This window comes from Melozone crissalis, unplaced genomic scaffold, assembly GCF_028551555.1.
Source record: "Melozone crissalis strain CALT ecotype California unplaced genomic scaffold, PUWL_Pcris_2 ptg000019l_1, whole genome shotgun sequence".
Classification (NCBI taxonomy): domain Eukaryota; kingdom Metazoa; phylum Chordata; class Aves; order Passeriformes; family Passerellidae; genus Melozone; species Melozone crissalis.
In genome coordinates, this window is record NW_026535797.1 from 10428451 (window position 1) to 10499540 (window position 71090).

Below are 71090 nucleotides of genomic sequence, written 5' to 3' on the forward strand. Positions count from 1 at the left end.
TGCTGTGAAGCAGCTGTAGCCTGCAATGAAGACACCCTTCAGTCTCCTCTTCTCCAAGTCTTCTGCAAATTAAGTCTGAATGACTGGTGCTAGGTATTTAAAAAACCTTTTAGCAGAGACAAGACTGTTAGTGCCAGAGGAGCCCTTTATGAGGCACATTTTCAGTCAATGAAAATGCAGGATGAGGATGCAAATTGAGCCAGTGCAGAGTCACAAACCATGGAAATTTCTCAGCAGCTCGCCCAGTGCCCTGTCACATCTCCTTCCTGTGGCTTCATTCATGAGGACAGAGCAAAGCACTCATCCTTTTCCTGTATGTCACATCCATGAGTATCTCATGCAGACTCAACACCATTCTCACTTTTCCATAACATGGCTCATATTTCTTCCAAGGGACAGAATCCATAACCCATGACGTGAACAATGGGAAGGCTTGTACAAGAATAACTCAGGATCAGCTCATTTCAAGCATGGTGAGGGATGCAAACAGGAACAGAAAAGAAGCAGCAGGTCTTTCCTCCTTTATGAGTGAAGCTCAGGTTCTGCAGCCAGGAAGCACTGCCTGTGATACAGTAATTGGTGGGATGTGGGAGGAGGAAAAGCTCTCTCTGAGCAAAGGTCTGTTTGTTTAAACAGATTTATAATGTAAAAATGGTGCTTTTATTTTCTGCAGTTGCTGCCAGCTGAAGGACAGTGGTTGCAGGTGGCAGGAGCTGCTGGAGACCTGGTCACACTGCTTTGCACTGGGTGCCTTCCTGTGGGGCCAAAGGCTGAGATCCCTCAGGGTCCCCAAGCACAGAGCACAGCCTGGACCCTCAGGTCCTCTAGAAATGACCCCAAACAGGACTCATGTGAGTAATGCTGATGATAAAAGAATCAGCGCATGGCAAAAAGTTGCAGGCAAGGAGCATCCCTGGATATGCATGATCTTTCTACAGAGAGAAAAGTTACCTCATTTGCTTTCTTGGGCTCCTGCTTTCTCCTGTACAGAGTTTTGAGTAAACATTCCCTGTATGAAGTTGCTAAGAGTCAAGGGGCCAGTCTGACAGAGACACCCTGGCCCCCAGATTTCTCTGGAGTGCCTCATATTTCATGTTTCATTTGGGGAAAAAAAAAATAATCAGCCCAGGTTTTCTCACTCCTAATCTAGAGTTTTGGTTTAACAGACAAAGCCAACTAATCAAACGTAATGAGCCCTTATTTTAAGGAAAACAGCTAATTTGAAAAGACCAGTTCTGGAGTTAGATCTCAGGACAGCAGTGTCTAAAGAGTTGAAATGTCCTAGATGGGGTCTCAGATGTCCCAAATCTCTCACAGATACCAGCTATGGATCACTGTCCTTTAGCATGAGAGTTAAGGAACAGGGCCAGACCCCAAAGTAAAGCAGCTAAGCCTCAGTTGGGTGTAATGTGCAGGGCATGTGCCAGCAGCCAGGTTTGTGCCCAGGTGCTGACCACAGCCTGGGAATGACGAATGCCTCATGGCAACTGCAGGTTTGGTCCCACAAGGCCAGGCGCAGAACCTGGGCTACACTTTTAAGGTTTAAAGTTTCTACACTGAACACATGTAGAATGTTTAATCCCAACTTTTCTCTGCTTTGTACTGTTATCTGAGACAGACAGTAACCCAATACTTTGTGTCTGGACTCCTGCACTCACTGGAATAAACATCTGTTTCTTGTACTGTGATTCATTTCATATATTATACAGCTTGGGACACCAAATTATTTCAACACATTCAGGCTCAAGGGATTTTTCAGCAGGTGAGTGGGCCTCGCTCACAAAGGCAGTGACTTTGGGTGGGAACTGGGCTTGTAAAATGTGGCCCTTTTATATATTTATTTATACAAATAAATGTCTATTACCCTGCACATATTAATTAGAAACAAAATCCCCTGGCAATCTCAGATGCTAAACTGGTGTTAACACTGGGAGGAGTGCTGCTATCCCAGTCCATGGCAGGAGCTCACAGGAGGGCTCTCATTTGACAGGACCTAGCAGACACCTGGCTCCATTAGTTTTATAGCTGGAGCAGATAAGGAAACCTTGTGTAATAAAAATATTTCCCAGGTGTCAGGCCAAAATACAGGCAGGTCACTGGGGCCTGTTAATGTTTGTGCTAGTGAAGACTGAGGAAGAATGGCATCACAGGAACTGGATAAAGTCTCTGTTGTGCAATGAGCATGATTTTAAAATTTAGACATGGTATATATCCATAAATATATGCAATTCACCAGGATATACTTCCTTGGCAGAATGGAGTTTCATGCAGGCTGAACAAATGGTCTCCTAAAGCATTTAACACCAGTGCTGCACCAGTGACCACTGTGGTCTCTTTTGCACACATTAGATCTAGCTTTTCCCATCTCTTTTCCTGCTAGAATGGACAAGGGAAAACTAAGGAGTCCTGGAAATAGCCACAAGGCTCAAATCTGGGCCATTTGCAAAGAGACAAGTGCAGGTGACAGGGGATGTGTGTGCACTGTGTGGTGTTGAAGTGGAGCCAGGCAGAGAATGCAGCAAACATTTCGTTTTCATCTGAGTCGTTAAAGGTTTGCAGGCAGAGCCTGAACATCTGGGATTTCACTTAAAGAGCAGACGTGGAAGTACTCAGATATCTACCTGGCCTACTGCTGCCTCCCTTTCCTTTCCAAATGTGGCTGCTGGGAACCACCCAACCATGATCAACTTCCAGTGCTGGCCAGATAAATTGTCCTCCCAAGGAAAATGAAGATAAGATCTCCAGATAGGCTTGTTTCTTCTCTCCCTGCTATCTTTTCCCCCAAACACAACATTTGTTGTTGCAGTTTCTAGTTTCACTGTTTTCAAACATACAAAATTTATTTTAAACATGATCCAAGAGGACTCATGCCACATGTTTGAAACCTTCATTTAACTCAGAGCTGAGAGCTAAAAATACAAACAATTTTTTGCTGTTCTCAGGCCCTTCCTTGTCTTGGCACATTACAGCACTGCTGTTATATACAACCAAAACACTGGCACTAATTGTTGTTAGGTAATTTTCTAGGGTGGAAATAGGAAGAAAACTGGACTTGCTGTCCCCCACATGGACATAGGTGTGCCCCTGGGCTGGGAGAATGTGACCCTGCCCAGCCAGCACTGAGATGCTCACTTGGGTTGCTGTAAGTAAAACTTTCACGTGACAGTTTGCCCCTGGAAACACAAACACAAGAGGGTGGGTTATTGTCCAGGCAATCCCAGTGCTCACACACTGATGGGAGGGACTGCTCAGTCACGTGTGCAGCCTTGTAAAAACGTGTTTTGGACCTGTGTTGGCAGGGAGGAAATGATCCCACACTTCACCTCCAACCCCTGCGTGTCTCCTGCTGCGTTTCCCAGCTTGGAAACAGTGCTGAGGCTGTGGCACTGTGGGGCCATGGCAAAGAGCCCAGTGGTGCTGGTGGCATCAGCCTCTGTGTCAGGGAAGCGGACATCTGTCATCTGTCCTGTGGCCAGGAGATGTCCCAAGCCACTGCAGACACCACTGGCATCCCCTGCCCTTGGTGAGAGCTGTGTAGATGCTCAGCCCCCTCCTACAAATCCCCAGTTTCCATTGCTGTCTCCCACAAAAATCTGCATTACTTTGAAGGAAAAAAAAAAAAGTCCTGGTCACAGACTGGTTGCTGGGTCACTTCTGTCACCAAAATCTCACCAAGGTGCCAAACACTATCTGCCATCAAAAGGCTGTGGGATGCTCGAGATGGGCAGGAGGCATTTTTGGTGATTAGATTGCAAAGCAGGAGTCTAAATATCACAGGTGTCCCAAAAGAAGAAGGTGAAGGAAATGAAAGTTACAACCACAATAAAGGTATAATGGGTATAGGAGGGTTGATAAGGTAAAGCAAGTTCTTTTATGGCTTATTTCCTGGCCTTGATCACTTGATACAGATCAAGATTACAACAGTTAATGGCTGTTATTTGGTGATGTTGGTCTCTGGGAATTTTGGTTGCTTCTCTTCAGGTCTTTCTCCCTCACCCCTCTCTTTTGTTATCTGATGCAAAAGCAGCATTTTAAGGACATAAAAGATAGCCTAATTCAGAGAATTTAATCCAAAGCCAGGTAGATTGAAGTGCTCCCATAAAATTCTTTGCATCACAATTTCCATCATTTTATTTGAGGTCAAACAACCACTTAGAAAGGACATTTTCATCTCTTTGAACATTTAATAACATATATCATAGACAGCTCTGCCTGATAAATGAATTATTAAAGATTTTACATTATCTACACTGGCAAGTTCATTAGGACCACTTCAAAGCTTCCCAGAGACTCCAAATGCCCAGGAAACAATCATCAAACCTTTTGGCTTAACTGGAAAGCTCATTCTGCCTTTTCTTATTTAACTTATTAGCCATGTATTATTCAAATGAAATAAACAGTGCTGCCTCCTCTGCTCACCCAGGCAAAGCCTGTGGCAGCAATCCACTGGCTCATTCAGCCTGGGCATGCACCAACCCCCCATGCAATCCAGAGCCCCTCAGGGCTCATCCATGGGCTAAACACGCTCCTGTTGGCTCAGGTGGCACTGAGATGCAGTGCTCAGACCCCAGGTCCCTGCAGACAGGCAGGACAGCAGCTCACATGGCACACTCACACCTCCACCTGTGACATGGCTGTTCACTGCACAGGACTTGTCACCAGCACAGCCAGGAGATAGCTGCACAATGCTCTGTGACGTGAAAATATCTTCTCTTACAAGATCATCACTCTTCTGGAATGAGGCTCCTATGCAGAATACCCATCAGTTTGTCATTATTAATTCTATCAGGAAGGAAAGCAAATTATTCTAAATTTCAGTGCTCAATGAGCCAGAACCAGTTAGAAGTCACCTCTGGGTACAGAAACCTTAACAATGTGGCTCTGCAATACCAGGCACTCAGTAACAACCTAGAAGCTCTTCCAGACATCAATATTTTCCCTTCTGTTTTCTGCTTCCTTTAGCACATTTTTAGGAGATGGGAATGAAGTCTTTTTTTACCTTTATTAAATAAATAACTTGATGAGGAAGACAGAATGGGGACACATTTTGGCCACCAGACAATGCAGTAAGGTATTTTTGAGTGGTGGCTTAATTAATTTTAAATTACATAGAGACATCAATATCACATTGATGGTCTGTCCACAGTGATGCTTGTTATTTCTGCCCTGAGCTGGGTCCAAAGTAGAGAAAGTTAATAAAATTCAATCCTCCTGGTTTGTTCTCCTCTCTTGCTGAGGCTGTAGGAGGAGGGAGGACAGACCTGCTTTCACACTGTAGTTGTTTTCCTTGGACTGGCTGTGGACAGGCAGAATGGCATCTCTAGACCTGGAGCAACTGGGGCAAGTTCTGTGAAAATGCTGAGCTTTCCCCTTCCCTGTCCTCCCCCTGGTACACTGGGATCTGCCAGCAGCTTGAGTATTTCATGCTGTGCATGCTCCCCAGGTCACACTCCCACATACAAGAAGTATTTTCTTTCCTCCCTGTATTTGATTGCCACTGCTCCCACGGACCATGAGCTAGCCCAAAGTGATATAATGATGATTTGCTGGCAAAAAATAATCAAACAAACAATTTCACTGGCACAGGCTGATTACCTTGTGTTTAGCCTCTGTCCTAAATTCAAACAAACTGAAAATGGTGCAGAACAGGAGAGGAGAAGGCATCCCCACTTGGAGAGCTGGAGAGGCACATGACAAACATTTGAAATGTTTTGGACTGATTCTTTTCCCTTCCCTGGGCTGGTGCACAGCTCTGGCAGGTGCAGATTTCCACAACCCTCTATTAAGAGCCACAGCCAAATTCAAAATCTAACCCCAAATTATTATTATTACTGTTATTGTGAGTCAGAGGAGGCTGAAAGGAGTATTTCACAACCCTGATTGGATTCAGCTGCAGAGTTCACCATCAGCAAATGATGGTGATCATCGTGCCAATGTTGCAGTGCTTTTAAAATGTCCTGACACGTGCTTTAGTATGAACATCACTGGATTCTGGCTGGTTTCCAAGAAATTAATCTTCTCAGCACATATTCTGCAGGGTGAGCATAATGTGGTCTGTAACACAAATGCAAAACACGGCTGTAGTTTACCCCGAGGGGGACACTGATGTGTGATAAACTAAATGGGCCTTTTTGGCCCAGACTGCCAGGATTGTAGGAGTCCCCTGTGGGCAAGGCTGAAAGATAAGGTGAGAATAATCGAGAAACAGCAATTAGCTTCACCCAAGGAGGTTAATGAGGACAGAAATTTTCCTGTTATAACAGTCCTGGTCACCAGCCTCTCCCTCCCCTCTCTCTTGTCCCTCCTCAGGGACAGTTTGCAATCCCAGCCCCTGCCAATGACCCTTCCCAATGCTGGGATGCTGGTTGCAAACACACCTTTTATTCTCTTCTGTCGGATTACAAGTTTTGCTGTGCTGTGTTGTACCCTACATTGTATTCCAGGGATCTGCAGTGTGGAGCACACCACAGTTGCTGGCCAGGCCTGACTGCAGGGGAGCTGGAAATGCTGAGTCTGGAGAACAGTCTGAGAGAAAAAGAAGCCAGACCCTTTCCAGATGTGCACAGCAAAAGGTCAAGGGGCAAGCTGCAATGCAGGATATCTGCTTGGGTATCTGAAATAAACCTTTTTGCTCCAAGGTGGTCAGCACTAGCACCAGCTGCCCAGGGTGGCTGTGCTCCTTTCTTAGAGATACTCAAAACCCAGAAGGACAGTCCCTATACAACCTTGGAGATACTCAAAACCCAGAAGGACAGTCCCTATACAACCTTGGAGATACTCAAAACCCCAAAGGACAGTCCCTACACAACCTGCCCCAGCTTTGAAGCTGGCCTTGTTTTAGTAGAGGGCTGGACTGGAGACTTCCAAAAGCCCACTGCTGCAGGCAAACCCCTCTTGTATGGGCACAGTCACAAAGCAGAGTTTTTTCTTTTGCTGTAGCCTTTCTTGGTGGTGATCTTCTCACGTCTGCATTTCTGTAACAGCCTCCTGTTTCTATCAGTAGGGTTCACTTATAGCCTATAGTACACTGCCAGGGCAGAGCAGGGCCATGGAATAGTTTGGGTTGGAAGGGACCTTAAAGACCATCTAGTGTCAACCACGGGCACTGGACCAGGTTGCTCAAAGTCCCATCCAGCCTGGCCTTGAGCATTTCCAGGGCTGGAGCATCCGCAACTTCTCTGTGCAACCTGTTACAGTGCTTCACCACCCGCACAGCACAGAATTCCTTCACAGTATGGAATTTCAACCAGGTGCTGGGGGAGCCGGTGTGCGCCCGCAGCCCCTGCTGTCCTGCCCCGGCTCCTTCTCCGCCCGCCTTGGGCCCGGGGCCGGGGCCGGGCGCGCTCGCTGCTCTGCCTCCATCGCTGCTCCACGCTGGGTTTTGGAAGTTCAAGGGCGAAGCGGATCGCGGAGGCGAGCGCAGACCGGGGTGTGGGACAGGCGCTTCGCTCCACTCCGGTCCGGTCCTTCCTTGACGGCTGCAGTGCACTCCGGTGCCCCGGACTCCACAGCGCCTTCCCCTCAGCGGGACACGGAGCCCCGCGCCCCGTCCGGACAGCGCCGGCGGAGACAGCGCCGGACGGGACGGGCGGTCACGCCGGGCAGCGCGGCGGTGGCGGTGCCAGGACTGATTCTGATTCTGATCCTGATCCCGGGGCCGGTCTCGGTGCCGGTCCCGGTCTCGGTCTCGGTCTCGGTCGCGGTCCCGCCCGCGCCCCGTGACATCGGCGGTGACGCGCTGGGGGCGGCCCTGGCGGCCCACGTGGGCGCTGACGCGGCGGCGGCGGGCGGGCCGGCGGCAGGTGAGGCGCGGCGAGCGGGGCAGCCCCGGGTGGGTGCCCCGGGCTGATGGCAGAGAGCGGGACCTGTGCCCGGGGCCCGGTCGGGCCATGGCTTTCCCCTCCAGCCCGTCCCCGGCGGGTCTCCAGGCCCAGCCCGGGCGCCCAGGCCCCGCAGGGGATCCGGCACTGACAGCCGGGCCCGGCCGGGGTGGCCAGGCCCAGGCGGCTCCGCCAGCCCTCTAGAGGGCTGGGGGAGGCTTTTAGCCCAGGTGGGCACGAACATCTCCCGTACGAGGAGATCCGGTGGGAGCTGGGCCTGTTCAGTCTGCAGAAGAAAAGACTGAGAGGGGATCTCATCAATGCATGTAAATGGTTTGAAGGTGGGTGCAGGAGGATGGTCCAGGCCCAGCGACAGGACGAGGAACAATGGCCATAAACTAAAACACAAGAAGCTCCACCTCAACATGAGGAAGAACTTCTTTACATCGAGGGTAGCAGAGCACTGAACAGGCTGCCCAAAGATGCTTTGGTGTCTCCTTCCCTGGAGACATCCAGAACCCACCTGGATGTGCTCCTGTGTCACCTGCTTCAGGTGACCCTGCCTTGGCAGGACTGGACCAGAGGTCCTTTTCTACCCCAACAATTCTGCCATTCTCTTTGGTGAGTTACAGGTGCAGCATGGTTCTGTGGAGAGGGGACAAGCAATGGGCTTGTCCCTCGGTGCATGGCTGCCCTGTGTGCAGAGCAGCCTGGCTTTGAGGTGGTGCTGCTGGCTCCCGACTATCCAAGCCAATGTGCTTATTTTGAATGAGACTGTTCATAAAAGAGAAAGCGGAGAGGAAATTATCACAAGGACGAGCATATCTGACGAAAACATGACATAAACACTCAGGGTGGTCTACACAGACCCACCTGCAGCCAGAGCTACTGGCCTCGCCTCCCTTCCCCACTGTGGCACTGGCACACCCTGACACAGGGGCCCTGGTGGCCATTGCTGCTGTCCATTTCTGTGCATGCATGTGGGAGGCAGGAGGACGTGTCTGCTTCCTCTGGCAGCATTTTCGTGGTTGCTCTTTGCCCCGTGTGTCTGATGGGGAGGCTGTCCAGGCAGGATCTGGTCTGGGCTCTTGGAGAGCTGCCTCCTGCAGCCTGAGTGAGGTGTAGATAAAATATGTCTAGACAGTGGCAGATTTTGGGATCCAGCTCTGACTCTTGTCATGCTGCAGTGGTACTTGGCATGTTACTCCTGCTCTGCCTTAATTTCTCCATCTGCAGTATGGGGAGTGGCCCCTGATAGAGTGACTGAGAAAACAAATTGGCATAAAGCAGCACACGCTTGCAAGATTTAATCATAAATCTTGACAAGCAAATGCCTGACCCTTGACGTTCCCTGTTCCCTCATGGTTCACCCTCAGTGCATCTCTAATCTTACCACCAAGAACTCAGTGTTCATGCATGTTCAGCTTCTGGCTGGGGGATGAGAATGTTTTATGGGCGGGCAAAGTTTGTTAGCCATTTCAGTTTTGCCCTTTGCTTTCTCAGGCACAGTGGAGCTTATGAAGGCCGAGCAAAGAGCTGGATGGTATTTTGTGTGAGCACAGACAAGTGGCATCCAGACAAGGGGAACTGCAGAGACAGGTAACAAGGGAGCCTGGTACCTTGGAAAAAGTTACGGCAGGAAATGGGGGTGGTTCTTGCACTGCTACAGCCACTAACTTAATTAAGCTGTGTGTCATTTTTATATCTGGATTGATTAAATAATGATAGAAATAGTGATAGAGAAACTGTTTTAACTTTGTAGAGGCTTGTAATGGTGGCCAAGGGAGGAAAAGTCACCTGTTAAGACTTATAGGGGTGACCACAGTAAATGGCTACCAACTATCTCTGAGAAAATGGCTTCTATTTCTCTGGAAACTGAAGACAATTTTTATTGTGAAGTTTGTGAAGAATCTTTTGAAGACCATTTCTTATATTGTGGGGGTTATCCAAAGTAGAAGTGCTCCTTAAGTTGGGTTTTGTTGCTAATCTACCTTAGTTGTGTTTTTAATATCGAAAGCAAATCTTTCAACAGTGAGAATACTTTTAAGATTATTTCTTTTAGTCCTTGAGAGAATCTCATCTTGCTAACAAAACCATGGCTTGTCAACAAGGAGCTTTATTAAAAAGCAAAGCCTTGTCATGCCTTGCCTATTTATATGGACTTCTGGACTCCTGGAGACAAAGCACAGGCCAAGAAAGGAAGCTGTGTCCTTATGAGTTTGTAGAAGGAGATTCTTTTCTGCTGGCTTGTCACTATGTTGTTGTTCTCTCTCCTGTGTGTTTCACCCTATCTGAACATAAATCAGCAGCAATGTTATAGAGTATTACAGCAGCTCACTGTGGAGGACAAACAGAAACAATCACAGTATTATAAAGTTCAGTATAGCTTGCAAATACTGTATAAAGCAATGACATTTGTGCTGGAAATAAATCTGAGGTGTAATCCCCTGCAAAGGGATGAGATACCAGTTTGAGGATACACTAGTATGGTGCCTTTTGAGATTGATTTGCTTTTGGTGTTCTGGGTTTTAAAAGACAGTTTACCTGTGTCCCTGACTCTGTGGGCAGAGTCAGTCTCACACAAGTCTGGTGTGCTCTAAACTTCCTGTGATGAGACATGTGAATGGTGATCTTGGGTTTTCTTTACACCTGAACCCACCAGATCTTGGTTCAGGTTGTGATTTGGTCACAGGACTACTGTGTGACCTCAGTCAAGTCAAACCTTGTGAAAGGGTGGCAGCTTTTCTGCCTTCCTGTTCAGATGGCAAACATCTCAGGGCAGGGACTGTGCCTTACTGTGCTTTGCCATAAGAGTGTAATGTCATCTGGGAGTCCTGGTAGCTACTGAGGTGTAAATAGAATAAGTGCCTGGATAAGCAAAAAACGTTTGAGACTTGCATGCTGTTTGCATCTCCCCTCTATGACCTGTTTGTAGACATGGCTGTGAAATGAGCTGTGAAATTAACTGGTCAGAATAAAATACTTCATAGCATGGCCTTCAAGCAGCACATAACCCACCTTGCCCTGGAAAGTGACAGCACTAAAGTTATAAGAGTTCTTAAAAATGTGAGAGGACTGGAGAGAAAACTGGGAAGGGGATTATCCCAATTTGGGCATACTTTGGAGATATGAGCAAAGAAAAAGGTGGAGAACCTCTGAGGTTTAGGCTGTTTGATTTTCCTAGTTTTTCTGGCCAGTCACCCTCTGCAGCCAGCGTGTGCCTCCCACTGCAGCCATCTCCTGTGCCAGCACAGCAGCAGGGCCTGGCACATCACTGTGCCGGGTGCTCACAGCGGGCACTGCCTGGTCAGGGTTTGGGGGAGCTCATGGAGAGGCTGCTGCTCACTGCAGTGCCAAAGGCACATCCATTGCAAAAACACACCCAGGGAGGCTGCCCTGTGCCCTTGGTTTTCCCTCTTATCTGCTGTGTGCCATCCAGGCTGTGCCCCACCCCTGCCTGGCACCAGCTGACATCTGCAGAGCATTTGCCAAAGGTCTTTAGAGAACATTCCCATGAGCATCCTTAGATGTCCTCTGGCAGTCACTTGTGAGAGCTCATTGGGCTGTTCCTCCTGTTACAGCTGGGTTCTTGCTAGGTGAACTAGTATGCAGCCCTGAAGTCAATGTAGCCAGTGAATACATCCCTCTGAATGTCCTTGGGAGCAGATTTCTTTTGTCGGAGTTAATTCAGTCAGCAGTTCAGGATGAAACTCTGGGCTACAGTAAAACCTCTAAAAGTTACATGTATAACTGGTCCCATATGGAGAACTCCATATCTGAGTTCCAGATGTGCATGTCTTCCTCTCCACAGCATCCCTGGCCCTAAAGTGAAAAGACTGAGAGTTTCTCTCAGTGCACTTGGTAGGTGGGGCAGTTCTGATCTGTGGGTACCTGGCTCTCATGCCAGGACCTTTCCTGGCTGTCACAGGTGCTTTGTTCCTGGTGCTGTCCACATGCAAGAAGGGGTTGACCAGTGCATTATCACCACAGGGCATTCCATCCTTCACCAGGTGGGAAAGATCCTTTCCAGGACAGGCCAGCTTCAACTCTCTGGCCTTAACCTGACTTCTTGTTCTCAAGAAATGACAAGACAAGACATGTGAAATTCTGGTCTGAGAGGGATGATGTTGGCGCAGTTGTCCTCAAGGGGAGTTTCCAGTGGAAACAGCTTCCTCCAGCCTGTGCACATGGGTGACCTGGGATGGCTGGGGAAACACTGAAGTTTTGTGCTTTGTTTTAGTTGCAGGCAGGAAGATGAGTCCGAAAATTACAACAGAGCTGCTGAAGCACCTGCGGCAGGTGATGAAGAACCCCAGATATGTACAGGAGCCTGTCCAAGCCTACATAGTGCCCTCTGGAGATGCCCACCAGGTATGGATGGATGCATTATGGGAATTGTCATACTTTCATTCCCTGCAAAAAATAAAAGCCAGGTATAACTAAAATTGTCCTTTGTTTAACCACTTTAATGGTTCTAGCATAAAAGTCTGGGAAACCTGAGAAGTATCATTTTGGAAAACATTTCTGGGGTCTGTTCAGGAGATGGAGGTCTTTGTGTTCTTGTAACAAATCAGGGTGGATGTTCCACCAACAGCTTTTCATCACGTTGTCTTCAGGGAGCTCACATTGCAGAAAAGGGAGTTTGCCAGGGCACTTGCTGTGCCCATCCTGGCTGTTGGGAAGAAAGGGTTTACTGGGGGAGGAACAGGCCTTATCTGGGCTTGACTTTCCCCAGTAGCATCTCCTGATCAATGCATACTCTCAATGAAGGTAGCAAAGGTTTAGTTGAAGAGTTTTCTCTTTGCTAGATCCAGTTCTTGGTGGAATTTTTTGCCCTCTGCTGGAGCCCTTCAGATCCCAGATGAAGGGGCCTTAGGGGGGACAGGGAAGGAACAGGCCACAGTGACACTTGCCTTTCCATGCTGCTCTGCATCACATTCTGTGCATTAAAGACAGGAGGCAAGTCTGGGCCCAGGGTGGTAACCCATAGCAATAACTGTTGTGTGCTGTTTCCACTGTTAGGAATTTTGTAGTCCATGACATAAATTTTAAATTGCTGAACTGCCTTTTACCTCCCTGCTTGCTCATGTGTAAGGTTCACTCTGTTAGGAGACCCAAGAACTGCTGAGGGTTTTCCCCTCCTCAGCCATTTTCAGGAAACAAAAGACCTGAAGCTTTACTGGCACACACCCAGAGCTCCCTTTTACCCCCGGGGTGCACAAGAGCAAAATGCAACTGAATCAGAACCTTTGCCCTTGACTTGGCACTGGGGTGAGCTGGGTCCAGACTTGTCTGTGCCCTGGGACCATATGTGCAGCATCGTGTTTCCTCATAGGGAGATCCAAACTTGGGCAGGTAGGGGGAAGGCGTTTCCTGCAGCTGCTATTGTCTGCTGCATTCCTGCCTCAAGCTGCCTCTGTCCATATATAACTCTGGTTTCATTTCACTAGACATTAAATGCTGTCATGTGAGTTGAAGAATGTGACCCTCAGGACTTCTGGGTTTTTCTGTTGCTTTCTTTTCCCTGACAAAGTGCAGTTAAGCAGAGAACCCCACGTTGCTATTTCCTGCCAGGCGAGTTGGTCAGGTTTCTCTGCAGAGGGAATCTATCTGAATAGGAACGATTACTAAAAACTGCTGATTCTGGTGCCTCTGAATAGCTGGTGCAGGGTTTTTTTCTGTAAGTGTTGGGAATTGATGCAGTTTTTGCCAATGACAGAAACCTGTTGATCCCAGAACAGCCTTATTGATTCCAGGTAAGTTGTGATGACCTGTGATTTGAAACTTCTCCAGGTTCCAAGCAAGGGTTTGTTTCCTGTGTGCAAACAAGAACTTTACAGCCTTGCAGGCAGATTTTGCTCTTAGGCAGCTCCCTCCATGAGTCAGAATACTGTAGTTTAATGATACCCAAGTGTTTGGTGGCCTAAGCCATTTCCTCCCTGCAGTCCAAACAAGATATGTATTACTGTCCTTGCCTCTCTTAGCTGTTCCTGAGGCTGTCCTGGCATCTGCATCACAGAACTTGTCAACAAATAGGGCTTTCCCTCCTGTGGTGTTGCCACAGGGTTTAGATTGCGGTAAACTTTATTCCCTTCTGGGTTGCAAAGGAGCCCCTGGATCAGACTCATGCTGATACACCCTGATGCTGCAACTTGCTGACTAATTTCAGTTTGTAACACTGGGAATGTTGATGAGCTCTGAGTTCTGTGATGCTTTTAATATTGGTTTTCCTGCAAGGCTAGGTGGCTTAGATTATCATGCTGCCAGGAGTCTTGCTACCAGTTGTGTCCTTTGCTTTCCATGTTTAGTTGTGTAAAAACTGAAAGACTTGCAGAACTTCTCAAACACACCTGCCTCTGACTCAGACTTAACCAAGGCTGCCTTGGATTTGTGGCTCTTACACTCAGCCCTGGATGTTGGCTGGCTGCTTTAATTTTTGAAAACTTGGATGCTGGTGATAAGAAGTCAGAGGAACAGACTCTTTCCTTGGGGCCCAGGGGGGTCCAGAGGCTGATGAGAAAGGAGGATAGTCCCAGCCAAAATGGAATGAAACCCAAAGAGTCCCAGTTCCTTTCAGGAGTGCTGGGTGGCTACAGGTGCCCAAGGATGAAGGGATGAAAAGCCATGCTTTTAGGAATGAGGTGCCTAAACCCTTTGTGGCTTGGTTTAAAATGTCAGAGCTTTTGGGATGTTGCAGTGGTAAAAGCAGGATCCATTTTTATGTTGAGTCAATGTGTGTTTACATTGAATCTGGAGTTTGCCCATATGGGACTATTCAGAGACTGGAAGAGCTGCTTCTTAATGGGAGGGAATGAGGTTTGGATTAGAGCTTGGGTTTGGAGCCAGTCAGAGCTTAACTGCAGCTGGCTTCACCCTCCAGGCCTTGACTCAAAAAAAATTTGGTCAGATTTGACTGGTTGTCCACATGAAGGAAGCACCTGCCCAGCTTAGGGCCCCATGTTTGGGTTGGCAGAGGTGCTGTCTTCTCCTCAGGGCTGGCTCCTCTGACACACACTTGTGCTAAGCTGAGGAATCAGCCAGGTTATAAAGCAGGAGGTGGCTTGTGCACAGGTTGCTCTGGCGTGTTCCAGCTCTTACCAATGCAGTTTGGTTTTTGGCAGTGAATCCCTCCCTCCCTCCAGGGTCACTGCAGTGTTTGTTCTTTAATGACACCAGTGTCGTGCCTCTAAGGGTAGCCAGGTGCACTTTGCATTGCTGATCTTGGTTGACAATAGACTAAAATGAGCTTCAACATGTTTACAGCACAACCATGCAGGCTCTGGGGATAAGCAGCACTGATTTTTTGGGGGTTCTTCCTGGCTTAGATGAGCATTTTTTGTGATGTAGCCCCCAGTTTTGTCTGTGTGACTGACAGGTGCAGTGAGAAGCAGATGTAAAAGGACTGAGGAGGGGCAGGCTGAAGGCCATCAAAGCTGCAAGACAACCCCAGGGAAATACCTTGTTCTCACTGTGCTGTGGTCTGTGCTTTGTGTGGCACACACAGGTGTTCCCCATGTAATTTTAGCTTGTGCAAAACATGGGCTCATCTTTACACAGTGAGGGCTGCTGCATGGAACAGAACAAGTGGGTGTGCAAGAATTCAGACTGACAGATGAATGAACTGTCTTTCCCTCCAGATCCCTGATACTCCCTTTTAAAGCCCTTCTGCCTCATTGTAAACACTCAGAACACTCCCTGGTCTGTGAATGGGATAGCATGAGGTTTTCACAAGCAAACGAACCTGTAGTCTCTGTTGTGTTGGTCAAGAGAAATGGAAAATAAATCACTGCTCTCATTTATACTTAAGTACATCATTTGGGATGTATTTAAGTGATGTGATCCATGATGGAGAATTTCCAGGATCTCCTATTGGCATTGGACCCTCGGAGAGGATGTCCCCACCTTTGAGCTGGGAAGTGAAGGAGAGGGGAGTCATAGCAGTCAGCAGGCTGAATAGTCTCTAGGGAGTGTTGAAATGAGGAATCCTCAGGTCTGGCATCACTCTGCCTTAGTGTTCTGTCCTGCTGCTCTGAGGCAGGCAGTGGGGAAACAGACACTTGATTCTGTTCCCTCAGCAGCTTTGTCCACTCTCTCTGCTGATGCTTTCACCATTATTTTAAAGCGGCTCAGAGGTGATCATGTGCTGTATGGGGCTGAGGGATCCACCCCATCAGCTGGAGCTGTGCTGAGGGCACTCATCCTTTCCCAAGGTGGCTGTCCTGACCTCCCCTGTCCCCACAGGAGACATGTGACATGCTGAACATGTTACAGCCCTATGGGGCTGGACAGGAAAAGGCACAGGAAATTAACTGGGCCCTCATGGTCTCCATACCCCCCTCCTTTCTGCCAACTTTCACTAGAGTTTGGATAAAATGGAGGATTTCTTTGGGGTATATACCAGGAATCTTGGCAATTGGGAGCAAAAGCCACTCAACAAGATCCTCTTTTGGGCCATAAGATTTGCTGTCCCAAGGTTCAGTTTCAAAATCTTAGTGGTGGATGGTTGCTTGGCTTCACCCAGGAGGGGACAGACATGGCTGTTGTGGAAGGGGTTTGATGATGGAGTGATTTGGAGCAGAAATAAAGGTCCCAGGTGCTGTAATTTGTGCTGCTTGCTCTCTCCTGTGCTTTGAACCCTCTGTCTTCCTTAGAACCGTGAAGAGCAACAGATTTGAAGGGAGTATATTTTAACAATCAGGTGATTCTTTCACAGTAGGGACTAAAAGCACCTGAGAATTGGGCTGTGATTTCTTAGCTCAGTTCCTAAGATGTTTCTGTTGCCCCAGCACAGCTGGAGGCAGAGAAACAGACTTGAATTTCAGGCCATTTGTAAGGTACAAATCCAGGGGTTTTGCAGCTCAAACGTCAGTGCTGTCAGCCTGGATTAAGCTGATTTGCTGATTTGCACTAGTTCATTAACAGGCCTACTCAGCAGTTCTGACCTACAAACTTGCCAGAATGGAATCCCATAAAAAAGTCATGTAGGTCATGTGAAGGTTTAGTTGTTTTAATTTTGGCAGTTCCTGTTAATATCAGGTGTCTGTGCATTCTCAGGCTCTTCAACATTTTGAAACAATGTATCCAGAAACACGGGTTGTAACAGGTTTAGGATGAAGATGGGCTCTTATTCCCTCTCATCCATCAAACCATGCTTTTGTGATTTTGGCTGTAGTCTGATTTTGACTAGGCAAGGAAGAAGTGAAAGCATCAGTATCTATTTGTCCCAAGTATTAAATTTTTTACAGTCTTACCACCTTGATGATTTTCTTTCAGTGTCACTATTGCAGGAAAAAAAAAAGTCTTAAAGGAATTCTTATAAATGCATATAAAATGAGGGGACTTCAGTGGACATAGTGAATTTTAAAGATTTTATGTGCTGATTACCTCAAGAACAAGGGGTGCTTCTGGTTTCCCTTCCCTTCACGTTGCAGCTTCAAAGGCATGATTTGTTTGTTGCCCAAAGGGGAGGCTGAGTGTGAAATAAACGTCTGCAAACTCTGAAGCACTTCAGTGTTTACAGATGTTTGTGGGAGAAAAGTGCTGCAGCTTAAAAAAACCCACCAGTTAAACATAAATACAGTATAATCACAGTGGGATAGAGCCCAGGAATTTTTAACTCATTTTGTTCTCTCTGTGGTGTCCTTTAGGAGAAAAAGCTTATCAAAGTATTTGTCATCAGCTGATTGTTTTTTTCCCCTGCTGCTATAAATAATTGCTGCCTCTTTTGTTTTCTAGAGCGAGTACATTGCACCCTGTGATTGCAGAAGGGCGTTCATCTCTGGATTTGATGGCTCTGCAGGTACCTTTCCAGAACTTGGGTTCTTGCATAATTTTCCTCTAAAGAAATAGTTCCTTTCATGGCATAGAGGCAGGATGGAAAAGAAAATCTATCCGGCTTGTTTGGACTGTTTTATTCCCATTTCAGCATCTGCAGAATTATGTCTTGGCTACCCGCTGGAATTATGTAATATCAGCAGAATAACAAGTTTTCACAAAATGTTTGACCCCTAAATGAACCTCTCATAAAGTAAAATCCTGTTAACTGTTTAATGTGGTGCCTGTAACCTGTGGTCATTTCTTTTGATGTGCAGCCAGTATGAACAGATTTTTACGTTGCCCGTTTGGGCTGGGTGAATAGTGGATGGGCTTTAGCTGGCCTTTCTGTTTGAACAGAGCCAGGGCCAGAAACTCTGCATTTGGAAACTGAGCACTGTGGAAAAGTTTGCTTATCTTGCCGAGACAGGATGTTTTCTTGGCTGTAGGATAGGTCTGTGTTTCAAGAGACCTCATTTTTACCCTAGCTCTACCCTAAGCTGTGCAAATTACACTGTTCTGTGGTTGTTGGAAAGTCACTTTAGTCTGCTGAAGTTATTTTACCCTCTAATTGCATATCGTTTTAATAAATACTGGTACCTATGTTTGGAGGGTCTATTCATCAGTTCCTATGAGCTCTGGGGCCTCATTTGGAAGGTGATAAATCCAGGGCTGTGGGCAGCTGTTAATGGCTAACGTGAATCCTGTATTAATTCTGCTCCTTCTGCGCAACCTCTTCATAACCTTGCTCTCTAATTGTGCCCTTGTTATGTACTTGGAAGGTCTGTTCCCAGCCTGATGCACAGTGAGGTTTCACACAGGGGCTCACCTTGTGTTTCTTGCTTCATCTTTTCAGGCTGAAGCAACTTAAAATGGGGTTTGTTATGGGGGAATTTGGTAGAAGACAATGAGTTAATAATTGGAAACTCTGCTCTGCTAATCTGAGTATCAGTTTTTTGTGACAGAAAGTATTGTCAAGATGCAGACTCCAAAGACTTGGATTCAGTTTCAGTTTGTGCCATGGTTTGTTTTGTTTTGTATTGTCAAGGGCAAAGCAATCTGAGTGCCTTGCTGGGATGTCACTGCCCCTCAGCTGTCTGTTTGCATCCCTCCATCTGGAGTCAGTGGACTGGGACAGACAATGAAAGCAGCAGAAGTTTATGTTCATGTTTCCTGTTCAGCCATTTCTGCTAGAGCTACAGCTGGGGGTGATACCCGTGTCTGCAGGCCTGCTATCAGCGGTGTTTTGTGGGTGGCCAGAGCCCAGGCTTCCTCTCCAAAAGAAGCTGGGATGGAATTCAGAGATGTACAGTATATGTTACTGTGACAGCAGCCAAGTTAGACCACAGTCTCTGTTACAGAAGGTTTGGAAAGCCCCACTTACCCAGTTCCACTGGCTGGCTGAGATTTGCTTAAGCTGAGTTCATGTGAGGCAATTCATTAGGGTGCATCCTTGTGCATACTGTCTCCAGTAGGATTTGGAAGGTCACAGGGCAGGGGAAACAGGGAGTATCTCCACTGGAACAGGAATAACTTTTGAACAGTGATCAGAGGTGCCTTTTAGGGAATTAGGGTGAATTTCAAACCCTGTCCCTGCTGTGTGTGTCTCTGCATGGTGGCTGCCCACCCTGAATCCCTTTCTGCCTCCCTGCCTAGGTACTGCCATAGTGACCGAGCAGCACGCCGCCATGTGGACTGACGGACGCTACTTCCTGCAGGCTGCACATCAAATGGATAGCAACTGGACACTCATGAAAATGGGTATGCAGGAGCCTGGGGTACTGCTCCACTGATCAATGGAGAACAGTCACTTCCCATAAGTACAGCTTGAGCTGTAGGGATATCCCATCATGCAGGGACTTTGGGACATGTTGGATACACAGCTTCTGCTTTAGTGTCCTGTGAGAACTCTTGCCTGTGGGTCTAGACATTCATTAGTAGACATATCTAATGCATTAGCTTGGACTTTTTGCATAGTGTGGGAATGTTTCAATGTGACTGCTTCTTTGAACTTTTTTTTTTTGAATCCTTGAAGGTCTGAAAGATACACCAACTCAGGAGGATTGGCTAGTGAGTGTCCTCCCAGAAGGCTCCAAGGTGGGAGTGGACCCTTTCATTATTCCAGCAGGTTGGTTTTACTTTATACTTATAACTCTGGGTAGTGCAACTGGATTTTTCTTCCTTTCTTCTCTGGCTGAGCAGTTGTGTGATGGTGTGGAGCTAACCATGTTTCAGATGTAGTGCTAGTTAAACTGTTATGCAAAACAGGCTGGATTTTTGTTTAGCTATATATCACAAGAGTTACATTGCAGTGCATTGACTCCAAAGCACAAGGGATGAGAACTGCTTTCTAGGCTTGCAGTGACTGTACCTGAAAAGCAGAATTCTGATCACCTCTTTTTGTCTGTGCTTTGGCTTGTCATGGGCACTTCAGTACAAAGGTTCTGAATGCCTTGGTCAGCATGTGAGCAAGAGCACCCAGGCACAATTCAAGCTGTTACTCCTGCTTGGTGGCCTTGGAATCTCTGCAGCTTTCCCTGTAGGAAGCACAGGGAGAAGTGTCATTTATATCAAAGTATCCATCTATTCATGCTTCAAAACATGAGGCACAATGCAAAGGTCACTGGAGGCAAGGGGAGATGCTTGTTTGGATGGATTAAGGACCTGTCTTGTGGCTGTGTGGAAGTAACTCTTATCTTGTCTAGCTTAGATCTAGCATGGTTCTGCACTGGTGAGAAAACACCCTTAGGGCAGCTTCTGCTGTGGCTTCTTCCAGAGACTTCTGTCTCCCAGCTGGAGCAGTTCTTCAGCTCAGGCATGAGGCTTCAGGACTGTGAGGTTCTGTACCTGCCACTGGCTACTGTGGCATGTTTGTGGAACTGTAACTTCAGTAGATTTTGCTGCCTTTTTTAAGGCAATGGGAAGAAGGAGGGGCTGGAAGGAAAGGAGAAGAATGATTTTTGAGTTTGACCTTTGTGAAGAGAGCTATTGTTGAATATATGTGTGTTCCTTAAAGCCCCCACTCTTGACTTTCTTCCCTTTGACAGACCAGTGGAAGAGAATGTCCAAAGTCTTGAGAAGTGCTGGCCATGACCTTGTGCCTGTCAAAGAAAACCTGATTGATACAATCTGGACAGATTGTCCTCAACGCCCCTGCAAGCCTCTCATCACACTTGACCTGAGTTACACAGGTGAGGAGCTGAACTCCCAATAGACATGGGCTGTTCCTATTGCCCTATATCCTCCTTTTGCTCTTCTCTTACAGAGGAGAGTTAAACAGTAGCACAGCACAATGTGGTCACTGTGAATAATGACCCCTCTGTCCTCAAAACTTCAAATAACCATTTTCTAGAAGGACTTCAGAACAAATCCATGGGCATCCAGAAGGCAGCTTATTTGAGATAGTTCATATCAGTTTTTAGAAAGGATTGAGGAGCACAAGCATGATATGTTGGTCTGTGTTTACATCATCATCCCCAGCAAAGTTAGGGAATGATGTAGCTTTTCCTGTTGTGTTTTGCAGGGGTCAGCTGGAGAGACAAAATTGTAGCCCTCCGTTCAAAAATGGCTGAGAGGAAAGTCATGTGGTTTGTAGTAACAGCCTTGGATGAAGTAGCATGTAAGTCTTTGCATCTCCTTTCTCTGTTCTTTCTACAAAATAAATGCTCTTCCTGCCTTGGAAAGGAAGAATCGTGCCAGGGTGAGAGGCCCTTATGAAAGCATGTTCGTTAGACATCAATTAACTTCTTATCAAGTGCAGTGGTGGTAACAGGTCACAAACAGCAAGCCTGTATTTCTGCGCAATGCCTCATTACACCAGTGCAGCTCCTGAGTACAGTTTTGGCCCAGGAAATGCAGCAAATCACCACCTTTGAAAAACAGCCCAGGCAAAGGGAGAAGGTCACAAAGCCTGAGGCAGTGTGATGGAAAGAAAGAGACCTGTGAGATTTTCTGGCTGTTAAATATCCTGATGCTGCCTTACCCATTGGAAAAATGGAGACTGTTTTCTGCTGTGGAGTCTGGGCTATAAACAAAGCAGTGCAACATGTGGCTTTGTATACATAAAGCAAGGGTGGGGTACACCACATTCACAGTAATCTTCCTAATTGTCACAACTTCTTAAGTCAGTGTCTACCTCTCCAGTGTTCAGCCAATGCTTTGGTTAAAACAAGTATGTCAGGGCTGGACTTGTTTTTCCGGATCATTTCAACCCAGGGTCTCACTAGTCCCCTCTGTGTTTGGGGCCCCAGGATGGCTGGGTCTCTACACCCTGGCTCCCAGCCCAGTGTGTAGGAAGGGAGAATGGCCAGAAACAGCAGTGATTTCCCCACCAGAACTGCTGTTCCTAGGACTGTGTGTCCTTTTTGCAGAAATCACCAGTGCACACACTGCTGTAGGGGAATGTAACCCTGGCAGGGTGTGAGTGCTGCTCAGCCTGTGCCCCATGTCTGATCTGGAAAGATAGAAATGGGGGTGCTGTTTTCCTCACTGCATCACTGCCAGCACAATGTCCCTGGCACTGGGTGAAGCCAACTTGGTGAGGTCCCTGGGCTGTTCTGGATCTGGGACACTGAGCAAAGAGCTTTTTTTGTAAAAGAACTACTTCTGAGAGTGGTGAATATGACTCCTCCCTGGGGAGGCCTGCATGAGCAGAGATTGTATGTCTCACCTTTTCAGGCGCATCTCCAATTAAATTAATGATAAATTGGTGCCCTGAGGTGGTTTCAGATTAAATGTCTCCAGCAAAGTGAAGCTTGGTTATGAATCAAGAGTGTTAAGATGAACCAGAGAAGGTCACTAGAGCAGCTCATTTTCGGGTGCCTGGTTGATTTCTTATCCTACAGGGGGAAGGGGATAAGTTGTTTTAGTTTTATCTAATTCAGTTCACTGTGTTAAACTCCAGACAAGTTTCTAGGGACAGAAAAAGAGCCACAAAGGAGATTGTTGCCTTCTTACTGCATTGGGAGTTGGCTGAGCGAGGAAGTTTGTGCCCATGCAGTAAAAAGTTCTTTGTGGCTCTTTCCTGCATTCAAGTGACCCACTGCTTCCCTGGAGAGAATTAAGCTCTATTTTTACTTTCATGGCAGAATTTGCACAGTTCAATGAATAAAGTGCTGGGTTGTAATTTAGGACATGTTGGTTCTTTTCCCAGCTGTCCTGCTGGCTGGCCTTATTGGCTTGAGTAACTTATTTCAGCTAATTGGATACCCTGGAGTTTTTATTTGACCCTAAAATCAGGATTTTAGAGATGCTGGACATCTGCTTCTCCTCTTGACTTTGTCTGGAGTTGTGTGGGACAAAATCTTTGTGAAAAATAGCAGTCTGAATCTGTACAGTCTGAATCTGAGATATTGGAGGGGCCCAAATAAGAGGCCTTTTTGAGGTATTGTAGTCTTGCCTATTGTGTTTTCCTCTTTCCTCAAATGTCAAAAGGATTAGAATGAAATGACAGTTTGTAACCTTGAAGTTTTCTGGCTGTTACAAAGTGAGCTTTTATTGCATTGCACGGATCAGAAAGGGCAGACCCTACCTTTGGTACATGTGTCCTTGTCTTTCCTTGCCTGTACCTGCTTTTTTCCAAGGCAGCCCTCCTTTAGAAGTTAAACACCAGTTTAAACACCCGGCAGTGTTCATGCTGTGGTTCTGGTGCCATCTCCTGGCATAAATTTAGGATTGCCAGGAACGAAGCAGGCTGTGGGATAGCTGCACATCACAGCCTGCACCTGCGATGTCTCATTGTCTGTCTGTGTTTTTGTGATATTATTTTTGGCTTTCTCTCATGTTGCAGAAGATGACCCAGGACTGTGATTCTTGGTGTTCTTATTTTTCAGGGCTTTTCAACCTCCGAGGCTCTGATGTCGAATACAATCCTGTGTTTTTTGCATACGCCGTCATAGGAATGAACACAATCAGGTGCTTGTATTCCCTTCTCCAAGATGCATTTTCTGGGGGAGAGCTGTTCTAGCAAAGTCTTTTCAAAACCACCTATGCTTGGTACTTTAGTGTCCTTTCTGAGCTCTTTTGTCTCCAACACTCGTTACCCTCCTCCCCTGATCAGAGCTAGAGAGGCAGCCAAGAGCTCTGCTGCACTCCTCAGTACCTTGGCTGGCATGCTGGGTGACCTTGGGCACGATGGCAGAGTCCTCTGTCACCCTGAGATAAAGTCTAGGGCCTTTGGAGCTCTGGGTGAAATGTGCCTGGCCTGGACATTACAAACTTTAGGGAAAAGTCTAATTGCTGAGTGACTTCAAAACTGCAGGGACAGTGCAGGAAAGTTTCAGGGCTTATAACAGAAGGCTTCTTTCTTGTGGCTGCCCCATATATTGAGCCTCAGCAAGCACAGTTCCTTTGGAGGCATCTGTAAGCTGCTACTTAGATCCATCAAAGGTAAAACCTGGCTGGGTGGGTGAGTACAGGCTGTGTGAAGGTTGAGCTGAATTTTTCAACTCAGTGGAAGTGAGAGCAATGTGATACTTAGAACTACAGTAGCTTTTCTCTTTGCAGATGGTGCCCTTAAAAGTTAGAGAGAGGCTGTTACTTGCCTCTGTTACTTTCCTGTTTCAAGCACAGTGATGTGATGTAGCCATTTTGACTATGTCATACAAATAGAAATGCTGTCAGCTCTTTCCTCTCATTGAGGTGGTACATCCTAATTTCAAGCTGGGATTTAAACTGTGTGAAAGCTGGTGGTTAAAATGACATAGGACAAAGTAGAGTGCATAATTCATTATTTTCCTTCTCCCTAAAATGTTGCCAGAATTTTCCTTCCCTCCTTTACTCCAGCCGCTGTTAGATGTGGTCTCACCTATTTGATCTCTCCAATTTGTTTCTCAGGCTCTTCATTGATGGTGACAGGATGATGGACCCAGCTGTGAGAGAGCACTTACAGCTTGACTCCACCCTGGAACCCGAGTTCAAAATCCAGGTGATGCCCTATGGATCCATCCTGTCGGAGCTGCAGGCTGTTGGTACAGGCCTGTCACCCAAGGAGAAAGTGTGGCTCAGTGACAAAGCCAGCTATGCTCTGACTGAGGCCATTCCCAAGGTCAGTGGCCCTAGCAGGGGAAAATGCTTTTCTCTTCTCTGCTCATTGTGGTTAGCAAGGGTGTTAATGAGGGCAGCTGGCCTCAGTTTCCCCTCTGTAAAGCCCAGTGCAGGCTGGAGCTCGTGCAGAAGGGATCCAGCCCTGCTGAGGTATCGAGGGGTTGTTAATCCTGGGGTTGCTCCTGCTGGAGCTGCCCTTCCAACTCGCTAAGCCGATTTATCCAAAGAATTGTCAGCTTAAGATAAAACAAGTTAGTGAGAGAGGGGAGGGAAGAGGCAGCAGGGTGAACTCAGGTCATTCTGCCCATGGGTGGAGCATCAGCCTCATGTGGACGAGCAGCAAGAACGGGAAACTTGCAGAAATTGAAGCAGGAAAGTTGAGCAGGACTTCTGGGAGAGTGCATTTGGCTTGATTTGAGTGTCTGAGGGTGGTTGCCCTTATTTAATTCAGTGCCTTGAGGATATCAGGCAATATGTGATGTCCTTTGCTGAAGGCAGGAGGGAGAAGATGACAGTTGTTGTAGCAGGGAATCTTGTGAGGACACAGATAACCTGCAGGCACTGGTTGTCCATGCACTTAGTGCATCTGCTGAGGGGCAGTTGTAGCATCAGAATAATTTCTGCACAGCCATACTTGCTGTATTCTTGCTATCCTTTTGAACTTGCTGCCTGGGACTCCCTCTGTCCACCTAATATTCTAATAGCCATGAAAGATACCTGGGGAAGGAAGGAAGGACACAGCAACTGTGGACAAATGAGCTGGTTTCCATGCATGTTGTGTACATCTCTTGTTTGCTAGAGATCCCATTCTCTGGAATACTATCCAGTTTACATTGATGTCTAGTTACTAACAGATACTGTGAGTTAATATACAGGTTTTTGTCCCTGCCCAGGGTTAAATATTCAGACACCATCAGTCTATTTCTAGGCCTCCTAATACAGAATACTGACAGCATAGTGTCTGTGGAGCATTCAGGATAAATTGTTGTTCTTTTGACTTCAGAGTCGAAAGCTCCTTGCTGTAGTTGCAGTCACTGGTCTGTCCCCAGTTTGGGTAAGCTGCTGTAGTTGATTTATGTAGAGTATCCATTTGGAGAAGTACAGAAGGTCTGACTTAGAGAAAGGAATATAATGAGTTGGAGTGACATTATTTACCCTGTGAGCACTGCAAGTTTTGGCTGGTTCTGAGTCATTACAGTGCTGCATACCCTGTGTGCAATGGGGAGAGTCCCTGCCTCAAGGAGCTCTGTGCAATGGCAAGCAGGACTGAAATGTCTTGATTAAAAGCCACTTAGAGAGTCACTGAAAGAGCCAGAGTTTTTCCAGTTCCTCCCTGGCTCTCCACCACTTCAAAGCACTCCAGGCCAGCTGCTCAGCTGGTGTGAAGAACACCAGTGCTGGAAGTCCATCTACTGTCTGTCTCCATCAGAGCCAAATATTGACACTGGCAAAAATCCACTCCATTATTAAACACAGATCTGCAAACCCTTTACAGATTTGTTTACAGCTGCATGTAAATATACTTTTCACAGAAGATTAATAGTACTTACCAGTATCTATAAAGGGCAAGCCAAACTAAGAATCTGACTATTTATTCTGACTGATAAAAGGACTTTTCTGACTTTCTTGTGACTTCTGTAATTTAGTTTCTGTATTATGTAGTGTAGTTGTTTTACTGTTTTTAAGAATTTGGAAATTGTAAGCCTGTAGGATTTATGTGAATTTGGTCTTTGCAGAGACCAAATTCTGGGCCTTTCCTTGAATTTGAGGGATATATATTTGTATGCTGATGCATTTAAAGTAGGAAACAACATGTTGCTTGGGCTGTGCTTCAGTAGGTGCTCATCCTATCTCCTGATATGTAATGGGTAGAGCAGAGAACTGGGCAAAAGACTTGGTTCTTTTCTGATGCCAAGTGTGATGAGATTTGGACAAGTCACCTCAGCTGGTGAATTTCTGAAGATGTGCTGAGACCAGCCAAGCATTCCTGCTAATCTAAGGACAGCTGGTGTTTGAGGAAGTGTGCAGTAGTAAGGGATCAGTTACTAGTTGTTAATGCAGGGTCACCCCATCCAAGCACAGGAGAGCTTTGTCTCAAACCACTGATGTAAGCTCCTTTCAGAACTGGCAGCGTGTAAAGCTGAGCTTTGCAAAGGCCTTTCATGTTTCCTCAGTTCTTGATGTGTTTGTCAGAGCTGCTGGTCACTAGCAGTGGTGGTGCTCAGTGCTTGGGCTGCGTACCTTTGCTGCCTGCTACTTGAGGGTGGCTGTCAGGTAACAAATCAAGGTGGCTTTTAGGTCATTTCCACAGCCTAAGTTCTACCACAGCATCAGGGATTAGTGTTTCTCATTGGCCTCTGGGCCTCCAGTGTCCATCAGCAACAGGAATCTATGGCTCAGGCATTGATATAGATATATGGTATTTAGGATATCCAGGACTTCACCCTGCTTCATGACAAGCTGTTGTTTAGTTCTTTGGATTTCCCTGTGGCTGTTCTTCCTGCAGTCAGGGACTGTTTCTCCTCTCTGTTCCCCAGTGCACTAGGCTGACTGTTGGCAACCAGCATCTCACAGTGCTGAAGGTTGAGAGAGGCTGCCAAAGTACAAATTGTGGCCAGGCTGAGTTATTAAATCTGTAGGATTATGTAGTCTGACTAATCCACAAGTAATCCCTGTCCTTCTGCTGCAGGCTTACCGATACCTCACCCCATATACCCCCATCTGCATTGCAAAAGCTGTGAAGAATGCAGCAGAAACAGAAGGCATGAGAAGAGCACATGTAAGTGAAGCTTTGAGTGTCTCCTTGCACATGGCAACAGGTTTGCTTTACTTTTAGGGAAAGAAGTAAGATTTCCCTTTCAGTTCTAATGTTTTGGATAAAAAGCAAATAAGAATCTGGATGGGAGGATAAAAAAAGGTCTTCTGTCAGACATCTACTGCTGTTGAAGCAGGTTTTTTGCTTGTTTTGCATTCCCTTGAAGAACAACATTTGCAATAGTGTGAGGAAACAGCCTTGCTCTGTGGGAAGACCGTGCAGACTTGAGAAATGTTGTTTGCAATGTGGGCCCTTAAAGGGATGCTGTTTGCCCTTTGTTAGTTCTGTTGTCTTTGTCAGTGGATCTTTAAATTGTTATCACTTGAATAAACACAGCCTAAATAACACACAGAAATTCTTCAACACATGGTGCAAAGCTCAGGCCAAGATGCTCAGAAGCAGCCAGTGTCCTCAAAGCACTCTCTTAGTCTTGTCATCATGGCACTGGAAATGAGGCTGATTTCCCAGGAAGCTTCATATTTTCAAGCAAGGAATCTGCCTGTGAAACAGGTTCATGGTGGGGCTGAGCTTTTCTCTTATTTATCTCCTGTTAGTTGTCAAGCAGCACTTTTCACAATAAGAGAAATGTGCCAGTTGAAGCAGGGCTGGCAGTTTTGGACTTGTCCCATATTTTCTGCAGCTTCTTGGGAACCAGTACTTTCTATTTCAATGCTTTTCTCTCCCTGTTAGTTAAAGAGAAGTAAAAATAGTTGTACTGAGAAGAGGCACTTTGTCACCTGCCACCTGGGGACAAAATTGTGCCTCGTTCTTGTACACATCTCCTGCTTCTTGCCCCAACATGCTGCAAGCATGCAGAAAAAAAAGGAACAAAAATGGGGGTCATAAGGCAAGAGAGCCAGAAGCTGTGTGACAGAGACTGTGTGCCCAAAGGACACATTCTCCTGTCGCATCACCAGATGTGTTGTGTGGTTGCTTTCTCTGGTCTGAGCTGCAAGATCTTGGCTGCTAAAGCAAAATAGTCTTGAAAGTGATGTGTGGGGTAAAGCCAGACTTCACACAGTAAGATATGCCCCAGCAGTAATTATTAACATTCTTTTAACTCTTCAGGTAAATTTCCAGTGTTTATATTAATTACAAGGTGCAAAACCTGAAAATACCTCTTGGATCATCTCTTAGTTTGTGTTTCTGAAACTTACAGGTTGAATGCTTTTGCATCAAAACCTGTTTATACTGAGACTTGATAAATCTTCCTCTCAATTGCCTTTTCTTGTGCCTATTTTAACACAGATTAAAGATGCTGTTGCCCTGTGTGAGCTCTTTAACTGGCTGGAAAAAGAGGTATTGTATAACTTTTTTTAATGTGAAGGTTCTATTGCTGTGTGAAATTATTCATTGGCATAAACTTTTTGTTAGTCTTATAATGCCTTTACTAAAAGTGGGGAAACAGTTGGGGGTTTATCTGGTGGTTTGGGTTTTTTTGTGAGGATTTCAAACATGCTTTTGTCCAAGGCTGAGTTAATTTTTTGAAAACATTCTCCCATTCATTTTATACAGACAAGTGAGAAATTACCTGAGCAGGCTTAGTGTAGTGTTAATGCTGTCTTGTGCTGGTTTGGTAGCGTAAATCATGAAATAATACTCAGCTTCATACAATACTTGGGAGTTATTCTCATGATAATCAGTGTTGTCTGCCAGTATGAACACATTTGGCATTTATGAATGGGAGATGCAGTGAAAATGGGATAAAAATAAATTATTTGTGTATTCACTGGATTAGAAGTACTCAGTGGATGTGCAGAGTGCCAGGTGTAACACAGCAACTTACTAAGCTGTGCCACTGCATGTCTGAGTCTATTGACTTTATTTATGGGGAAGGCTTGATGCCTTCCAGAAGGTGCCTTTTTACATGTCTGAGTACCTCAAGAAGTCAGCCTCAGGGGTTCTGAAACCTAGCTCTTGCCTTGCTTTGCTTGTTTTCCAGTCCAGGGGAAGTTGGGTCACAGGTTTGAATTTCTCAAATGCCTAAAGTAAAATTTAACACACTTTGTTTTTTCTGCCACTGCTTCCATTCCTGATTTAAAAGCATAAAATTTCTAACAGCATGGGCTGCTAAGGAGAGCTATTTAAGCTTAGTGTCACCTGACAGTGGAGGGATGCTGCCTGTGCACATGTCAGTGAAGTTAGTACTGCACTAACTGCTCGCTAGTCAGGGTTCAGCAGTCCTGCTGTGACCATCTCCACCTCCTTCTTCTCAAATGCCCTGCACAATGTTGCTGGGTTTGTGTTTGTCATTACTGAGGAATGAGGACAGAAAACCTGGAAAGAAGCCACTTCCAGGGTTTCATAAGGCACAGACAAGACCCATTTTAAGCATACAGGGTTTTCTTTGCTTGTTTGCACTAATCCAGCCCATGTCCTTGTCCACCAGGTCCCAAAGGGAACAGTAACAGAAATAGTTGCTGCAGACAAAGCAGAGGAGTTCCGCAGGTAAGAGGTAAATCTACTCTGAGGAGGTTTTCTGGGTGGCTGTTTTATCCATTGTTTTTATTTTATTCTTTAGAAATGCATCTCACTTGCAGATATATTTTACCTGAGGAACTTTACTAATGGATTTATTTGAAAACTTGAAAGAGTTGGGAAGAATTGGGTTCTCTTGGGAAATACAAGTCCCAGCCCACTGGATCCTGTCCACTTTCCTTTTGAGATAGCAGTGAGGAGTACTGCAGGTTAGGACACTTAAATACAAGACAGTTGTTTCCTTACCACAGAGAGATGTATGTAAAAGTTAAATTTTTTCCTCTTCTGATAGAGAAGGAGCACCATTTATTTTGAGAGCAGGACTTCTAAAATACTTTGGAGTAAATAAGTAACAAAGTAGAAGTTGTTCAGCACATCTTCCTGGGTGATTTGGGTAGTGAATTTTCTTCTAAGGAAGGAGTAGATCTGGAAAACAGGTTTCCACATGGTTGGGAGAAGGGGGCTTCAAATTGTACATTTCTTCTACCCAAATTTGCTTGTCTAGGTGGCTTTCAAGGCCAAGGGGAAGGCTGAGGTGATGTGAAATTGAGGATGGGGCACTCCAGGTGCCCTAGGTGCTTGGTGTGCTCCTCTCACTTGTGTTGTAGTGATCACAATCTTTTCTTTCAGTCAGCAGAAAGACTTTGTTGAATTGAGTTTTGCTACCATATCAAGCACAGGTCCAAATGGAGCCATCATTCACTACAAGTAAGAGAAACACAGCTTCTCCTTTCAATCTTCAACAAACACAGCTGGAATGAGCTGTCTCACTTCCCCATGGAGTCACAACAGAGTACTCCAGGGAGATGTTGCTTGCTATCTTTCTTTACTCCTTACTAAGTAAAGTTCTTCCCCTGCTGGCAGCATGCATGTATTATGATGCTGATCTGCTCAGGGCCATAGGAAAGGGCTATTTCGGGGCTGGAAGTCTGGGAAGGATGAGTATGAAGTGCCACAACTGTTCTGAAATACATCCAGAAACAGATGTTGAGGGTTTTGCTGGAAGCAGCAAAGCTCTGTACTGTAGTGCCATTTGCTGTATACAAATCCTCTCCTCAGTATGATCCCTGGCTCAGCATGTGTGGGATTTCCATCACTGCCACAAGAAATCAGAGCCAACACATCCAAGCTTGTAGTTAATATGGTTTCTGGGCTGCAGACGTGGGCTGGAGACCTTAAAACTGTGGAACAAAACCCTTTGTGTTTAACTGAACAGGCCAGTTCCTGAGACCAACAGAACGCTGTCGGTGAACGAGATCTACCTGCTGGACTCAGGAGCACAGTACAAGTGAGTGCATGAATGGTGCTCAGCTGCCAGGTGTTCTTTCCCCATGGCCTCTGCAGGGTCAGCTCACATTTCCCTTGGCAAGCAAGGCAGTGTGGAGGTTTGAGTAGACAGATCAGGGCTGCTGACAGGCCTTGCTGGGGTCAGGGACAAGATGTCAAAGCACAGTTCCCATCTGAGTTCCATCCAGCCTCAGTATGATGGGAGCTGTGCTTTGCCTGGTGGTTTTGGTATTAAGTTGCAGGAACAGGGAGCAGCCTGAGTGCCCTGGCTTGGCCTTGGGCTGCTTGCTCAGCAGCCTGCACAGCTGGTGAGGCACCTGCCCTGCCACGATCTGCCTGTGGGCAGATTTGACTGATGTTGAGCTCAGGACAAGGTGGGGTGAAGAAGCAGGACAGCACTGCCCTGTGGTGCTCTCTGCCTTTTCAGAGACTCAGAGTCGAGGTTCCTCATCCCAGTGGCCTCTTGGGTATGTTTTTGGGAGGGCATCATGTCTGAAAACTCACTCAATGCTGTTTTGACAGTGCCATTCAGTGGCCTCAGTTCCTTTACTGTGGAACTCTTGACTCCATGGAAAATAAAAGAAGTGATGTTTTTAACCAGTGTAAATAGATGAGAAGTGGCTTGTTCAGGAAGATGCAGGACAAGCCTGGCTGCTCCTTTGAGATGGGCTTTGTCTTTAGAGCTGTGCTTTTTTTGTTATGTCAGTCAGGAAGAGCTTTGAAAAAGAACCATACAGACATCCTTTGATAAGATTTTTACAAGGAGATCTTTTTTCCTCCCCTCTGATGGCCTAATTTAGGATTTCCTTAGTGCCACTATGAAAAGCAGCCCTTTGGATACAATGTAAGCTGGACATCAATGGCACTTAGCACAGCATTGTGACAGGGATGCTTTGCTTGTCCCTGCTGAGAAGTTAAACCGTGAGCTCTTTGTGCCCAGGGCCTGTGTGTGCTGGGGAAGAGCACAGGGACAGGACAAGTTTCAAAGGGAACTCGTTATTTCAAGAGCCACTGTGTTTTTGACAGCAGGCTCAAAATGCTATTTGCAGAAGGAACTTAGAGCCAGTTTCTGGCATATTAGATTAACCCCTGTCCAAATGCAGGATGATTTGCAGAAATCTTAGCACAAGACATCCTGAAGATGAAAGGGATACTATCCCCCTTTACACTTCCCTTTTCTGAGCTGGTAGCTGTCATTTTTGCACAGGTGTGTGTTTTAAAGCTGTTAGTGAATTGTCTTTCATACAAATAGGCTGAATTTGGCCTGTTCTCAGTGGACAGGTACCTGTTGCTAAACCTCAAATTAGCATCGTTTTTATGAGCAGTTTAGATTCTAATTTGGGAAGAGCTTTGGGATACTTGTGATTGAAAGATAACAGTGGGAATTGTAAATCATCATTGCTACATCTGGGGCATTGTGTTCAGGAATTTTGGAGATTAGGAGTGGTTACATCATCAGCCTTGTGTAGCACAAAGCAGATGAGTTTATCCATTTATGAGCTTGGTTGGTTTGCTGCAGTGTGACTGGGTTTCCTGTGCATTCTCACTTTGATCTTTCTTTTCCCCCCATCCCTTTGGTTCCTGCATTTTTGTTTGCTTCTGAAGAGATGGTACAACAGATGTGACCAGGACAATGCATTTTGGCACACCATCAGCCTATGAAAAGGTAAGTTGGGATCACAGTGTGGTTTGTGATCAGACCCTTATTATTAGAGATGCTTAAATTAATAATGTGCTCTATTGCTATGAAAAGTTCTCTCTGGAGTTACCATTTATTTACCAGTATGTGGCAGCATTTGGATAAGGACTGAAAAGGAGACTGTCATACTTCAGACTTCCAAAACAGAAACTCTTTTACAGAATTGACACCTTACTGTCTTAAAATGAACAGCTCTCATCTGCAAAATAACATGTTTTCTCTAATAAATAAGAAAATCAGCAGACTGAGGATAAACATTACTCGTTAGTCCAATAAAGGAGCCAGAGGAGTCTGATTTAGTGCAAAGCTCAGTGTCTGATGCAAGGCTCCAGTCAGATTGTGCCTAGTGTATCACATAAAAAATCAGTCTCAGACTTACCTGAAAAGGTCTGTGTTAGAAATTGAACAGTGTAATTTTGTTTATTTTAAATTGCTTCTTTAACTTTTTATTAACTAAAACTAATTTCATTATTATAGTATACTTAGTCACAAAAATATGCTGTAGGATATGCCCAGGAAGTAAAAGTACAGCCACAAAGAGAATCAGTCATGTAGATCACAGGAATGCTGCTGCTAAACATGCACTCTGAGTTTGTGATAGTCTCTCTGTAATTACTGGAGAGGGATCTTCAGAGTGATGTAAACTCCTTCTGCTCATGGTTTGCTTTGGCATTACAGCCACACAAGGGCATGAGCAAGTTTTTCCATATCCTTTGCAGTTGGCTACAAGATGCATCCTCTCTTTCCTTTCTTGGGGAATACAAAGCTTTTCCTTTCCCTCTTTACTTATGGCACACATTTCTTTGACAGGAATGCTTCACATATGTCCTGAAGGGACATATAGCTGTGAGTGCTGCCATCTTCCCAAATGGAACCAAAGGTGGGTTGGTGAGTTGGAGTGTTTTGACCTCTGAAGAACCATTAAGTGGTCTGAGAACAGCATTATGATTGGCAGGTCTAGGCAGATCAGGCAGATGTTGATATAACTGTTTGTTTCCATCACAAGACTTTGGATTCTGGATTACTGATGCCTTCTGTCTCAGCATCAACCAGTGCTGAAAATTCTGAGGCAGGCAGTCTGAAGGATTTTGTGAGTGCTCTGTCTCTAGGGTAGTGACTTTCATCACTCAGTGGTGCTCTAACACATGTGCTTGGAGGTTGTCTTTATTCTTTACTAATGGCTCTGTCAAAGTGAGAGGTCACTCTCCAGCTTCACAAGGACTGGCTAATTGTCTTCCAATTACTGTGGAATCTCTTGTGTCGGTGGGAAAATACATGGGAATATGACACACAAAGGAGTTGTTATTTTGTGCAGGAAAAGTAGTGACATATCATCCACCTCTGGATGATATTTTCTCCCTGGTCACACCTTATACAAAACAAGCTCTTTTCAGAGATTTCTTCAAGTTTGCATTCTTGGGTAGGCAAGGTAAAAGCAACAGCACAGTGCTATGAAAAACCCAAACTGAAACTGAAGGGTATCTGAACCTGCATGCATGGGCTTGGTGTTCACATGCAGGCAACAGAAATTCTGTGCCCTGTGGTTGAAACTGTGTGAAATGAGTGGCCTTCCAGGAAAAAAAACTGACTGATTAGTCTGCCAAACACAATTGGCAGGTCTCCTATTTTCAGTTCAATAAGTACAGCTCCTTTTAAGACAGGTACTGAATGCTCTGTGGGACTTTTAACCATTAGATTCTGTCCTGAAAATGTCAGTAGAACAAGCAGCAGTGCTATGTTTCTGTTACAAGCATCTCTTGAAGACCTGTGTAATGGAAGAGAGAATGCTCTTTAGCTGACAAAGGGATTGAATGTCAGATTTGACAAATCTGCCCCGTAACTTCTAACCATCCAATGACTTGCTTTCTTTGTGGGTGATCAGGCTTTTTGATGGGGTGGCGGGAGGTTTTTTTTTGTTTGGGGCTTTTTTTTTTTTTTTTGCATGTTTTCCAGGTTTGAACCTTCAGAATGATTCTTAGTGTCTCTGAGGGAGCCTGACTTGATTGAAATTTTCTCCTGTCTGTCTGCAGGTCACCTTCTAGACTCCTTTGCCCGCTCTGCCTTGTGGGACTGTGGCCTGGATTACCTGCACGGGACAGGACATGGAGTTGGCTCTTTCCTAAACGTGCACGAGGGTCCTTGTGGCATTAGCTACAAAACCTTTGCAGATGAGCCCCTGGAGGCTGGCATGATTGTCTCTGATGGTATTTAGCACTGGTGATTCTCTCTGGTCACTGGGGAGGGGCCAAGCTCTTCAAGATGCAGAGGGAATAAATGTGACTGATGTGAAGGAAAGGCTGGATCAAAAGTTCTGGGCCTGCCTCCTCAGCTTGCTGGTTTAGTTTTCATTTAAGCTCTCCAGGTAAAGACCCTCTCATTAGCTTTTCACCTCCCATGAAGCACCTTTCCTGGGGGTGCTGCAGGACTGCTTCCTGCTCTCTACAGCACAGGCCTCAGAAGAGCTGTGCTGACCAGCTGGCTCTGGCATGCTCTGGAAGAACTGGCTGCAGTACAAGGTGGACACCAAGCTTTCAGGAGCTAATCCTGTCTTTGCTATGGGCTATTTGAGGCAGCTGTTAAATCTTTGCATGCCTTATTCTTCCAGTAGTAAATTAACAGCCTGCTGGGGTTTGCTGAGAGACTTACATCCCTTCAGGGCTGCAAAGTCCTCTCAGCAAGTCAGGGAAACAGTCTCTAAAAGAGTGTTTTGAGGAAGGGGTTACCTGCTCATGAAGACATTATTATTTTCAGAGTTTCTGGTATTTGAACACAAGTATTCTGTGCTCTCTTGAATTCCAAGGAGATTCTGAAGCTTGAGGGCTGTCTGTCTTGTTTCTTCTCTCTTTGAGAACTTCTGCTGTCACCTTGCTCGGGGCTTCTGTGCAGATTTAGCAGCGTCAGAAATTTGCCTCTGTGGTTGCCTGATGTCAAGATTGCTTAGTGACTTCAGTGGACTAGAGACATAGAGGGGAAGTTTGGCCATAGGGAATGAGTACTTGCAGAGTGCAGCAATGTGGCTTAGTTAATTACTGTCTGTTTCTGCAGAGCCTGGCTATTATGAAGATGGGTCCTTTGGGATCCGAATAGAAAACGTTGTCCTCGTCATCCCTGCTGAAACCAAGGTGAATGACCTGCTCACAATGCACCTTTCTCCATGACTTGCTGCTTATAAAACTTAAAGTACTGGAACTTGATGTGAGACCATGCTGCAGATAGTTAAATCCTACTCAAGATTCCTGATCTCAAAAACCCCTTATTGATTGGAACACTGGTTTTAAATCTCCCTTGATAATGGGAGCACAAAAGGCAGTTTTGCTTCTGCAGAGTTTCTATGGGTTGAAATGTGTGTGTGAGAGTTGTTTTAAATTGTTTTCTGTCTGTATGTTGAAGCTGCTTTATTCATTGGAGTCATTGCTGTAGAACTGGTTGATCTCATGTTGGGATTTTCCTCTGTGGTAGGGAGCTGTCAGTGGCAGTAGAAACAAAACTACAGGCAGATTTTGACATTATAGTTGCCAGTCTGGCTGGGTTATGCTTTTAGAAATGCTAGACTGAAAATGATCATGTAGTCATCAAGGTGAAGTCCTGTACAATTTTCACCTTTAGAAAGGAACCATTAAAAGAAATAACTAAGGTTTATATCAAGATTCTTTGCTTGAGCTGTAAGAAAAATGCTGTAAGTTGCTACCCTCTCATCTGAATGTTACCTTGGTTATTCTGTTGTGATGACATAACCAAGGAGTAAGTGTGATCAGGGTGGAGCTGTTTCTAAAATTGTACAATCTCTGTCTTTCTGCTGCAGTACAATTTCAAAAACAGAGGCAGCCTGACCTTTGAACCCTTAACCCTGGTTCCAATCCAGACAAAAATGATTGATGTTAATTTACTGACAGAAAAGGAGGTAAGTAAAACAGGTTTGCATTGCCTTCTTTGCATTAGAACCAGCTTATTTTGTTCTGTTTGCTAGAACCACTGGCCATTGTTCCATTTCATAGATCCAGACAGAAATCCTGAGCACTCTTACTTATTTTTAAGCTTGACCCACTTTGAAATGAGGGGGTGAACTAAACCAGCTTTTCAGACATCCTTCCAATCTATGTTATATGATGCAGACAGTGAGGATCCCACCAATTATGTTGTTTTGGTAGTTCCCTTAATATGATACTTGTTACTATCATCTCTTTCCCTACTCCTGCCTTGATTTGCTTCTGGCAAATGTCTGTCTTACCATGCTGTCTCCCCAAGGACAACAGTGATGACTGTCCTGTCTCATTATCTGCATCTGCTTGTGACCAGTCCCATTCAGGCACACCCCACTGCTCAGTACACATGAACTCTGAGCAGCCTTCTCTGATACCTGCTCAGCAGCATATATTTCCTGAACAGCTTCATGCTCTAAGCTTTCTGTTTAAGTTTCCCACTACCCTCTCCATATTTGCCATATTTCATCCTGTTTTTCTACTGTACTCCTTATTTTACCTCAGCACATCCTCCTTTTTGGAATGATAACGCTGTTTTGCATTTCCATTTGCTGAATAGGGCTGTGAAGGGTACCAAGATCTGGCCTAGGGTTACCTGTTCAGATCAATAGGGCAGCTTGTGCCTCAGGAGTGCATTGTCCAGTCACAATTTTGCAAAGCTTTTTATTAAGCTGTGCCAAGATAGCTATTTAGACTTGCTGGAGGCAGTGATTTGCAGAGACTTTACTTGTCAGCTGAATTCACCCTTAGCTCCTCTAAAAACCCAGGATGAATTCCTTCAGTTCCTACCCTCATCAAATGTACAAGTCCCTTCCACATAATAGAGATCTGTCTCTTCAGGACAGGATTCCAGCTCAGACCTAAGGAGCACAAGGGCCTACAAATGTTTTTGGCTGCACATAACGTGTAAGGTCACGAACTCCCCTGTGTGTTCATGCTGAGTGTGCTGCCCCTCCCTTTCTGCAGCGTCACTGGGTGAACGAGTACCACCAGCAGTGCAGGGACGTGGTGGGAGCAGAGCTGGAGAGGCAAGGCCGGCACGAGGCGCTGCGCTGGCTGCTCCGCGAGACGGAGCCCCTGGCCCCGCTGCAGTAGCGCCAGCGCTGCTGTCACAGCACCAGGACAGCTCCACGGTCACCTGCGTCTTCCTGCAGCCTGGCACCGCTGGGAGGGTGTTCTTCAGTGAGCATTTGGAAATCAGGAAGGGATTTTGTGTAGTGTTCCTTGCCCCACAGCACGTGTGGGCAATGTGGGGCTGAGGAGGGTAACTGTCTGAATAAGTGTTTTGGGGGGAGGGGTTGAGCATAGAAAACAAACAATAAACAAGCACGTTGCCTTGAAACAGAGGTCTTATTTCAATAATGGTTCTAAGAGGCAATACTGGAATATTTTATACTGTCTGGTTTTTCACTGTGAAAACTCAGTATTTTTGCATACTTGGGTTCCAGTTGCTAAGATGTTACCCACACAGCAGGACTGATTACTGAATAAAAGATTCCAATCCACTGTTTGCTCCATCTGTCTTCTCTTGCCGTCAGTGATGTGTTGAGTTTGGCAGCTTGAAGAAGGACAGGAACCTCATCTTTCCACCCTTATGTGAGCATCTAACTCAGACAGGGAACAAATATATTTAGGACTGCCTGGTGCCAGGCACTGGGCAGAGGTTATGGAGAGAGCTGGCAGGAGCAGTCAGTTCTGATTTGTGACAGGTCCTGGAAGGATATGGAGACACTCGGCAGAGATTTGTGTGTGCAGAGTGCCCGGGCCAGTACTTCTGTCTATTGTTATGTCCTACTGAGTGCTTGTATAGCCCGTGGCGGTGCAGGATGTGTGGGCAGTATCATGGAATTGCAGCTCTTCCTGGATACAAAGCAATTAGTAAGTTAAAATAAATAAATGTGCCCACAATGGACAAAGGACGAGCTCGGCGGCCGGGGCAGCGCAGCCGGGCCGGGCGCAGCGACACCTGGTGGCCGAGCGGGGCAGTGCGGGCTGAGCGGTTTTACAGGGATTGCCGCGCTCGCTGCAGGTGTTCGATCAAAACTCCAGTTTTGATCAGTATCAGATAGAAAAGGAGCAATCGGGAACAGCAAAAGGAATCCCTGAATCTTTCAAAGGAATTTTCTGAGCAAATGGAAATGTTTGTGTACATAGTTTTCTTTCCCTCTTCCTCCTGCCCCCAGCTGATTTTTTTCCAAAGAGGTGATAAAGCAGAGGTGCAACAAGTGCTTTAAAAGGTCAATATCACCTCTCAGCCGCTGCAGACAGATACATGTATTTAAATAATGAAGTGGTTTCTCACCACCCGCTGGAAGCAGCAGTTTCAGCTCAGCTGTGTCTGCGGAAGCCCAGCTCACACCTCAACCCCTCCCAGGTGTCTCACGAGGATGTGCTGCCACTTAGAACGGGAAGTGCCAGCACATCCACATAAGACACCTATTAAGCCCCACCTTAATACCCTCTCTGCCGAAGGAGCCTGTTGTCCCTGGGTACAGGGTCAAAGGACAAGGGAAGGATCTCTGCACAGGCTGTGCTGTGACACGGCGGCTCTTGCCCAGGAAAATCCCTGTGTTCGGTGGGGCTGAGCTCTCTCCGCCGGCAGCCCGGCGCTGCAGCCTCTCCCGGATCCCTGGAGCTGCTCGGCAGGGCAGGGTGGGGGCTCCGGCAGGCTCTGCTGCTCGCTGCAGGCCTGCGGGGAATGCGCTGCTCACCCGCGGGCTCCCGAGGTGATTCAGCATCCCGGGTCTCCCGGCAGTGACCCAGGCGGGAAAGGTCTCTATTCAAATGTAAGGACAGGTGTTTCCCACAGGAAGGTGGAAGAGGAGGATTTCTACCAAACAGAGAAACACAGAAGCCACGGACGCTTTTGTCCCTGCAGTCTAAAGCCAGTGTGGCTGGCTTGGACACTGATGTGAAGGGGGACCACAACACCAAAAGGAATTTTTCAAAAGATTTGAAAAGCCTTATTATACCTTTTCCCCACCTCAATATCCTCCTTGCCACCCTGGGGCCATTCCCACACAGATCACAGAAATTCATGGCTCGTTCCCATCCCAAAGCCTCTGGCATAGAGGTAGGACAACCAATCCTTGTGTTCTCCTCTAGGCCTCAGTCCTGGAGCCTCAGCAGATCCCTCCCACCATTCAGTCCCCAGCTCATCCTCCCTCACCACACAGCCCAGTGGGCTTGCAGGGAATCTGACACCAGCTCTCGGTCACAGCTTGGAGATCTGTGCCCCTTTCTGGGGTTTGGCACCTCAGCAGGGGCACAGGTGTTTGTAGGGCGGGGCTGCTGACACACATTCCAAACTAAGGCGTTTATCTCTCTCCCTATTCACTCCTCGAAAACACAACTACCTTTTGTATCCTGTCCTGTCTGAGCTCTAGATTTCCAATGGAAATTAAACTTGGATTCTCTTCTTTTCCTTTTGTCAGGTTTTCATTTATTCTATTAGTGCCTGCTTTTCCTGGGTGGTTTCTCCCTTCCCCTCTCCTGGTGGAAGGAAAAAGTTAAGGAAGAGAGAAGCAAGGAAAAATTGAATGGAAACCAATGCCAGGTTTAGGGGTTTTATTTTTTGTGTGAATCATCCACAGAAATAGCCACAACATTACATTATTCAAATGAAAAAAAATATTTAATTCTGGAAAAAAAAAAAAGCCCATAAAGGCTTTTGTTGTTGTTGTGGGAAAGCAGGAAGGAAGGAAGGAAGGAAGGGGCATTTTCAATAACAACATACTCAGTGTTCTATTTTCAAACCATTTTGTTTTGCAGTACTTTTAACCTAGTGGGCATCTTATAACTTTAGATCATACTGCAAAGCACATTTCTGTGCTGTGAGAGAGCCTCTCCTGCAGGGCTGTTTGTGGGTTCAGCCCATCCAGTCCTATCCCTGCACCAGCCCAGGAGCTTGGTGGCTGTACCTCACCACCAGCACATGATCCTGTTTGTACCCTTGGGACAGGACCTCAGCAAATGCAAACCATACTCCAGGCCCATGTGGCCACCCTGCTTGATGTCACCAGAGCACTGCCCTCTCTGTCCCCTTCCCAGCTGTTTGCTAATGTTTGTGCTAGAAATTTCCAACTGCACTATTGTTGCGTTCAGGGGCTCTGAAATTCTTTGTTCCCTTGGACTAAAAATGTTACAGCAGGAGACCGACCTTATTTGCCAATGAAGGAAAACCCACCTCAGCTCCACGGTTCCATCATGAATCATGATGCACACATTGTTGGTGTACAAGGCTTTTGAGGCAAATAAACCATTTCTCCTTGAGCAGAGGGATTAACATTTATTCATCACCAGGAACAAGTGTTCCTTGCCTCCATAGGCCAGGTAACTGCTTGGCTTCTCCAGTCACCCCTTCTTCCTCAATCTGTGTGTTACCTTAAGTGTGCTTGGTAGCAGTAAAATTCAGTTGTTTTTAACTTAAATGGCTCGTAACTCACCTATAATCAAACCCCCAGTATTGTTTGCATGACTATTAAACTGGTCACTTCCCACAACAGCTGTTGGAGCAAGTTTTTATTTACAGTGATAGAAAGAAGAAAACTTTTGAGAACAGTCACTGAGGGCCTCCTGAGCAAATCCATCAGACCAGCCTGATGTGCAGGCTGCACACAGGGAAATGAATGCCCAGAAGCACTGAAGGGCTAGGGGTGTTGTGGGGTTGGTGTTTGTTCCTGTGCTTCCTTCAGCAGGGGACAGTGAGAGCCAGGTGGTGGGAGATGAATATCAAAGCTCTCCTGGGGATCTAGAGATGCTGTCTCTTTCCTTTGCCACTTCTGTTCCTCAGGGGTCTCCTTTGGGTGGCATGAGGCACAGGACAGCACGGAGCATTCTGGAAGGTGTTCATGGCATGCTGAATGAGGCTCTGTGGTCATTCAGGCAATGGATTAACCCCATGTGCTTGATGATGCCTGCAAAAGCCCTGTCTTTGCCCAGCACCATTTCCTTTTGGCACTCAGCGAGGTCACTTGGCTGCTGGTGCTAAGGATTGCTGACATTAATTTTTGTTGGCTTGTAGCAATTCACACCTTGTTCCTGGAGTCCTCTGGCTTGTTTTTGGAGAAGAAACTGCAGGCCTGGACATCTGGCAATGGTGTCTGGAGATCAGGAGTTAAATAACTTGCATGGTGTCACTGCCCTCAGCTTGTTTTACATGATTAGGACAAAACTCCCCATGGCTTTGGATGTAATAAGAAAAAAAAATGAAACAAGAACCTCTGGAGGGTAGAAATATGAACTGTGTTAGTGCTTAATTAAGTTGCCTATTAACAGTTGTGTAGTGGCCTGGAAGAATTTTAATGTACCAATTAAAGCAAGGAGCTATCTCCTCGGCTTTCCACCACCTCTGGGGACACTGTCAAGAGCAGGGAGCTTGCAGATCAAGTGTTGTTTATTTTGTTGCTTCCAGCTTGTTAAAAATCGTTCTAAATTTGGGAAGTGGCGGATGCCCGTGGATGTGTTTGCTTCCACAAGGCAGCAATGATGTCTGTCTGATGGGGATCCACATGGTAAAGAGGCAGAAAAATGCTGTCTGATCCCATAAATCCCCTCCTATTTCTTAGGGTTCCTCTGAGTTGCTGCAGGAGGAGGAGAAGGGGGCTGGCAGCCCTGGGGCAGCTCCATGCTGACAGTGGGTTTGGCACATCCAGCCTGGACATCTGGGTGTGCCAACTTATCCTGCCTGTTCCCTGGGTGTGCCAAACTATCCTGCCTGTTCCCTGGCTGTCCCAAGTTATCCTGCCAGTTCCCTGTCCCATCACTGTCTCAAACCTTTCAGGAGTTTCCCCCTGATTTAAGCCACAGGGATGGGAGTTCCCCCTCCAGTCTTGTGTGAGGTGGTCAGAGAGTGTGGCTGCTCTGATGCCTCAAATAGCTCTGATTTACAGCCAGAAGGTACTTGAGGCTATTTTAGTGCCAGCAGACATCAACCTAAGACATATCAGCAGACAGAGAGAAATGCATTTTTTAAAAAATTAATTTAAATTGCTTGTATTTTACTGGCTTGAGGGCTTGTGAAGATTGCAGGGGAATTGGTTCATCAGGGCTGCCCACTGCCACAGGCTGCTGAAGAAGTGTTGCCCTGCTCCCACGAGACACCATGTGCAACCTCCATTTTCACATGGCATTTGAATTTAAAAAAATCAATTTCCATCCATTTTGTGTGTCCCTGTGGATGGATGGCTCGCTCTGGTTCCTGATGTCAGGGCAGGGTTTTGCCCACAGAGCCTGAAGGTGGATGGCATTCCATGTGTGAGGCCTTTCTTGCAGCTCTCAGAGCCCGTGACTGCCATGCTCCAATCTGCATTGGGCTGATCCTGTTTAGGAACCAGGCTGGGACGAACATGTTGTGAACATCTCCCAAAGCAGAACACGGCCCAGCTGAAGGGTTCCTGCTGTGTCCCTTTGGTATCCCCCTGCCACCCCTGTCAGGCTTTCTGGCTGGGCATCTCTGGAGCTGGAAGAAGTCCCCACTCACTGCAAGCTGTCCCTCTGTGCATCCCCTCTCCTGCACAAATGCTGCTCTCCCCTTGTGGGAGCAGACAGTGTCCTTTGCTGCCATCTGCCTCTGGAACACATCTTCCAATAAACACATCTTCCAACAAACACCACCACATTCCTCTTGAGGCCTGAATGCAAAATGAGCTGGGGAGTTTCAGACAAATGTAGCAATAGCTTGGAGCACCGTGGTCTTCCAGGAGGGGATTTAAGGAGCTTAGAGTGGTTGTGAGAATATCTGTGCTTCAAATCCAAACAGGCAGCTTGGTAAGTGCAAAGTTGAGGAATGTGTCCTCTTCTCCTTGTATTCTATTAATATTTAGGGCTGGGCTTCAATTATTCATTCCTTCAGGGTGTGCTTTTATCATCTCAGTGCTATAGCTTTAGCTTGTGCACTGTCTCTGGGCATTCAGAAAAGACCTTTTCATGGTATTTGTGAAATTTCATATCTGAGAGGCCTTTTTCAAGCAAAATGTATGCCATGCCATTAGTCAGAAAAAGCAAATCTTCCTCATCCCCACCCAAGGCTTTTCTAAGCCCACACAGAGCTCAGCCTCAGTAGACACACAGGAGATGGCCTTGGCTGGCGATGTGCTAATCCAGCACTTGTTGGTTAGAGGTTATTTCCCATTTTTTGGGTACAAACCCAAGGATGTATATAATGATATTAGACCCAGACCAGTTCCATACACACCCATGACCCTTGGCACAGGCAGTTCCTGTGTCTGAGCTGAGGACAAATTGAAATGTGCTGTGATTAAACACTCCAAATTGTTGACATCTGTGCTGTAAATACCTGACTCGTTAACAGCCCACCTTCCTGCTGGGGCACAAAGCCTGACACTCAGTTTGCTCAAATGAGGATAATCAGATCACATGTTTCTGAGTGCAGCTTGATCAGGGAAGGGTCTGGGAAGAATGCTTCCTTATTTGCACAATATTTGGGCAAGAATATTTTTATTTCATTAAGTAAAGCCAACCATGAAATTAGCATTCACTTTCTCCCTTCTGGAGGCTGAATGCCTATGGGAACTCAACAGTGCAGCAATTTGAGACAAGGGACAAACAGAAAATATTTCTTTTTTTTCTGCCTTTTGAAAATATTTTGTAGGTCTATCCTGTTCTGGGATGAGATTATAAAATCATGAAAAAAATTTTTTATAATAAACCATGGAGAAATTGATGAGCTGAAAGGGTCACATCCATCGAATATTTTAATTTTTATTATTATAGAGGTGTTTTGTAAATACTGGCCATTCTAACTAAACTGAAAATATTGGATTAGTTTTCAGAGCAGTAGAAGAAATATTAGTTAGAGGTTTTTTGTTGGAACAAGGTAGTCTGACATTTTTTGAAACAGTGCGAAAATATTTTTTGACATAAACCTGATGAAGCCTGGCCCTAAACTCCTGTGTGGGCTGAATTTTGAAGAACTTGAACTTTTCAGACAAGAAACACAAAAGCATAAAAAAATGCCCTGAAGTAAAACATTTTGCTGAAAATCTGCTAGAATGATTGCAGTGCTTCTGAGACAGAGGAGTATGAGCTGAGACAGCCACGTGTGGGTTCATCCTACCGGGGCTGTGACCTTGTGTTTGCACAAGGAGCAGCTCACCAGGTGAGCAGCTGGCTGCACCTTGCTAGTCTGGGCATCCCTGCTGATGCTGAGAGTGCTGTGGGGTCTGTGGGCAGCCAGCACAGGCCTGTGTGCATCCCCCCTCTGCTGCCACAGCTGAGCTGTGTCCTGTCCAACCCCTTGCCCGGGTTATGCAAGGCAGTCTGAAAGGGCTCCCACCTGGGGCAGAGGCAGCAGGTGCTGTTACTGTCTTGGGTTGAGGCCAAATGTTTCTGCTTGGGAGCACAAATAACCCTGGGCATTGGTGCTTCTGCTTTTCCCTTGCTGAAGGCTGTGGGTACCTGCACAGCTGGCAGTGCAGGGGATGGGATGGGATGGGATGGGATGGGATGGGATGGAGATGTCTCCTGCAGTTTGCCTTGCTTCTGCTGCAGAGTGGAGGGGATGGGAGGCAGGTGTCTGGGCCATTGCTTACAAAATAACCCCTCTACACAAATGCACTCTTTAAAGAAAAGTGCCCTGGTCTTATCCTTACCACAGGAGCAAAGTTCTGTGTTTCCATACCACCATTAAGGGTGAACTTGTGTTTCCCCCCAATAAGCAGAGAGTCAGCAACACAAACCTCTTCCTGGGCAGCAAGCAACAGGTGAGACTGTGGCTATTTTGGGGTAATTAGCCCCTTATGTAGCCAGGCTGAAACACAACCTGTCCTGCAAAAACTCCTGTGAAAGCATTGTGGTAATGTGAGCAGCCTGATGGAGAGATACACAGCTCCCTCACCTTTGCTCACAGGGTCTTTCCACCAAAAGCTGCAAACTCATTTCATATCAAAGCTTCTGCTTAGCTACAAGTAGGCTTAGTGTGACTCAATTTTTCTTTGTGAACTGTCAGCAGAGACAGGTTTTTTGCATGCTCTCTCCTGCTCCTGCAGCAATGGCTATAATTCCTTACCAGCTCTGGATTCTGCAAGCAGCTCAGCTGAGCACCAGGGAGGAGCCAGTATTAAAGAGGGAGCAGTGTGGGCCCTGACACCAGGGTGGAGAGCAGGAATGGTAGCTGGCAGTAAAGGCTGACAACCATAAATTATTGCTGCTTTTAAGTATCAGCTCTCAGCAGAAATAAACCTTGAATCCTACCAGGCAGAGCTGTAAACGTGCATGGATCTCACTTTAATCACCAGCTGAGCACCCTGAGCTCTGTGCTGCTGTCTTGGGGAGGGTGGCACAGGGCCTGTCTGTCCCATTTAACAGAAAGTGGCCATAATGCGAATTGAACTCTCTAGGAAAGGGGGTTGGCACTGTCCAAATGTGGGCTGTCCCACGCGAACAGCCTCGTGCAGGAGCATTCCCAGTTGTGCCAATGTGGCATCAATGTGGCCTGCTATGTCCTGCCACTCCTGCTCTTGACTGGAAGATGAGCTCCAGGGCAGGGCTCACCCATCCTCTCCTGCATGTGCTCTTCCTCCTGAGTGGTGCAAGCTATCTTAACAACAGTTGGGGCACCCATCTTTTCCTTGAGCCTGAGGATTTAAAATTAATCATGCAACGTGTGTGATCACAGGCTGCTGTGCAAGATCTGGATAAATGCGAAAGCTCCTGAAAAAGTAGGAGGTTTTCTGCAAGAGAAAAGTACAAATACTGAGACAGGAGGCTGTCTAGAAGGTGTTCCAGCTCCACTTATCCAGTTCTCTGTGTGCAGAGGGACATCACTCAGTCACAGCTCAGATATTCCTGGTAGGGTGAAACACTGGGGACAGTTGGACCTGCAGCAGGAGAAGGGAGTTCCCAATGTGGGGTGGAAAAACTGTAAAAATTCAGAAAAATTCCAGCTGTTGAATCAAAAGGAGACGTGCAATGGCACCAGATAAGCAGCAGAGTCACAACCTACCTGGTAATGACACTGAGTAGAGCTGGTTCCCTTTACCTTTAAAGAACAAAGCAAGGGAGTGTTCTGCTGCTACAGCCAAGCACTTAAAAGTGCATTTCATAAACATAGAATTTTTAATACATGCCATCCCACCATTAATAACAGTCTGTCAGCATTACAAATTGTACAGCAGATACATGGTTTTGCCAGTTTTGAAACATCAGCTAATTTAGTTTTAATCTGCTGTAGAGCTAGAAATAGTCCCTGTAAGGATGACACTGTTTTGCATTCAGTGCATTTCTTGAGATGAGAAAACCAGCAAGCATTAATTTAAAGTGATTAATTCAGTAACATGCAAATGTGAAGGCTGTGTGGAAGCAACAGATCACATGCTGCGAACCAGAGTTCAGTTCCTTGGCTCCCCTGGGTTCACCACCCCAGAGCAAACCTCCTGCACACAGGGAGAGAGAGCACGGTCTGAAGGAAAAGTGCTGGTACTGAGGGGGGGTCCAGGATGGGGTTTGGGTTGGCAAAAACCCATCAGGAGGGTGGTGGGCAGTGATGTGGACATAAGCCTGGCCAGGTGGGACACTGTGGTCCAGAGGCTTCATGCACAAGGGGCCTGAAAGGAATCCTGCCCAAACAGAGTGCAGGGGATCTCCCTGGGGGAGGAAGGCAGAGTGCCCCAGCCCTGCTGTGTGTATTGCATATTGAGCACGACTCTCAGCTATCTGTGACATTTTCACAGGACTCAGCACTGCCAAAGTGCTCTGAAAAGAGAGGAAACAGCCCAAGAAGAGGAGTCTTTCCATAGCCCCCATAATTTGCTGGAGAGTGGTCAAGGGGCCTATGAGAGCTCTGGCAGCAGTGGATTCAAGCCCAGCACAAACTGGTCTCAGGTACTGCTCGTTCCTCAGGCTCAGGATGACTTTTGGATAGGTGGCAGCCATAAGTCTCCTCCACCCATTGGGGACCCCCTCCACCCTGGCTGCAGTAAAGGAACCACTGTAGTGATTTGCCTTCCACTTCTGAGCACCAAACCTGGCTTGGTCTGTAACACACACGTTCCAGCTGGCAGAGACAAACGGGGTCATTAAGAAAATAAAAACAGCAAACGTATAGAGAAACATGAAAAAATGACCCTGGGATGCATTCACATTTTGTGCAATTACTGGGATAAAACCTTGAGTCTATAATATTAAATCAGAATGTCAAAGAGATAGCTTATGCTAATTTAATTAAAGGCAGCATCCTGGTGCATATGGGTAAGGAGATGAATTAATATTGTGCACCACCCACTAATTTTGCCTGCCATGGGTGTGCTAAGGCTGGGTTGTCCTGATGTGCTCTTGGCTTTGTTTTTTCTGGACAGGATGAGTATATCCCTGCTCACATACACTCTACCAAAATTAGGCAGAATCAAATTTAACACTTTGAAGTCCCAAAGCTCACTAAATCTGTGATAATTGCACTTTTAGACACCTGGGCACTAATTTATCCACCTGTGCTAGAGAAGTGGGAGATCTTGCCTGCCCTTGCTTCCTGTCAGGGGAACAAGAGAGGGGTTTCTCAAGGAAGCCTGAAGTTAAATACTGTGAACTCCCACCCTTTCCCTAAGTATGGAACAGGATTGAACCCTTCTGAAAAAGAAATCAACTTGTTAATGGAGTTTGAGACAACATAAAGGTACCATAAGCCTTCAGCTTCACACTTCACATGTCTATATTCTAATTTTGCTTTGGGCATATTCTCTTCCTTCATATGTTTGGGAAAATCATCCTTCAAGAGCCACAGCAGGGCATGATTTTTGGAAAGTTTGACCTTTACCTAGGTGCCAAGATAGAGCTTCATTAGCTCTATTTAGCTTCATTAGCAGCGACGGGCTAGTGAGCTCTGTCTGCCCTTTGGGTGGAGAGATGCACCCAGCCCCTGCTCTCCCCCCTTCCAGCCCTGGCCTCCCACTCCTGGCAGTTTGAAATTACAGGCGTGGGTGTCCCTGTTATTTATACAACAGACACATCTTAAATCCACAAAGCAGGAACAAATACCTCACATCCTCATATGCTGGACCTTATCAAAAGCTAGGTGACCATTTAGGAGATAGTCTCTGGGTGCAACTCAAACCTTATCCAAGCTAATGGGAAATTTTTGGTGGGCCTCAAAGGGATATGGATCAAATGGATCCTTGTCCCAGGGTTGGATACAGAAAAGAGCTTATGGCTTCTTTGTGCAGCACACTGCAATGTGCTGAACTTGCAGAACGTGTTGAACTCCCTCAAAGTTTCTTGGTAGCACCAGAGCTGCCAGACAGCTTCTGAACTGCCAAGTCCTCCCTGCTTCTTCTTTGGCATGGCACTGCTTGTGAAACAAACCTATTTTTCTTTCCCAGCCTGGGTTGTGAAAAGGGACAAGAGGCAATTAAAACATTGTTGTGTGAATCCTGGTTATCAATCCATAATACTGATTTCACATTTGGATCTTCAAATCTTCTTTCAAGGAGGTTATTGAATGCATTTGCCCTCTGCAAATCAGGCAAAAAGCTTGAGTCCATTGCAGATGGAGCTAACTGGGGCTGAACCTGCAGACTAATTTGAGCCCATCAGAATCAGAGGCAGTGTGTTTGTCAGTTCCCTTCACTGGGGCACAGGCACTCCTCCAAAGTGCTTGGTGGTTAAGGGTGCCAAGAAAGTGGAGTTTCATTAGTAACCGTGAGAACTGTGGAGGGAGGTGCATCTCTGAGGGAGTGAGGATTGCCTTACTGGGGAATATGACTGTCATTATAAGCTGGGCTAGGAGCAGTTTTGATGAGAAGAAAGTAAAATAGGAATAAATTGCAGTATAAAGTTTCCTGTTAGTGCTCTTTTCCCAGGCAGAGGAAGCACTAAGCATGAGTGCACTGTAAAGCTGCAGTAATACCTTCTGCTGATAAGTAATAAGAAGAACAGAGCATTCTCAGGCTGGCACCTGTAACTCCTCTCTGTTTGGCTAAAAATGGCTTAGGGCTGTGTAAGTGCCTTTGCAAAGGAAGCTGCTGGCGTGCAGAGGTGTCTGTGCTCTGCAGCACACTCGCTCACAGGGCCAGTCCTGCCCATTAGCTGTGAACATCCTGAAAAGAGTTATCATGGAGCAAAGTATCCAGCCCCACCTGAGGGGCTGGGACAGCTCTCAGACAGTCCAGGTGTCAGTGAGAATGAGGGGTCACTGCCACCATCAGGGGCATTAAGATGGGACCTTTCTGGAGTGTGTCACTGCTGGAGCAGCAGTTTCTGTGGTCTGTAGAGGAAATGCTTCAGAGCTTTCTGAGCTGCCATCCTCCCTGGTTTATAGAAAACCTTACTGCTGCCTTAGAGCACTGGCAGAAACTTGGCACACTGCCCCTAGAAAAGGTGCACCTGCAAACATCTGCATTGAGTAAACATCTGCATTCAGCAAACATGAGGGCTTTTTTTTCTTCCATTAAAGCTGAGCTGCTCAGGTGATAAACCCCTGTTATATACCTATAATATAATAGGTAATATGGCAAAATGAAATCTGAAATACTTGGGACTTGGATTGGCACTTCGTTCTGCTTCCCACTAAAGGGTGTGAATGAAGCAACTTAATACCTTACTTGTGTAAGGAGTATGTAATGTCCGACCCCCAGAGGAGTTGGAAGGACTCCTCTCACCCCCCAAAATTTCCTGCTGGCTACCAGGAATTCTTTTATCACCACACTTTAAAGTGTAAACACTCTACGTTATTCTCTATGAACTGTATTGTAGAACATGACTTGGGAATGACCTGAATAGGAAGGTCTGACAGATTGCTTTTACTAAAGTCTCTTCAGGGAAAAAAGCAGACATGACCCTCTGCTAAATTATACCTGAGTTAAAGTAGTGTATTGCCGCTGCTATTGACAGCTTTGCACCTGGCTAAAGGACTGTGAAAGAAGGATTGGGACCAGCATCAAATTATTTTCCACTTAGTAGAATTGCAATGGTCTCCACTAAGCCCAGGGGAGTTTAGAAAAACCTCCTTGGTTCTGACCTCCTTGCCCCAGGTTTGACAGGGCATTAGAGGTGGTGAATCATCCATATCTGCAATACAGTGATTTGGCACACTTAGAATGTAAATAGTGTTCTAAATAAGATTTCATTAGTTTGGATTACATCAAAGGGAATGTGCTGTAGATGATTTGTGAGAAAAGTATTTGAAGACAATTTGTTGGGTACAAGCTGCTGAACTCATGAAAATTGCTGTTGGTCCATCCTCTGCTTGCTGCACTAAGATCATTCATCCTTTCCCCATTCTGCCTTCTCTTCCTGTGTGGGAATTTGGAATTTGTGTCTGTGTCCCTGTTGAGGGGAGGACTTATAGATTCATTTCCCTAAGGCTGGGGATGAATAGTGTTTTCCATTAATGAAAGTTCAGATTATCTGGCAGCCTGAAAACCTGAGTGCAGGCAGTGCCTTGTTTTGTGTTTGGGTTGTGACCTGCTGATCCCCTCCCTGCTCTGAGGTGGAGGAGATGCTGTGGGGCCACACTGCCACCTGCACTACTGTAATCCTACGGCCCTGGGAGTATCTGCACTGTCCTGTACTTTGCTGCCTGCCCCAGCAGGCTGAGCACCACCACGGGATCAGATCCCACATAGCCAGGAATAAAAATCCCACCTTAAAATCATGAAATCATGAAACTGTTTAGGTTGGAGAAAACTTCTAAGATCATTGCGTCCAACCATTTACCTATCACTGCCAAGACCACTACTAAACCATGTCCCTAATCACCACATCTGCACTTCTTTCCAACACCTCCAGGGATGCTGACTCCACCACTTCCCTGGGCTCCTATTCTGATGCCTGACCACCCTTTGGGCAGGAAATTTTTCCTAATATCCAGTCTAAATCTCTCCTGGTGCAACCTGAGGCTGTTTCCTCTCACCCTGCCACTTGTTACCAGGGAGAAGAGGCTGACCTTCCTCTGGCTATGCCCTCCTTCAGGGAGTTGTAGAGACCGACAAGGTCTCTCCTGAGCCTCCTTTTCTCCAGGCTAAGCATCGCAGCTCCCTCAGCTGCTCCTCGTATGATGAGTGCTCTAGACCCTTCTCTGCACACCTTGCTGCTCTTCCAGTAATGAAAACAAGCACAAAACCAAAAGTAGAAAACTGAGTCCAGTGTTGCTGGGCTGGACCAGGGGAGCAGGCACATCCCAGGCAGAGTAAGTGGTACCCGGGCTGTTCAGACCCAGCACATCCTGGCAGGGTGAGTGGTACCCGAGCTGTTCAGAGCCAGCACATCCCGGCAAGGTCAGTGGTACCCGGGCTGTTCAGAGCCAGCACATCCCGGACAGGGTCAGTGGTACCCGGGATGTCAGGGATCCAGCACATCCTGGCAGGGTGAGTGGTACCCGAGCTGTTCAGAGCCAGCACATCCCGGCAAGGTCAGTGGTACCCTGGGCTGTTCAGAGCCAGCACATCCCGGCAAGGTCAGTGGTACCCGGGCTCTCTGAGATCCAGCGCATCCCGAGCATCTCCGGGCAGGGAAGCGCAGGGCATCCCCCGCTCCGTTCCGGCCGCCGCCGCCGCTTCCATCGGCAGAGGGACCCCTCGGACCGGCCATGGGGAGCTGCCGGCCGGGGACACATCCCCCGTGCTCTGCGGGAGCGAGCCGACGTGGGAAAGACCTGCGGACGAAGGAAAAACAGATGAGGCGGAAAGGAAACAGCGAATAATCAAGTTTTCCCCGTTACCTGCTGTTTTTTCAGCAGTTTTTGTTGACAAAGTGTTTGAAATTATGAAGGTAAAGTAGTCTTGATAAAAGTAAGGCCTTCTGCTACCAAGCTTGTTCTGTAAGTCTTATTCATGATTTTGTGGGCCCTAAGACAAGTAGGGAGTGATTATGGGTTTAGGTGAATGCAGGGTGCAGGTGTCTTTGCTTGGAGAACAACATTTGCCTCTGCTATGCTGCTGCCTCGATGTCCTGGAAGTAATTAATAGAGTCATAGAATCATTAAGGCTGGAAAAGATCTCTAAGATCATCAAGTCCAACCATTATCCTAAATTAGCAATAGGAAAAAAAGCAGAGCAATCAAAGGGCATCTGCTGCATCCTAAGAAACTGCTGGGCTTCACTGTGCTAAAAGCTGTAATTATTAATGTAACAGATAATGGGGTTGATTTGAAACCTTTAGTGAAGTCAGCTGTAGCATTTCTTTTCACCCTATCAAGGCTAAAATATGAATTATGCACTTGTAAAGACCAGTTTTTCTTAGAGGGAATGCAGCTCCTGATTTTGAAGGAGAATACAAACTCCCCAGCCTCAGCTCTGTCTGAGAATGGCCCTTTGGAGAGGAGTTTGCTGTGCAGCCCGAGGCCCGTGTGCTCAGGCTGCTCCAAGAGCTCCCTGGGCACCCCTATGAATTTTGCCACTGAAAATGCCTCAGAACCTTCTTGTCTTTCCACTGTCCTTCAGAAACTGCCAGCTGGAGGGGGAAGAATTTTAAGTATGTTGATCAAGATCTTTTCAGGAAACCAAACGCTTTTTTCAGTTTGTCACTCTTTCTTTTTGCGGAGGATTCCCTTTCCTTCATAATTCCCAGCTGCAGTGCTGTAGGTGTGCCTAGGGGGTGCCCAATACAGGTTGGACAGACCTGAAGCTTTGTACCCAGCTGATGTGGAAGATGGGTCCCTGTCCTGGCTGCTTGAGTCATCTGTATTCATGTGTGCTCCAATAATCCTTCCTGCAAAGCCAGCCATGTGCCTTCGTACAGCTGCGTGACTAATCCTTAAGTAATCGTTTATTTGGGGAATGTCACCTCTGGGTGTGCAATTTATTGGTCCATAACAGCACATTTTGAAGGGAGCAGGTTGGAATAATCTAATTAGCATTTCCTGAAGGGGGATAGGACCCCTTCCTCTTTTCTCCTTGTCCCCAGCAGAGTACAAGGAGTACATGGTGTGCATGTGAAGAGATGGGAATCTGAGTTTCAAGGAGATAAGGGGTGTCTGAAGGCTGATTGCAGTGTGAAGGACAGACTGGGGATGAAACACAGGGAAGCACAATGTGGAAAAAGCTGCTTTGCCTGGCTGCTGGAGCAGTGGGGTCCCAGAGTGCTTTTTGAAGATGTGGTGGGAGCCACAACACCATGCCTTGTTGTGGGATGCTCTGTGGCTGGAGAACACCGGGGCTTCTCTGGCTGAGGCCTCATCATGGCCTCAGTTATATTGTAGCCATGTGTTGCGTCAGTTGTATGCAGCACAGACATTTCTAGTTCTCCTGAAATGCCCAGGTCATGCCACTCCATGTGGAGAGTTCTCTGGTGCTGGTCCCTCAGGAGCTTTGGTGGCTGCAGGAGTGTAGCTGGCACACTCTAGGTGTGTCTCTCCTGCTACAAGCTGCTATGTTGGGAAGGTCACAGCACAGCCAGTGAGTCTTTAAGGGTGCCAGGAAGTCTGACAGCCAGGATGGATGTTGTACCTGGAGCCAAATCCCATCCCAGCAGCCCCCTGGAGTGGAGAACTTGCCCTCTCAAAGGCTGGATTCTGAACATAATGCTCTAACTTTCATGTACTGCTTAACACCAGTGGAAAGAACATTTGCAGTCCAAATTCCTCTATTTTTTTACTTTTTTTTTTTTCTCCTCTTATAAGGCAACTTAGGAACTTAGCAGCTTGAAGAGGAGGGTGCTGGCAGTCCTTGGGGCTGGCTCCTTGCTCTGGCCTGAGTACCAAGACGTGATTTGAGTTGTTGATAGGACTCAGGGAAAATCCAGCTCGTTGCAGGACTGGTTGCTATGACATTTTTTAGATCACCATATCAGGAGCTATTGGTGTAAGAGTAACCTACATTCTGCTTTGTGTCTGATTAAAGCCTTTTTGACAGGAACTCTATGTGTTTGACATGAATATGGATGGTTTGGGCTTCATAAACCAAAAAAATCTCTATTTACCCAGTGGTGGTAAAGCATAACTCCTGTGGGACAGCTTTGGGGTCCTTATGCCTTTTAAGGGATAAGTTAAAAATAAAGCTATTATTATTCATCTGTTGCTTCCTTTGGCAATAATATTCATTGCTTATATTTTGGCATGGTGGGGAAGAATTTCTAGGTGAGGATTTGATCTGAAAGGTCAGAGGAAATGTTTCTACAAAAACTGATTCCCACAATATGAAGAGTGGTCTGTTTTTTTCATCTAGTATAGCATAGAGAGATCAAAACTGGGCACTTCCAGACAAGGCTGAAGGTGTGTTTCTGTCCTTCTGACTAAAACCTGAAGATTGTCAATGGGTTCTTGGTATTTTATCCCAGGGGCATTATATGTAAGACAACTTTGCTGACTTTCAGTCAATCTCCTTAACACTGCTGCAGTGGAGGAAAGAATAGCTGGTTCAAATGAGGACCAAAATCAGGATGTCTGGTTCCAAGAGGACTTTTAAGGCAATGCAAATGTTTCTTAAGGCTATTTTTTTGCATTCTAGTTCAAACTGCTCTCTAATCCTGTGTAGCATCTGGTACTTCAGAGGAAGGAAGGGAAGAATGAAATGAAACCTCCCTGTAGACCCAGAGTATGCAAGTAAACTGCAGTTTTTCTTGTCTTTAAACAAGATTAACAATCATTAAAAGGACAACTGAGAGAAGAAGAGTGCGGGGCTGTGGTCATTTCCATGAAGTTATCAATACATCCCTGGGCATGAAATCTTAATTTTCAGTGCCTCCCATTAAAAACCCAGCTCAGTGGGGTCACCATAAGGTCACTGCCATGACGTGCAGTGGTTGCTTTCCCCAGCTGATGCCATTACCTATTTTGACTTTGCCCTTTGGCTTGCCTTTGGCACTTGAGCTGTATGAACCACTGGCGATATGAATCAGCGCCCAGGACTGACAGACTCAGCCACTCAGGCAAGCTGGAGATGTGCCAAATAAGTAATCAAAGCTCCTAATGAGGCTGCATAATGCTGGGGGCTTGCAGGGAGCTTTCTTGCATTGTGGTTGTGTCACAGTTATTTGAGAAGAAGAGGAAAAACATAACGTTTGTTACAGCAGAGAGAAAATCCAGCTAGAATATTTTAAGTCAAGTGATGAGCAGCTATGGTGCTGTTTAGATTTTTCTTGCCACATGGCTTATGATGTTTATTATTTATGATAGTACTGTTGGAGCTGCAGTGGTATGAACAGCAGAGCAGAAAGATTTTTAGAAGTAAAAGATCTTAGTTGTAAAGAAGCCATTGCCTCTATCTCAACTCACTTTTTTTCATTGTTTTCACGTATGTGCCCACATCTGCAGAGTGATTGTGCAAATTGCAAGCAGATCATCTGCCTTTTTTTGGCTAGAATGATTCCTCAATATTGCATTTGAAAGCTATAGGCTTATCTCCTTCAGGAATTTCCATGTGTTAAAACATCAATTATCAGCTGGGACTTGTGGTAGCCTATTGACTGCTGTGGTCACTGAGGAAAATGCTGCTTCTGCACTTCAGATTTACCAGAAGAGTGGAAAGAAAGGAGATGCAGAGTTCACATGCAGCACTGGGAACAAATTGTAGCAATCCTCAGTAACCTTCACCACTGGAACCTGCTGTTCATTTAGTGGAGGGCCAACGTGGTCAGGTCTTGCTGTAACAAACTACCCCTGAGCACATCTTTCCTCATCTGGCCAGCCAGCTGATCCCTGCCTGTCCTCAGTTTTGTGCAGTCTTGCTGTAAGTCATGGCCAGGGAAGGAGGAGAGAGTGGGAAGCTTGTCCTTTTCTGCCCTGTGCTCTAAGGTGTATTTTCAGCCTCTTGGTCTCTCTTCCCACCAGAAATAAAGTGGAGAGGGAAAACCTGATTTAATAAAGGTAACTCGAAGAGTTTGCTAGATAAAAGCCCGTGGAATTGCAGGCACACTTCACCAGTTCTCTGCAGGAGCTTCTCATCACATTTTGAATATTTCTGAGAATCCTTTCCTCTTTCCCCATCTTTCTAAATGCAGAGTTTGGAATTTTCCAGCCCTCCTTAAAAAAACCCCAAACAATCAGATGTGCTATATGGTCCCTTCTCTCAGCCTCTTTAAATTTGCACAATTTTGATTCAGTCACAAGGACCATGGTCTCTCCTCACTCTCCAGCTGGGAGCCTGCCACGGCTGTGACTTCTGAATCCACCTTGGTGCCTCCATGCATTGGGAGGGATGCAGGACACAGCACATGGGACATCCCTGTCCCCCCAGCCCTGGTCTCAAAGGACCTGATACCATTTTGCCTGGCTGATCCAGGGCATGTTGCCTTTGTGAACAGCTGGCAGAGCCCAGACAAGTGAGGCAGAGCTACCAACCACGTTAAAATCCTCAGGCACCGTATCCAGAAGTCAATTAATTATGCCCCAGCCTCAAAACGATTAGTCAGCAGTGGCCATTTTTTCTTTCAATTACGGGGTTTAAGAGATTACTGTGAGTCATTACCCTGAGGCATTAATAGCTGCATTGCTTCTGACATGGTTCAGGTGAGGAGGTGGTGCAGCAGCTGCACCCAGGGCAGCAGGGAGCTGGGAGCACGACCCTTCCTTTTAGTGTCTAGGGCAGATCTGGAAGGGAAACATGCCCTTGTGTTAAAAATTCAACCCATTCCACAAGCTTTTCACTTTGTCTCTCGAGGGGTCAATTAAAGCTTCACGTTCTTTCCTGCCACTCTGGCAAAAAAAAGATCTTCATCTCCCCTTCCTTTGATTAACTGTGTTGTTATAAACAGACGATGCAGCACAAGCAAGGCAAACTAATATGCCTTCCCCCCAGCCAAGGTCCTTGCAAATGAATCCATTAATTTGAACCAGGGCACCCCTGTGCTCGAAAAGGTGCAAAGCTGGCACACAGCTACAATCCTGCTGAATTCTAGGTGCTGTGGGGACAAGTGGCCTCAGATATGGGAAGCTCCCCCTGCACACACAGACCTCACACAGGCGCCGGGGCAGGAGCTTGCTGGAGTGGTTTGCTGCAGATCCTTCCCCCAGTTTGGCCTCTTGGTTCCACAAAAAAAGATGCTCAGAGCAGGCATTTAAATTTTTATGAAGTGCTTGCTTTATTATCTTAATAAATCCTTGTTTGGTTTGCAGAATGCATCCCCATTGAAGTTAAGAGTTTATATGAAAATTAAAACGGCACTGTATCTTCTTAATTAGACAAATGTACAGATAAAAAGAAACAAATGTCAGCTAGCACTGGAATTTAGCTTTGCTGGGAGGGCTATTTTATATTTCTCTCTCAAGATACTTGCTGGTCCTGCAGGCATTCAAAGGGACAGCAAAACTGCCCCTTATCAGTAGGCAAAACACAGGTACAGTCTGCTCTTCTGTGTTGTGACTCTCATCAGTGCTGAATTATTTACTTCCAAAAATAAGTTACATAATTGTTATCACATGAAAATTAAGCATATTTAATTTTCACAGGTGAACAGCCAAGGCTGAGCCCATGAAACCTTTGCTCTGGCACATTATTTAAGGTGCACTAACTTACAGGCTTAATTGGCGAAAAATGGTGGGAGAATATTGATCAATTAATTTTTTATTCAGATTGCTTTTGGCTTTCAGAAGCAGGACATTTAAGAAGGAGGTCATAATTACTTCTTACACATCCTAAAGGCTCCAGCTGTAAATCAAGGGGAGTCATCTGATGTTTTCTACATCTTTTATTTTTTTGAGAAAGACAGGAAGCAAAATTAAGCTGAATTGTGGGAATAGTTTTCTTCTAGCTCAGAGCTGGCTGCAGGGTGGATATCAGGCTGCATTTACTTTCTTAGCTATACATTCCAGAAGAATATCTGGTTCTCAGAATGGAATATAGTGGGAGAAGCTACTGGGTCTTGTAGTTACTGTCTCTGATGCCCAGGGTTTCAGTAATGAGTTTTGTTCCATGTAATAGATTGGGATAAGTGATATTTTGCAGCAGATCTAGTGCAGCAGAGATGGGCCTGGCTACAGGGCTCCTCATCTTCTCTCTTGGGATGAGGTGGATGGAGACTTGGCAGGAGGCATCAGCCTGGAGATGTCCCACCAAATGGTTCTGAGACCCTTGGTTGTACAAGGAGCTTCACAACCCTGCCCTGAAGCAGGAAGAGACATGGCAAAGCTGTCACTGCAGTGGCTGAAGTAGGGGTAGAAAGCAAAGAACAACAACAAAAAAAGTAATACAGAGTTTAAAGATATCTTAAAGCAGATCAGACACTTTCTGTTTGCTGCACAGTTTAAAACACTATTGTCAATCAACTCTGCTTGAAAGGTTTTTTGTTTTGACTTCTCTCTGTAAAACTTTCTAAAACTGGGAAATTGTCCTGCTTCTAAACGGAACATAACAGACTTGAGGAGACTTTCACACTTATAGAATGAAACCAAGACGATCAAAACAAAATCCTTGACTGGGGCAGTGTTTTTGTCTAGCAGAAGTCACAGGAAACTTATTACAGTCCTGCTACTGGCAGGCTGAGAGGAGACCTGCAAATGTCACTGTGCCATGGGGGGCACTGGTAAATCATCAGCCTCGTGGGAGCTGGGGCCAGTTCCACAAGCACTGAGAGTCTGTGGGCAGGAGTCACTGATCTGCCAGCCCTGGGTGCCTCTTGCCTTGGTGATGAGTTCTGTCACTGCTGAGGGGTGAGCAGGGGCTGGGACTGCTGAGCAGGACATGCTGCTGGTCTGGAATGTGCTCTGAGGAGCTTTGTGCTGAGCAGGACATGCTGCTGGGCCTGGATGAGCTTTGGGGAGCTTTGTGCTGAGCAGGACACGCTGCTGGGCTGGGATGTGCTGAGCAGGACATGCTGCTGGGCCTGGATGAGCTTTGGGGAGCTTTGTGCTGAGCAGGATGTGCTGCTGGGCCTGGATGAGCTCTGGGAAGCTTTGTGCTGAGCAGGACACGCTGCTGGGCCTGGATGAGCTTTGGGGAGCTTTGTGCTGAGCAGGATGCGCTGCTGGGCCTGGATGAGCTCTGGGGAGCTTTGTGCTCCAGGAACTTTTCGCAGGAGAACAGCCCACCTCAAATTATGAAGTGTTGAGCCGTGACCCCTCTTGCTGGGGCTGGGCAGGAACTGAATGCATTTGCTGCCTGGATTATCTGCCCTTCATCTCCCCTGGAAAATGCAGGATAGAAGCAGCAGGATTCCCAGGGAGAGAAGCCTTTTGGGGGAGATATCCTCTCCTAGGCACACAGCAGCAGCCATCATTAGTCTTGTTGCAAGTGTATCTTCCAAATGGGGAGATCAATTCTGAATATTTTATGGCTTTAATTACACCACCCTGCATGTGATGCAGAGAATGGGTTATTAGGCTGCAGGATGCTAATTTCCTTCTAGGATGAGGGGTTTTTTTTCCTCATGCTTTTCCTGCTTTAGGTGGCAAAATATTGTATGCAAGGAGGCAAAAATTCATGGCTGCATTGAAGTAGCAGTTAGGCTTAAAACAAGAGCTGGCAGAGCAAAAGGTCTCCACTCCTTTCCAATATGACTCAATAGCTGAGTTATCAGCAGCATATGGATTTCAAAGGGCAGGGAAGGAATTATTTATCACCAAGTCATGCATATCTGCTGCCAGAGATTCTTCTGCAGTTCAATCAGAGTCCCTGTGTTTGGATCCAACACCCAGGAGACAGGGATGGTGCTCAGGTGGGGGAAACCCGGGCCAGTGGTGCTGCCTGGCCCTTCCATGCCTGGTTCAAAGAAAGGGACCAAGCTTGCTGCTGCCAGGTGCCACCAGAGCCACTCCTAGCAAGCACAGCCAGAGCCTGGGGGCTGGAGCTGCACGCAGGGCTGGGTGGAACAGCAGCAGTGAGATAGCAGCTTTCTCACACAGGTCTGGACTCTCTCTCTGTGCTGTGTCAGCTCACCGACAGGCAGGTCAGTGTGTCCATGCAGGGTCTGCAAGCCCTGGAAAGGCCAGGTCCAAGGAAACAATCAAGAAACTGTGAGCTCAAACCAGAGCTCTGATGAAGTTTGTCTTTTCCCATCTGAGCCATCTGTCTGCCTCTCCCCTGGTATCTTCTACCAGATCTTTCAAAGCCATTTGTTTTGACAGTCTGCACGATGACATGATATAGCAGAGGCTATCTGCTCCAGCAAGTAATGACTTCAGATATTTTGCTTTGCATGTGGGTGCAGAAGGCCGTTGCCCTCCGGTTGGATAGGTTGGCTTATCATCACATCAAATCTCATAAATTAAACAGGATTGAAACACAGAATCATCAATTGTTTACACTGAAGAAGATCTCTAAGATTGTCATGTCCAACCATTAACCCAGCACTGCCAGGTCCACAATTATCTTGTCCCTAAGTGCCACATCTACACATCTTTTAAATTCCTGCAGAGCTGCTGAGTCCACCATTTCCCTTGGCAGCCTGTTCCAGTGCTTGGCAACCCTTTTGGTGAAGAACTTTTTCCCTAATATCCAATCTAAACCTACCCTGATAATCTTAAGACCTTGTCTTATTGCTTGTTATTTGGGAGAAGGGACTGAGCTAGACCTCACTACACGCTCCTTTCTCTGAGTTGGAGGTCTCCTCTGAGTCTTCTTTTCTGCAGGCTAAACACCCCCAGCTCCCTCAGCTGCTCCTCATAGGATTTGTACTCCAGACCTTTCACAGCTCTGTTGTCCTTCTCTGGGCATGCTCCAGCCCCTCAATGTATTTTGGTTGTGAGGGGCCCAAAACGGAGCCCAGTGTTCCAGGTGAGCACAGGGGGCCAGCCACTGCCCTGCTCCTGCTGGACACACCATTTCTGGCACAGAGCAGGTGCCACTGGTCTCCTTGGCCATCTGGGCACACCTGGCTGGTTTCCAGCTGCTTTGACCAGCACCTCCAGGTCCTTTTCCCCTGGGCAGATTTCCAGCCACTCTGCCCCAGCCTATAGAGCTGTGTGGGGCTGTGTGACCCAGGCACAGGACCTTTCACTCCCCTTTGTTGAACCTCATACAGCTGGCCTTGTCCCATCAATCCAGCCTGTCCAGATCCCTCTAGGCTGACTTCATCTTAGCATCTTCCAAGGGAGTGGATCTGGTGATTGCCGGAACCATAGAATCTCTCCTGAGACTGAATTCCTGGTCCTGAACAGCCTGAGAGGGGCCACACAAGCACATTTGTTCTGATATTTCCAGCTGTTTGAACATACCCACACACTTCTGGGCAACCATGGGTGTTGAGTTTGCGGGGGTCCCCAGGATGAGGTGAGAGATGAGCGAATCTGCCTCCATGTTCCTAGAAGGCTGATTTATTATTTTATGTACTTATATTATATTAAAGAATGCTATACTAAAACTATACTAAGGTAAGAGAAAGGATACAGACAGAAGGCTTAACAAGAATGAGAATGAAAAACTCATGGCTGACTCCCCAGAGTCTGACACAGCTGATAGTTATCAGTCATTAAGTAAAAACAGCTCACATGAAACCAATCAAACAATGACCATTGGTAAACAATCTCCTGACACATTCCAAAGCAGCAAACACAGGAGAAGCAAATGAGATAATATTGTTTTAATTAATATGGCTTTTCATCTTCCCAGGAGCGGAAATCCTGGTGAAGGGATTTTTCAGGAAATATGAGAGTGATCCATGGGATAGCTGGGGGATCCAGCAGGGTTCCTGGAGCATGGTACCTGCTCCTGCCCATGTGTGAGTGCTTGAGCTGCTTTCCTCTCCACAGCAGGCTATGCTGCAGCCCTGCTCTGTTTGAAAGGCCCAGTGCTGCCCTGGCAGAGGCTGTGCTTCAGAGGACAATGCTCTCAGGATTGGAGGAACCGGTTATGGCTGGAAAATAGCTCTCCTCAGTTCCATCATTTGTCAGTGACACATTGCACTTATCTTCCTTGGGACTGGATTTATAGTCTGATAAAGTAAATGGCAGTATCTTTGTTGACTTAAGAGGATTTTTGGGTTCACAGTTAAGACTTGATAAAGTAGAAGTATACTGCCTTTACAAGTCAAGGAAAAATAACCCATATTAGACTAAATTTTACTTTCCTAAATGGTCTGCATTCTTGTTTTTTTTGGCACTGTTTCACATAACTGCTATATTAGGATGTCTATTTTGTAATTGTGCAGAACAGATAGTTCTTTTATTCTCCAAATAACTTTCAAATACATCTTTCAGTTGTGTTTTTTGCTCTTCATCCAGCACAGCTGAAGGCTTAATGCACCTTGACCTTTAGCAGATCTGCCTTTTTAAGACCTGCTTGACTTCCTTTGTAACTATTCTTTGTGAGGCAAGAAAATGACACTTTTCTTATATCACCTCCCATAGTTGGGATTTCTGTGAAGTATGGGGTTTCTTTCCTTTTCCATCAAACCTGTGTGGCCCCAAACCCCTGTGAACACTGAGGGGTCTGTGTGTAAATCAGGTGTTTCTTATTCACATCTTTAAAATTCTCAGTTTTTTCCCTTTTTCAAATGTTTTTTTACAATCTAGTGTGAATTAGCTGTGCATTTGGAAGCTGAGTTAAAAAGCTTATAGAGAGTAAACCTTTAACAATTTGCAGTCTGAGTTCTAATCTTGGTTACAGTGTTGAGGGAGGGGGAATTCCAGAGTGTTAGCAGAAACCTGGGAAGTTTTCTGAGAAGAAACCTGGACCAGTCTCTTCCTCCCATCCTTCATCTTACCTCCAAAGGGCTTGCTACTTTGGTGCCTATGAGAAAACCATGATTATTATTTCTTACAAACAGAGAATCAAGATAACAGGGGGGTTTGGCAGCATTCCTCATTCCCAGAATCATGTAGTTTCTCTTTTTAGTCAGAAAGAAGATTGTCTCTCTGTAAGTCCTCCCCTCCTTTCATTGATCCCCTGTTGTGGTGCGGCCAGGGGAGGGGAACAGCTGCATTTGCATCATCACAGATCATCTTCGCACATCTTGAAGGTTTTCCCTTCCCAGCAGAAGAGATGATCTCCACCTATGCTTGTCTTTCATCTCATTCCATTGTCTATGATTCCTTTTGTGATTTCATTAAGTGTCCCTTATGCTTATCTTGGAGAAGTTTAGAAGAGCACAGAAAGATCCATGTGATGATAAGGAGGTGATGAGAAGTGTGCTCTCAGGGGTACAGAGCAGGTAGGGAAGAAATAATGATTGCAAGATATGTGAATACTATTGCTATGGGGGTCAGAGTTAAGGTTAATTAAATGTCTTCATTGTGCATTGTCTTCCCCTTAAGGTGTTTGAGAGCCTTCTAAGAGAACCATTAACTCTGAGCAGCCAAGGCTTTTAATGAATATTTTTATTGATTTTGCTTGCAACAGGTTTGCTCTTAACTTACCTCTATGTGTTCCTCATGTATTTTGCCTTGAAACTATATTTAAATTTTCCCAATTCAATATTACTAACTGGTACATTTTAAATCAGATATGGCATGTAAATATTCCTACTTTTTTAGGAGAAAGACATCAAAGTGTATATTGTCCTTTTTTTTCAGTCTTTTTACAAACATGATATGAATAAAATATTCTGGAAATTACATACAGATAACTAATGTGGCTCCTACTGAAATAGGCAATTAAAACATCTCCATATGAATTGCTTGGTGATATGCAGAAGTATATGTTTTAGCATTTCCTGCATTATACAGGATTTAAGATTAAACAGAACATTGCATCCAGATAAAGATCTGAAAATTGTTGCGCCTCTTGTTTATAACCTCCATGTTGCTGTGAGAGATTTAGGTGGATATTAAGTATGAGCATTTGTGATTCATTTCTTCTGTATGTATGAGCATTTCCTTTCAAAATGCCTGCTTCTCATTTTGCATGAAAACTACTGTTTCGCTGCCATGGAAATGAGAAATTGTGAGAATTAATGGAATGATGAATCTCCATTGCTTGAAGACTTTCAATCAAGGTTGGCTGTCTTGAAGAGTTATTGTTCTCAGTGTAGGAGGAACTAGAGGAGGTACTGACCTATGTCTTTCTTTAAGGCTCTTTTCTGGCCCTAAAATGATGTTTCTGGTGCAAATTTCTTTTTTTACACTCGGTCTAGCCAGATCCTCTGGAGGTCTCAGCTCCTGCTGACAGTGCTGGGTGTGTCCTTAGGAATGCACTTGACCTGACACTGTTTTGGTTAGAGCTCACTTAGGACAATGCTATGGGTCTCCTCCATGATATTTTGGTTTCTCACTTCCAGCAAATCTTCAAGTGGCTGCATTCTGTGTTTAGACTGTGGGGCACATGACCTACACAGAGATGTCCAGAGTCCCCATCACTGATTCTCCAAACTGAGGATCCAGCTGGAGCATCCATGCTGCTCTGTGTGCCTGCTCAAAAGACAAGTGGGCTGGGGACAGGGAGAGGGAAGTGGAATTTTAAACTTGCTACAGGTCTTGTGTGTCTTACCACAAGTAACCACTGTGTGCTACTCATCTGAAAAAACTCTCAGGTCTCTTCTGTATTTACAAAAGGAAATGTTCAGTTCTGCTCCTGTTCAAACAATCTATCAGCTCTGTGTTAAAAAATACAACAGTACAGATCTGAGACCATTAGTTAAAGACATAAAGAATCACACCCAAAGTTGTAAACATAAATTTCTGTGAATTATTTTTTTATTGAAGTATGTTCAAGAGATTTGCATATAGATTAAACCCTAAATATACCAAATGTCAGTCTGTTTACATCCTGATGCCTTTGTGTTGCTGCTGTGAATGGATTGCATTCAGAGCTGGAGGATTCTCCTCATTGCCTCTCTAACTAAAATTCTGCAGCACTGAGGGTTACAAGGGATCCTTACAGGTCACAGACATGCTTGGCAGAGCTTTGACTTGCTGGGACTTTGGTATGAACGTGTCACAGTTTTAATATATGTTGCCTGGAAAGCTAATGAGGCTCCATCTGGAGACTTATAACTGATTACAGGCTCAATTATTTCTCCTACCTGAACAGGTCAGTCCTTTGTTCATACTCCTATAAAAACAACAGCAGCAGCAACGCAGCGACATCTCCTCATCAGAAGGAGATATCTTTTGCTGGAAGCACTTATTCCATGGACTTGTACCCCATGCACACAAGTGTCTTTTTTTTTTCCTTTTTCTTTGTCTTTTCCCCCTCTAAATTTAATTTCTTGGGCATTTTAAATGCCTCTTCCCTCAAGGTGATCTTGTAGTGGTTAGCAGTTCGTCAGGATGGATGTACAGATGATATCGATATCCTTGCCTTCACAGATGGGGCAGTCTAATCTAATAGCTGAGGCACCTGAGGGGTCAGAGCTGTTGGGTAATTTAGAGTGATCACTTCTAACTAAAATGTGATAGCACTGAAGGAGAAAAGAAAACCTTATGGAGCAAAAGGTAAAAAGTGCATTTGAGTTGTTTGTATGATGATATAACAGCAGGAATATGCCCACAAAACCTTGGTGACAGAGCCTGGCTGTCAAGGAAAAGGATTTGAAATGTGCCTTGTAGACTCACTATTTTCTGCTGCAATCCTCTTCTTTCATATTTCTGTCTGCATCTGGAAAGGAGGAAATGAGGCTATAATCTGACAAACAGAGGCTGTGCACAGCACCTGGTCTGCATGAGGTCAGTGCTGTGAGGATCCCTGGGTCACAGAGTGAGGTTGAGGAGAGCTGATCATGGCACCCTGGCTATGTGGAGCAGCTCAGTGCAGGATTTGTAAACCAGAGGGAACAGAGGAAGTTCCTAAAAATGTCTAATAACTCATCTGTGAATTTCTGTTGTTGTGTTTAGTCCTCCATCAGTTTGAGGGCTTCTGAGCACTTCTTATGGGCACTTTTATTTTGCAGAGTACCAGTTGTAACATTTTTTTTCCCATCCCATATTGCTTTATTCCCATGAGCAGTGGCCACCCCGTTCTGGTGACCAGGCTCCTCTCCAGTTCAGTAGGGATGGAATATCATCACCTCTGCAGTGAATTGGGCTGGGCCTGTGTCATCTTCTCTGCTGGATGATTCCAAGATCACCGAACCATGGCAGGCTGATGGGGGGACAGGCTGCACTTAGCAGCTTCAGCCATGCAGAAAAATCCAGATCTGTGTTAGTGAGGGACCAGGGTCTGCACCATGATGAGACAACAGACACAGCCAGATGGTGATGGTGGTAATGATGAGGATATTAGGATCTGTGTCCTGCTTCATGGGAATGTAAGAGCGGTTTTTGACTTGCTGGGAACTGGAGGAAACTATTCTGTGCCAAGAGTAAGTGTTTTGAAAGAGATGAAAAAGTTTTCCTTGTTTAGTTAAAACATCCATCTGAGATGGTAACTACCTATGCCTGGCTCCTGCAGACAGCCAGAGAAATGTCCCCAGGTCTTCAAGGCAGCTGTGAAATGAAAACTTTCTCCTAACAGATGATACATTCCCCTTATTAGTTACAGCCCGGTGGCCACTGTCAAACACATACTAATTATTTCTCTATTTTTCTTTTTAGCACCTGCAAGAAGCTTTTCCCTTCCATAAGCAGTTCTTTATTGACCAGCAGTTTGTTATTGATTTCTATATTCAATAAAACCCGTGGTAAATGAGGACATTAAATTACTCTAGAGCTCTCACTTTTAAAAATGCAAGAGAAAATAGGACACCATGATGTGTTATGTTAACAAATGCAAGATAGAAGGAGAAACTTTGCTGGAGTGGACTGCCTGAAATTTGTCTGGTCTGGTTACAAGTAGACAAAATTTGTTCATTGCATGTGTGAGTACATGTGAATACATGTGCAGAGAGAATCATGTGCACATGATTTTCCTCCTGAGAGAACTGTAAGTTGTCTCTCATTTGAAGCCCAAGCCCATTCATTCTCATTCGGATGAAAAATAATTTGTGAGGCCAAATTATGACATTCATTAAGCAGGACTTTGAGAACAGTATCTCAGTCTGCTATCAGACCAGTCATGAGGTGTGATGTGGGGCAGGACTGGGGAATAAATCTAGTTTAGGTTATGACACTGGTGTCTTTTTTTCCCTGGGTAAAACGAGGCCTCTCTTTTCCTCAAGTTTCCTTTCTAAGTGATTCACAGTTGAAAGTCCCTCTCTAGAGCATCTGGACTGTGCTTCATTTTCCATATGATTTTGTTTTTTCCACAAACAGGGAGATGAAAAGTGGGTCAGGTAGTGTAAATGCAACTAAGAAATCTGCTCAATGGGCGAAGTCAACTGCAGGACAGGGGTGTCTCTGGGGGCCACCCTGAATGCATGCCCCTTACTTCCAATAAGCTTAGGACTGGAAAAGGAAATAAAAAATCCCCGATATTGCTTTACCCTCTGCTTTATTTTTTTTCCTTTTAGCACTCTGACAAAAAAATATGCAACTCCTGATTCTCCGTCCATGCTTGCGGTAGTCAGGACAAATTGATTTTGAGCACATGAGAATAGGGGTAGGGAAACGAGATGTTTCTTTTTTTTCCTGCTCTGGTATTCTGTAATTCTTCCCAGCCACTGGATTCTTGGATTTGAGTTAAGGAACCAGCTGTAGTGACCTGGCTTTGCTGCTACACAGAAGTGGGGATGAAGGGTGGGGTTTGTGCCCTGGTAGCTCCACAGGCTCTGCAGCCCCAGCACCCTTTAACCCCTGCTCCTGGGGCTTGCACTGCTTCTCCATCTTTCCTTGAACTGGAACCTTGAGCCTTTTGGGCCATTTGTCATTTTTTTATGAGCACACCAATTCACTTGCAATGCTCCCACACTTCTTCCTCCCGGCTCTCTCTCGGTCCGTTTGGTTGATCGCCGCACGCTACTGTTAGTGCCGTGTTGGGCTGCTGATGGATGTTTAGTAACTCTCTTTAGTAGACTTGTTCTAAAAAAAATAAAATACAGTGCTAAGGATTTCTGACACAGTGAGCTGAAGATATGTATTTCAGGGTGCAGCCCTGCTCTTGGCCTCCTGCTCTCTCATTGACACTGCACGATGGGATTGACAATAGAAATTTTTGTTCTGTGTCCCTGCATTAAGGTGAGTTAAACAGGGTTGGGTGTTTGGCAGTTAATTATAGTTTAGCAATCGTGCTTTGTGATGATTGGAGCAGCTCTGCATATAATAGATGTACTCAGGTAATTACCTTGTCTGTTTAAAAAGGCCTCATGGACAAATAAATTTCTCATTCTCTTTTTTTCCCCCTCTTTCTGAGAGGAGGGCAGGAGAGGCATGCTGAGCAAACAGGGGGCGTATTCTGATGGAGCCCTGACCTACATCACACCCAGCCTGTCACACAGGCATGCAGAGGAGCAGCTCTGGCTCTCTCCTGTGCTGGGGTGGTGTGGTCAGATCCAGGATTCCCACCCTGCAGCATCTTCACGCTGCAACTGCACTAAGTAATAGCAAAACCTTTTAATGGGTTACGCTCGCTGCTTTCATGATATGAACCCGTCAGGCTCCATTTCCTTCCCACACATATCGTGCTGTTTTACAGCTTTCTCATGCCTTGGATGCGAATAAGCTTCCTCTTGCTCTCAGCTTCGGCTGGAGAGCTATTTTATCTCTCTCTTGCAGCACTCCTGGGCAGAGAGGCTTGGCCGGCAGCTCCCTGCTGGCACTGGGGCAGCCCCACCGTGCAGAGGGATGAGAATGGCAGCAAGGGGGACTCTGGGCTGCTGACCCACTGTGGGCAGGGACAACACCACGCAGGGCTGGGTCTGCGGGCACTAAATGGGGTCACACTGCTCCTGCTGAATGATGGCTCTGCTGGTGGTGCAGGGAAATTGCTCCAGGCTGGGTTTAAAAGGGAGCGAGCTCCTCTCTGCCGTGGGAGGGAGCGAGTGCCTCTCTGTCCGAGGTTACCTTTGAAAGGGCTGACCTGTGCCGGCAGGGGCTCGGATCCAGGCACATCCCCATCCTCTGGGTCACTGGCACTGCTGAGCAGCAGCAGAAGTCATGCACAGAGGATGCTTTGATACGCACCTTGTGCCTTACACCTGTGGCACCATCCATGTCGTGGTTGTCAAGAGAGTGGATTGGCCAAAAAGCTTCTGCTAATTAATGCAGTAAGTAATTTTCTACATTCAGTATGGCCACAGATACAATATTTTACATCTGGGACTAGAAGAAATCATTTGCTGGAATTTCTTTCCTTATGATTAAACTTATAGTCTTGAAGTCTCCTTAGGAAAAGGAGTAATTATGAGAGGTCATTTGTCAAAAAGGGTTCATGCATGTGATTAATTTACTTCACTTCAGCAATTTACCATGTATCAGCTGGAAGATGAAGACTGTTTGTGTGTGCCTCGCCCTAAGCAATACATGGGGCTAGGCTAACATGAATTTACATAATAATACATTTCTATGCATGAATTTTCAAAATTCTAATGAAAAGCTGGAGATTTTTCTGGAATCACTTTTATTTTTTGTCAATTACTGTTCTATTACTGTACTGATACTCTATTACAGAGCTCAAACTGTAACCTGGCAATATTTCCTAAAGGTGGTAGTGCTGTTGTTTAAGTTAATCTTCCCCGTAAGATGCTTTTCAAGCCATATCTTATTAACAGATGAGATTTTGCCCCCAGCTGTCAAACATTTCATCCATGATTTCATGAATTCTCTCTGTCCAGAGAAATTCTCAGTCATATATAGAGTAAAATTTTTGCTACAATTGATTTTGGTCCCCTACTAGTAATGAACAACACTCTTCTCAATGTTTAATACTGAAGAAATTTTTCTCATTTCAGTAAATTTATTTTGATGATTCTTATGCAATATATGTAATGAAATGCCTTGTGCAGGGTCATTCTGGGACAGTTGTGCAGTGAATGAGTGAAGGCACCATCAATACAGTTCTGCTGAGTTCACAGAGCTTTTGGATCTGTTCCTAACTTTGTGTCCAACTCAATTGACTTCAAGAAATTCCTGTTGTTCTTTGATGTTAGGAGTTCATACAGCTTTTCCCAAGACTTTCCTTTATGTGTGGTTTATTTGCAGAAGGGGGGAACGCTGGAGCCTGATAAGCCAGCAGTGTTGTCCTCTTATTTCAGGTGACCCATTTGAGTCCTCAGGTCAGAGCAGCCCTTGGAGCTGCCAGGAAGGCCAGGAGCCACCATCAAATGGTTCATTTTCAGTGGACTTAGAGCCATACTGATAATGGGAGACATTCTGCATTTCTAGCATGTATTTTTTTTGTTTTTCAGAGTGTTGTTTTATTGCTCTTAAGTATTTTTATTGCAGCAATGACTAAATACCCTCCAGTACTGGGAGATGACCCAAACAATGTGCATTCTAATAAGTAAAACAGAGGAAAAGGAAATATGGTTGTGCATATTTTAAGATGGTGAACTTACTCGCAGCAAGGTTAAGTGGCCTTTCCAGT

General features: G+C 45.9%; 1 protein-coding gene across 2 annotated transcripts; it reads left to right on the forward strand.

Annotated features, from left to right (window-relative positions):
• Positions 1-7760: 7760 nt before the first annotated feature.
• On the forward strand, positions 7761-38434 carry XPNPEP1 (X-prolyl aminopeptidase 1). Of its 2 annotated transcripts, XM_054277153.1 has the most exons (21): positions 7779-7802; positions 9324-9419; positions 12061-12191; positions 17556-17619; positions 19290-19394; positions 19669-19761; positions 20681-20824; positions 21157-21252; positions 23465-23546; positions 24468-24678; positions 27367-27456; positions 28741-28791; positions 29882-29940; positions 30601-30678; positions 31187-31258; positions 32863-32923; positions 33767-33836; positions 34987-35160; positions 36002-36078; positions 36759-36857; positions 37903-38434. In XM_054277153.1, exons 3-21 carry the CDS (start codon positions 12075-12077, stop codon positions 38029-38031), a joined length of 1872 nt encoding a protein of 623 aa, XP_054133128.1. In that variant the 5' UTR covers positions 7779-7802; positions 9324-9419; positions 12061-12074; the 3' UTR covers positions 38032-38434. The 2 variants fall into 2 exon arrangements, with proteins under 2 accessions (XP_054133127.1, XP_054133128.1); XM_054277152.1 differs by lacking the exon at positions 9324-9419 and having other exon boundaries at positions 7761-7802.
• The last annotated feature ends 32656 nt before the right edge of the window (positions 38435-71090 follow it).

Coding starts and splice junctions, on each gene's coding strand:
- XPNPEP1 (XM_054277152.1), top strand. CDS start 12,075: ATGAGTCCGAAAATTACAACAGAGCTGCTGAAGCACCTGCGGCAGGTG. Junction 20,825..21,156: donor ACTTGACCTGAGTTACACAG/GTGAGGAGCTGA, acceptor TGTGTTTTGCAG/GGGTCAGCTGGAGAGACAAA. Junction 33,837..34,986: donor CTTCCCAAATGGAACCAAAG/GTGGGTTGGTGA, acceptor GTCTGTCTGCAG/GTCACCTTCTAGACTCCTTT.